The sequence below is a fragment of the Oncorhynchus clarkii genome, chromosome 24 (genome assembly GCF_045791955.1).
Source record: "Oncorhynchus clarkii lewisi isolate Uvic-CL-2024 chromosome 24, UVic_Ocla_1.0, whole genome shotgun sequence".
Lineage (NCBI taxonomy): Eukaryota > Metazoa > Chordata > Actinopteri > Salmoniformes > Salmonidae > Oncorhynchus > Oncorhynchus clarkii.
In genome coordinates, this window is record NC_092170.1 from 2,452,691 (window position 1) to 2,513,638 (window position 60,948).

The 60,948-nt window shown below is 41.7% G+C and overlaps 3 protein-coding genes across 3 annotated transcripts; 2 read left to right on the forward strand and 1 right to left on the reverse strand.

Annotated features, from left to right (window-relative positions):
* The first annotated feature begins 9,055 nt into the window (after positions 1 to 9,055).
* Positions 9,056 to 32,303, forward strand: LOC139382483 (myeloid leukemia factor 1-like). The gene is made up of 7 exons (XM_071126560.1): positions 9,056 to 9,292; positions 10,588 to 10,750; positions 27,848 to 27,934; positions 28,116 to 28,256; positions 30,351 to 30,510; positions 31,072 to 31,219; positions 31,441 to 32,303. The coding sequence occupies exons 1-7, from the start codon at positions 9,114 to 9,116 to the stop codon at positions 31,523 to 31,525; spliced, it is 963 nt and encodes a 320-aa protein (XP_070982661.1). The 5' UTR covers positions 9,056 to 9,113; the 3' UTR covers positions 31,526 to 32,303.
* A 5-nt stretch (positions 32,304 to 32,308) lies between these two features.
* LOC139382484 (mediator of RNA polymerase II transcription subunit 29-like) lies at positions 32,309 to 37,987 on the reverse strand. Its single transcript, XM_071126561.1, has 4 exons — positions 37,767 to 37,987; positions 36,019 to 36,077; positions 35,845 to 35,929; positions 32,309 to 35,676 (listed from the first exon to the last, which is right to left on the reverse strand). Exons 1-4 carry the CDS (start codon positions 37,917 to 37,919, stop codon positions 35,449 to 35,451), a joined length of 525 nt encoding a protein of 174 aa, XP_070982662.1. The 5' UTR covers positions 37,920 to 37,987; the 3' UTR covers positions 32,309 to 35,448.
* A 3,009-nt stretch (positions 37,988 to 40,996) lies between these two features.
* On the forward strand, positions 40,997 to 55,481 carry LOC139382485 (serine/threonine-protein phosphatase 2A 65 kDa regulatory subunit A beta isoform). Its single transcript, XM_071126562.1, has 15 exons — positions 40,997 to 41,141; positions 42,001 to 42,091; positions 43,668 to 43,768; positions 43,910 to 44,142; positions 44,386 to 44,533; positions 44,920 to 45,075; positions 45,992 to 46,106; positions 46,224 to 46,294; positions 47,111 to 47,245; positions 48,203 to 48,376; positions 48,811 to 48,871; positions 52,168 to 52,322; positions 53,295 to 53,437; positions 53,751 to 53,842; positions 54,098 to 55,481. The coding sequence occupies exons 1-15, from the start codon at positions 41,064 to 41,066 to the stop codon at positions 54,112 to 54,114; spliced, it is 1,770 nt and encodes a 589-aa protein (XP_070982663.1). The 5' UTR covers positions 40,997 to 41,063; the 3' UTR covers positions 54,115 to 55,481.
* The last annotated feature ends 5,467 nt before the right edge of the window (positions 55,482 to 60,948 follow it).

Genomic DNA, 60,948 nt, shown 5'->3' on the forward strand with positions numbered 1-60,948 from the left:
CTCGCTCATGTGTGTGTGTGTTGTATGTTGATGGTGAGCTTCAAGGGTCTGTTGGTTACTCTCAGCAGATGGTCCTCCTTACATCAGTCAGCCACATGCTAGAGTGTCGGGTAGCAAAACCCACTCCCAGAGAGCCTGGTGTTCTTACAGTCAGCTGTTACTAAACATTTAGACAAAGGGTCACTTTTGTCAACTACAAGCAGGAGGATTCAGATGTGTGTGTGATGAGTGCTACAGTAGTCCTTCTGACAAACACTTGACTACATGGCTTATTAATCATTAGAAGCACAGGGTTTAATGTAGGGGTTTTTAGTTTACTTTTATAGTTTGTTTCATAATTTGCCTCCAGAAGAGGAGCTCGGTTACCAGATAAACTAGAGACATTAAATCTCCATCCTCATCATTGAAATGTAAATGTGTTGCTTGTTTGCTTTTTATGGGCTTTGAGATTACTTTCTGTAATGAAAAGTTTGTTTGGCCTTTTTACTTTATGGATGACTTCCTTACATTTGAAATGCTCCACCGTTTTCAACATTCTATCATCAATGAGCTCGAGAAGATCAGATGATTTGATCCTGATTCGATAACCCTCACCTCACCCTGTGCAAATTAGACTGATCAGAAAACGTTCAAACTTTGATAGAAGCGGTGAAGTAGGCAATGGAATGCAGACGTTCCATTGGCCAGATTGGCGCACATTCAACAACCGATCTAACAAGTGGATATTCTTCAAATCCGTCATAAATTATCTATTGTACCAGGTCCACAATGTGGTGACTTAAGTCCGATTTAGATATATTTGGCTGTTTTCACTGCATAACATGTAGAAGTTGTCCCTTTTCAGATTTCTAAGATCTGACCGCTTAACGCTATCTCTTGTTCATATACGATGGTTAGCATTAGCTAGCAAACAGAAGTCGGTGGTGGTATTCTGTCATTTTTAACGGTAATGCAGTTGATTGGTAAAGATGCCATAAACGTGTTTTGGTTGACATCCATACAAGCATTATACTCCGATTTTGACCTCAACATAGTGTGAAATGCATATATAAACACTAACCTAAATGTAGGCAAATTTGCTGCGTGGCTATGAGGAGACTGGGTTGCACGTTGTCACAATATTATTTTGAAGGTTCGTTTTAGGATTGATTACCAATTGAGCACCCTACTCAATGCATCGTCATTGGGGGCTGATGAAGATTTGGTCTAAAATGTGTATTACTGTGGCTTGAAAACAAGATGACATTTTCAGGGGTTTTGACCTGGTTACATGTACATAGCAGCTTTTCTGAGTGTTTTGTTATTTCTGTATAACAAAAAAATTGACAATAAAGTTGGCTCTTTTACACTGGGGGTCAATGGGATTTTTTCTTTCTTTTCCCCAATTTGTGGTCGAGGGAATTCCTTATTATTGCGTGAATATCGACTCGGACTATGTACAGTTTATCACAAAAGTGAGTACACCCCTAACATTTTTGTAAATATTTGAGTGTACAGCTTGTATAACAGTGTAAATTTGCTGTCCCCTCAAAATAATTCAACACACAGCCATTAATGTCTAAACCGCTGGCAAAAAAAAGTGAGTACACCCCTAAGTGAAAATGTCCAAATTGGGCCCAAAGTGTCAAAATTTTGTGTGGCCACCATCATTTTCCAGCACTACCTTAACCCTCTTGGGCTTGGAGTTCACCAGAGCTTCACAGGTTGCCACTGGAGTCCTCTTCCACTCCATGACGACGTCACAGAGCTGGTGGATGTTAGAGACCTTGCACTCCTCCACCTTCCATTTGAGGATGCCCCACAGATGCTCAATAGGGTTTAGGTCTGGAGACATGCTTGGCCAGTCCATCACCTTTACCCTCAGCTTCTTTAGCAAGGCAGTGGTCGTCTTGGAGGTGTGTTTGGGGTCGTTATCATGTTGGAATACTGCCCTGCGGCCCAGTCTCTGAAGGGAGGGGATCATGCTCTGCCGCAATATGTCACAGTACATGTTGGCATTCATGTTTCCCTCAATGAACTGTAGCTCCCCAGTGCTGTCAGCACTCATGCAGCCCCAGTCCATGACACTCCCACCACCATGCTTGACTGTAGGCAAGACACACTTGTCTTTGTACTTCTCACCTGGTTGCCGCCACACACGCTTGACACCATCTGAACCAAATAAGTTTATCTTGGTCTCATCAGACCACAGGACATGTTTCCAGTAATCCATGTCCTTAGTCTGCTTGTCTTCAGCAAACTGTTTGCGGGCTTTCTTGTGCATCATCTTTAGAAGAGGCTTCCTTCTGGGACGACAGCCATGCAGACAAATTTGATGTAGTGTACGGCGTATGGTCTGAGCACTGACAGGCTGACCCCCCACCCCTTCAACCTCTGCAGCAATGCTGGCAGCACTCATACGTCTATTTCCCAAAGACAACCTCTGGATATGACGCTGAGCATGTGCACTCAACTTCTTTGGTTGACAATTTGGCCTGTTCTGAGTGGAACCTGTCCAGTTAAACCTCTGTATGGTCTTGGCCACCGTGCTGCAGCTCAGTTTCAGGGTCTTGGCAATCTTCTTACAGCCCAGGCCATCTTTATGTAGAGCAACAATTATTTTTTTCAGATCCTCAGAGAGTTCTTTGCCATGAGGTGCCATGTTGAACTTCCAGTGACCAGTCAGTATGGGGGAGTGTGAGAGCGATGACACCAAATTTAACACACCTGCTCCCCATTCACACCTGAGACCTTGTAACACTAACGAGTCACATGACACCGGGGAGGGAAAATGGCTAATTGGGCCCAATTTGGACATTTTCACCTAGGGGTGTACTCACTTTTGTTGCCAGTGGTTTAGACATGAATGGCTGTGTGTTGAGTTATTTTGAGGGGACAGCAAATTTACACTGTTATACAAACTGTACACTCACTACTTTACATTGTAGCAAAGTGTCATTTCTTCAGTGTTGTCACATGAAAAGATATACTCAAATATTTACAAAAATGTGAGGGGTGTACTCACTTTTGTGATATACTGTATGTATAAAAATGGATTAGACCTACACAGTCCTAGTCGGTATTCACGTAATAATAAGGAATGTTGCAATGTTTTACATCAAGGGTGGTCAACCATCTTCCAGGAGAGCTAATCGGTGTGCAGGCTTTTATTCCTGTCCCTCTCTAACGAACCACATTTTAGAAATTAGCTGCTCAACCGGACCTTGATAAAACAGTCTCTGATGTGCTTGAGCAGGGCTTTATCAAAAGCCTGCACACCCAGTAGCTCTCTAGACTGAGGGTTGACCATGTATGTTTAATATAGTTGCTTAACAGATATTCTACTTTGTGAGGGGTTAAGTACCTTGCTCAATAACAGGAGATGGTACTGTACATGGGATCAGAGAGTAGCCTCAGTGTCGATACCATATTACGCTTACTTAATTATTTGCTTATATGTTAGTTTTAGAATTGACTAAAACAAGCAGACAACAAGATTATTGCTTTTTAAAAAGGTTACGTTTTTGCTCTGAGCCAATGGGATAGCCTAGGTAACCAAACTCTGGATTGCTGAAGCTATGAATTGGCCATTGAGAGGCTATGAGGCTCCGGTCGGCCGTATTGGCACTCCCTACTAGGAGCAGTCCTCCATAGGGATTAATGGAATTCTACAATATTTCAATGAAATGTTTCAAGGACAAAATTACATTAATTTAAGTATTTTTTTGTTGTAGTGAAGACAGTAACATTAGTACTCTCTAAAAAAAATATTGAAGGGAAAGGTTTTTTTTATTTGTTTTTTATGTTTAGCTCCCATAATATAATTTTAAAGTATGCATTAAGGTATCTAAAGGTATAAGCTTCGATCACACCGTCATTGCATTTTGGTACACCAGAATTACATTCATGTCCAATTAAAAGTTTACCTTGCAGCATTGCGTTGCAGAGGCGTGGTGCATACGTTGGATTTATCGCACGTACACGCCTCAAACTGTATGCGTAGATGGCTTGACAGAAATGGTAGCAGAAGGTGAATGCTGAACTTTTGTTGCATACATAGCCACATGATGCTGAGTACTATTTTGCGCAATAACACTGTCGGTGTGCTCGAATCGTTATACAAGTCATTGGTTACCACATTCTATCTAATACCCAGTAGATCTATTGGGTTCTAGCATTGGGCATTCTGATGTAATACATTTCATTGTTCGTAAATTCATTCTGGACCATCTATGGACACACCCGTAAACATAAACATTGGGCGCGGGGAGAACAGAGGATTCACGTTTATTGCAATTTTACCACCAACCAATGTGATCACATCACACCAGAGAAGCTCTCGCCATTCACACTTCCCCGCCAGTTTATTGTAAAAGCTGTAGCCTATTTTATATCCATCAAGCAAGAGCAAGGTACTTTCCTCAAGTATATATATATACAGTACCAGTCAAAAGTTTGGACACACCTACTCATTCAAGGCTTTTTCTTTATTTGTACTATTTTCCACACTGTGGGAAAAAAACTATGGAAGAACACATTTGGAATCATGTAGTAACCAAAAAAGTGTTAAACAAATCAAAATATATTTTATATTCTTGAAAGTAGCCACCCTTTTCCTTAATGACAGCTTTGCACACTCTTGGCATTCTCTCAACCAGCTTCACCTGGAATGCTTTTCCAACAGTCTTGAAGGATTTCCTGCATATACTGAGCACTTGTTGGCTGCTTTTCCTTCACTCTGCGGTCCAACTCATCCCAAAACATCTCAATTGGGTTGAGATTGGGTGATTGTGGAGGCCAGGTCATCTGAAGCCGCACTCCATCACTCTCCTTCTTGGTCAAATAGCCCTTACACAGCCTGGAGGTGTGTTTTGGGTCATTGTCCTGTTGAAAAACAAATGATAGTCCCACTAAGCGCAAACCAGATGGGATGGCGTATCGCTGCAGAATGCTGTGGTAGCTATGCTGGTTAAGTGTGCCTTGAATTCTAAATAAATCTCTGACAGTGTCACCATCACACCTCCTCCTCCATGCTTCACGGTGGGAACTACACATGCGGAGATCATCCGTTCACCTACTCTGCATCTCATAGACACGGCGGTTGAAACCAAAAATCTAAAATTTGGACTCATCAGACCAAAGGACATATTTCCACTGGTCTAATGTCAATTGCTCATGTTTCTTGGCCCAAGTACGTCTCTTATTATTGGTGTTCTTTAGTTGTAGTTTCTTTGCAGCAATTCGACCATGAAGGCCTGATTCACGCAGTCTCCTCTGAACAGTTGTTGTTGAGATGTGTCTGTTACTTGAACTCTGTGAAGCATATATTTGGGCGGCAATTTGAGGCTGGTAACTCTAATGAACTTATCCTCTGCAGCAGAGGTAACTCTGGGTCTTCCTTTCCTGTGGCGGTCCTCATGAGAGCCATTTTTATCATAATGCTTGATGGTTTTCGTGACTGCACTTGAAGAAACTTTCAAAGTTCTTGAAATTATCCGGATTGAGTGACATTATTGTTTTAAAGTAATGATGGACTGTCGTTTCTCTTTGCTTATTTGATCAGTTTTTGCCGTAATATGGACTTGGTATTTTTTCAAATAGAGCTATGTTCTGTATACCAACGCTACCTTGCCACAACGCAACTGATTCCACAAATTAACTTTTAACAGGGCACACCTGTTAATTGGAATGTATTCCAAGTGACTACCTTATTTCCTTATGAAGCTGTCAAGGCGAAGGGTGGCTACTTTGAAGAATTTGATTACTCCATGTGTTGTTTCATAGTTTTGATGTCTTCACTATTATTCTACAATGTAGAAAATAGTGAAAATAAGTGACCAAACTATATTTCTACTTCTGGGACACACATTGGGCTATGCTACTGGTTCAAGAGCTATACACGGAAGAGAGAGCTGCATCATGCATGAATGCACAAGAATGGGACAGTGAAGATATGTGTAAATTAGAAGTTAATTCATAGGCTGGGCTATAAACACACCATTTGAATGCTAGCCTACTAGAGTGCATTTAGGCGACCACCACCTGTGCTATGCCTGCCCGTTTTGTGCCAATGAATTGAAGTTGAACATCCCCAAAATCGTTAGTTGAATTAAATGTGCAATAAAAAGTATAGTGCCTAAACCTATTTAACCTCCTAGAGTCGAGGTCCGCGCGGCGCTGAAACTTAATTAGCACAATAATAAACAGCCCCATAAAAATCTGTACATTTAAGATAGAGAGATGCGTTGTTTTTTTGCATTGGATGCTTCTCAATCCACCGCGTCCGCCGATGTCACACTTCCACATATGCTGTGAAAAGTGACAGCGCTAGAGCGGTGTTTGTCAGACCATGAGACATCTCGAAAATCGGTCTTCTCGCAAAATCGTCTGTCGTGTCAAAGGTTTGGCCTACAAGTAAAGCGCCACAAAAAATAAGGAGCCAATGACCCTTCTATGGAAAGATGAGACTCTCACAAACACGGTTGTGTTCTCCGTTTTGCTCCATGACACCCACAAGTGTTTTGGGGATGGACATGCCGATCAGCCAACTTCTGTAGCGTTGGAACAGTGGACGACAGCTACCAGTTTTGCATTTCTTGTCATTAATGAGATGCAACTAAAAGCTTGCTTGATTGTTGGCTAATATTTCCTCTTCATTTGTCTCTCATTACGGATACTCTCTAGCTACCTCAAACAACATGATCTTTCATTGAATTACAGCAGCAGGTCGTAATGGTAGTTTGTTGTTCTTAAAATTCGAATTCTATATTGTGCCAAATTAGCGCACACGTTGCATAAGAATATATTGTTTCCGACTTTCAGCGACTGTTCTGTAAATCCAGATGCATATTGAATGTTGAGATTGCCGAAAGGCCAGACTCTTTGGCAATGTCAAGGAGTGGAATGTTAGATAAAGAGACTTTTAGTTTAGTTTGCCGGTGTTGTGCCGAAAATCTCACCCCTGACAGAATTATCCCTCCCTTCATGTTCTTCATTGCTGCGACTTGCTTGCTAGTGTAACAGTTTTTCTCCCCTACCTGGGCTCTGCACAGATCGACAACAGCCACCCTCGAAGCATCGCTACCCATCAATCCACAAAAGCCGCGGCCATTGCAGAGCAAGGGGAACAACTACTTCAAGGTCTTAGAGCGGGTGCCATCACCGACTGAAACGCTATTAGCGCGCACCCCGCTAACTAGCTAGCCAGCTCACATCGGTTACACTAGTTGAGCTTTCTGCTCTTCGCTCCGTTGTCAGTTTAGCGTACATTTCACTGATTTTAGTAGCATAAATAATTTGTCTGAACGCTATACGTTCTCCGGAAAATAATGAACTAGGTGGAAGGTGTGTCCCACGACGTGCAAGTAGTAGTAGACAATGGACCTGATCGGACAGCTCAGAGCCTCTGCTCTTTTCTGTCCATAAGAAACAATTGGATTGGTGGAAGAGGCCGGCCAGGAGCAAGGAAGGTGGGTGTGGTCAAGCAAGGCATCCCCCGAGGCTAGATGCCCTAAGGTTTTTATCAGAACGGGCGTAGATTAGTTTCGCCTTTTTTCTTTTCCCGACATGAGTTTGTGGTGTTTTACTTTAAAAAATAAAATAAAAGTAAAAAGTAAAAAATAAGGGATAAAAAAAACTTCATTAAAATTATAGCTCACAACTGTGCCGGGGGAGCGGGGTGGGAGCATTCACATATCTACACATTTTCATACACACACAAATGATAGTATTATTATTATTTTTGTGTTTTTTTGTGGGGGGGTTTCTCTCTCTCTCTCTTTCCTCTCTTCTAGGTCAGTTTCAGCATTGTGGACATGGGTGTATCTGTGGCCCATTTGGCCTGTTCCACGGCTTCCTTCAATGATGGGTTGTGAATGGCTCTGTTGCCCCTAGTTAATTGTCCCTTTTATACCATGGCTATAATTCAACACATTTACTGCTAGAAATGTGTTCATTTGCAGGTAGAAATGTGTTCAACATCCACTGAAGTAGCTAGCAAGTGTATAGTAGATAGCTACAGTAGTTGCCTTGGTAACCAAATAAACCGACATGCTAGTTTAGTTAACCAAACCATCAGTCATATTCTATTATGAAAATCGAGTTCCAAAAATTCCAATAATGTTTTCAATTCGGCTTTTGCTTTCAAAAGCAGCTCAAACATAGACCATTTAAGTGATAATGCCCTCGAAGCCAGTGTTTGGAGAATATATTGGCACGCCTCGAAGCCGGTGTTTGGAGGATATATTTTTACTTGCCCAATGTAGCAAGTTTCGATAGTAACCAGGGGCTGTCACACACCGGGTCGTAGGAGCCGCTTCATAGCTCGAAACATAAAATAGATATTTCATACTTCACTTTCCAACACCCGTGGAAATGTTTAACAGTCTTCTCGGGGTATTTGACGAGGACCCTTTCTTCTCGTAAGTGGTATCAATATTGTATTCTGCCACTCGTTCATTCGACTGTCTGAATATTTTCCTAGAAAAAATATATTTAATTGAAATATCAGTCAAAAGTCAACACCACTTTGAACATGACACATATAAACGATAAAGATAAAGGACAAGAACGACTGTACCCACCCCTTGTCTAAAATGAGTCAGTAGTGTAGGCTATTATCAATAGCGTTATAGTATGCCAGTAGTGATAGTGTAAAATAATGAATGTGGAGAATGTATCAGCACTGTAGGTGCGTTAGCTTGCTAGCCAGCCAGACAATCTTAGAGAGGGATTATTCCATTATACAACTTTCAATAACTGCTAATATGCTAACATTCCATTTAAACAATGCAGTCAATCCCCAGCCGTACTCTGGCTAAAATCAGTTCATGATAGGATTTACACAAGTTGAAAATGCAACAAGTACTGATATTGTATCATATAATAGCACTGACAGCTTTTCAAGAAAATTTAGAACGGTATGGTCTTGTGGCACACGCTGGTAAAATAGTTAAGGCAAAACTTCGAATATTGTTTTTATGGAGCGAGCTCCGTTGTCACGACAGCTACTGACAACATTGCGTTGTGCTGATAGAGCCGCTCGAGCTTTGAATAGCCAGCCAATCGGAGTGTTCGTCGGAAGTCATGTGGCTGGTTGTTCATCAGCCCAACGTTCTAAAATGTAGCAAGTTTCGATGGTAACTTCATTAACACCGAGCGCGGGGGGCTGTAACGTTCACACACCGGGTCGTTGGAGCCGCTTCATAGCAGGAGACAGAAAATATATATATTTCAAACTTCACTTTCCCCGTCCAACACCCGTGGAAATGTTTAACAGTCTTCTCAGGGAATTTGACGAGGACCCTTTCTTCTCGTAAGTAGTATCTTTATTATATTCTGCCACTCATTCATTCGACTGTCTGAAGATTTTTCTCGAAAAATAATGTTTATTTTAAATAGCAGTCAAAAGTCAACACCACTTTGAACATGACACATTGTCTCAGAAATTAGACAAGAACGACTGTATGCTACCCACCCCGTCTCTACAATGACACTATGTAGGCTATTATCTATAATGTTATATTTTAAGAGCTGCATTCACAATCAATAGGTTGAAGATATTATTATGGGGAAATTGTGTGCCCAATTCCAATGCTTTGTTATCAGCATAGCCTATTTCCTTATATAAGCAGTTCCAGACTGAAAAACTGTTTATATCTCCAGGCCATCGGACTGCTGAACAGCTATCACTTGCTGCATGGCTACCTGCCTGTGCTCTGCCCTGCACCTTGAAGACTTATGCCCCATGTGTATATATAGAGTTATATTCTAAATAATTTAAATGACAACTAAGGCACACCGACATCAATGTTTAATTTCTTTCAATATCTACTGGTTAACATGTAGGCTAATAGCATGGTACTTATTACTCAAGGCATAGAGTTACCGGTGTCAGCAAAACATTGCTTCATGTTTTTCATTGGTGAATAGATGCTGTGACCCATTCCCCAGGATAAGTGAGAGAATGAAATATCTATTAATCACCTGGCCTAGATCCTTGACATATCTTAGGCCTGCAATAAAATATGATAAATGTTACATTTACAACCCCCATCTTCAGTCCACAAACCAGCCCTCCACTTGCAATGCCCAGTTGCATGTTCTTGCTATTACTATTTTTATTAGTAGAATGTTCTTTTTTTAAACATATATTCTACACAGAAGTGAAACTGCTCCGAACACCCAAAACCCTGCGGTTGTCCCCACCCACCCCACATCTAGCTATGACTATTTGTACTATTTTCACACAGAAAAATGCCAATCACTGATTTGACCTAAGAAATAAGGCGGAGCAACACTGCCTCCTTCATTTATGTGTTTGGGGAGGTGTTCCACTAATTGATAACTAATACAACTATGCCTACTCATAATAATTGTGAATTTGGTTGTATGACAGACAGTAAATTATGAAATGGTGAATGCCTGGTGTTAAGAAGTTTCCTTCCTTCCTTTATCTCCCTCCACTTTCCCTTTTTCCAATCTACAGCTCATAGGACCATTTGTTTTTCACTCATCAGCACAGTCATCAATTCTGCAAAGAGTTACAGAACCAGCATCTCTGGGAACGTTGAGGCTAATTCCCTCTCTTCTTCTTTGTCTTCTCCACAGGGATCCATTCCAGGCACACAATACCCGTGTACAACAGATGATGCGGAGTTTCTCAGAGCCCTTCGGTCGGGACTTCATGCCCAGTCTGACTGGCGGGCGGGAAAGGGGCCACGTATCCGGGGGCCAACTCAACACTAGCATGGTGCCACGGGAGGACCACAGGGTGAGGACTGCTGCTTTGACTGTGACACACTGACTGGGGTAGGGTAACTAGGGCCAATGTGTTGTTCTGGTGAACCAGGTTAGGTCCCACACATAATAATAATAATAATAATTCATTAGTAAAGTGCATTTTCTATGCTCAATGTGGCTAAAGCACATACAGATCCTGACTAGGATATGTCAGGTCAGGAGAGGGTTGTTGGCTTGAATCTCAAACAGGTGACTGCTTCAGTGCCTCAGTGACTGCTTCAGTGCCTCAGTGACTGCTTCATACCCTATCATTAAGCTGGTCTTCTTACTTGGAGAGCATTTCCCTTTGGATTTGTTCTCCTTATCTGTTTGTGCTATTATGTCAACTCTTTATCATGCCAAACATTTGTCTGCACAAACAGATCTGGGACCAGGCTATGTTCTCTTGGCTTGAGAAACAGAAACTGGCGACCATACCTCCCAGTACATTGTAGATTCTCCCCATTCACTTGTACACTCTTGGTGAAGATGTGAAATCATATCCTTGGCCCAGGAGTTGGTCAGTTCCTGACCTACATACTGTCCTCCTTAATCGGTGTCAGTGAGTGAAGGAACCCAAACACCTGCACCACAACTCGCCCCCCTCCACCCACCCACCTCATTTCAGCGTCCAGCTTTCAAACAAACAAGAACGCTGACCAGCCGAAAGAGATAAAAAAGAAAAGGGCTTAGGTTTACTGGGGTCGTGATGGAAAATGGCCATGGACGTGTAACCGGATCCCCCCCTGCTGCCAGGTCAGGCCAGCGATGCTATAGTGCTTATTGAACCTCTGCTGCTGCTCTGCTGGGGCACTGGAGAGTGTGGTGGGTTGTAGAAGGGCAACCCCTCGCCTCTCTGGCCAGCTATCTTTGGCCTGAGGAGGGTATATTTAGAGCATTGTTCCACTGACACAGTGCTTTCTCACTCAAGCACACCAATGGCCCTCTTGAGGACCCTGCTGCCCGAGCTGTTAAAAAGACAAGTCAAAACAGACAAGTTTGTTTTAATAGCTGTTTGGCCCATGGTTACATGCAGCAAATCAGGAAGGACACACTGTACACATTTCTCATGACAGCATTGGTTATGAGTTTATCACAATATAGTTCTGTTTTCTCATAGACCTGAATCCTGACTTGAGATCCTTGTACATAACATTTTTGTGCAAATCATCCATTGACATTAATGCATGATTGCAAAGTTAACCATGTGCAAAGTTAGGATTCAGTGTGTGGTTAATTTTCTCTGTAAATTTCAACAGTACTGAATTACAGTTTCATTACATTTAAACACTAGCCTATTAGCTCAGCTTTGCAATGCAGTTATATGCATTTTCTATCAGAAGGCAAATAGAACATGTAGGCTGGTGGGAAGGCCACCACATTTTTTTAAGATACCCCTACCCGAGGTAGAACAAAGCACAACCATGTTTTTTCAAATCCCTAATGTCTCCCATTTATGAAATGGATGGTTGTATCCAAATACTTTTCTGCAAAAGTAGTTCAATTGATGGATATTTTGACACACCCCCTAAATTCAAAAAGTACAGAATAATGCCTGGCTGTAGGGGAAATGGGCCGCATAAGCTCATGTAAACCCAATATTGCAAGCTCTGATATCGCAACATTTTAAAATACAAGTAGTCAGTTGTCTGGCATACATACATACACAAACAGCATTAGGATATCGTAATGCATCTTGGTATAAACCTATAAACACAGAGATACAATAGGCGGAAATGTCAGCTATAAATATTTAGGATGAATGTAAGCTTTACTTTTTGCTACGTGCTTAAATTCTAACTTTCCATCTCAAATGTGCTCTCATTCAGTGATGTATCATCCTGCCTGACAAAAGTACATACAGTTACACATGTTTTCTGATGTTGTGGCTAGTGTAATCTGCTCTAAGTAAAGCAAGTGGGCTCCGGCATCGGAATTAGATGTTTTCCATAATTGTATACAACACTCATGCCCATAAAGACTGATTTGGTGTAAATCCATTTTATTCGGAATCCAATATGGTCAACATGATTACATTCAAACACCTTCGCCTGTATATAATTTGCCCTTGTTAATTTTGGATTGAATGTGTTTTTCTGTCTTTAAAAATGTTTCATCTTGGCATATCTAGAACTATGGGTGGCACTGCCACTGCCTCTTGTTTGAATACCAGATCCAAATAGCTTTTCAATGTGTGTTCATCTCATTCACACACTTACAATGGGCAATTCTGAAAAATATAATAACAAACCTTTGACGACACAAAGCACATAGTAGCATAACCAAGTAACAGGAAAGCAACTTGTAATACAACATTCAGTCATTCTAGTAGCGTATATGTACAGCGCTAACCTTTTCCCTCTTTCCCCACTGAAACTGAATCAACCTTGCACACTTAAAGTCTTTGAGGTGACCAGGACATGAGTGTGTCCTAACAGGGTGAGGAGACAAAGTAGCCAATAGTGTTTGTAGTTCTGGGGCCTGACCAGCTTGCATAGGTAACTGGCCATTCTAGGCAAGCTATCTTTCCTGTATGACGGGCAGGATATTGGGGCTGTGTGGTGATCAGTTTCCAATTCTACAACAGTTGGGTGCAGACTCTCAGGGGGTGAAACTTGCATGCCAACCAGGGTTGGGCTCAATTTGAATTGAAGGCGGTCAATTCAAGAAAGTAAACTGAAATTCTAATTCAATTATTGAGAAAAGGGCATCTATTTTCAATGACTTCTCAACAAACTGAAAAGGAAAAGCTATTAATGTAAAAAGTTTTAACATTTTAGAATTTTTAATTCAAATCACTTCCTGAATCGACTGACTTCAATTCGAATTGAGCCCAACCCTGAAGCCAACAGGACCCTTTGATTAATTGGAATGTTATCTCAGCCTGAATGATTCTGAAGGAGAGTCTGAAAGGGCTGTCACAAACAGACCTGCCCATAGACCTTTCCAACGCTTAATTTAGTTTTTAATTTGTCACAATTCCTGCAGTTCACATCCTAAAAATTCCTTAATATTCTTCTGGAAGTCGGGTAGGATGATAATTTGGACGATATTAACTGTGGATAGTTGGCTGTGAATACAGTCTGGGACAGGACCAGCGGGAGATGAGGGTGACAGAACCAGTGATGGCGACCTCAGGAAGAAGTGTTATGATGGACGCAGCACAGCCCCAGACATACATACTGTACATTTTAAAGATGATCCCTGGGCTTTGATGGACTGTAAAGGATTTGCAGAGGAGGTGGTGCTGGTCAAGCATGGTGCACAAAGACCACTATCTCACAGTCAATCCCCAGCCACCATACATGATCACATACAGCAGGGCTGCCCAACCCTCTTCCTGGAGATCTACTGCCCTGTAGGTTTTCAGTCCAACCCTAATTTAGCATATCTGATTCAGCTAGTTAAGGTCTTGTTGAGCAGCAAATTAGTAGAATCAGGTGTCTTAAATTAGGGTTAGACTGAACCCACAGGATGGTAGATCTCCAGGAAGAGGGTTGGGCAGCCCTGACATATAACATCTTTGTTTCAGTTTGACCATCCTAAGGGGCCTCTTGTTTGCCCTAGATGGCATATGTCCTTAAAGGGATGTTGGGATTACTGCACAGTTTCCCAGACCAATGCATGAGTCACCCCAACATGAAAGCTTATTCTTTACATGCAAGTCCAGTTCCGGTATCACATGGGCTGGCCAGGCATTGCAAAATAGGTACATATGATGGCAATGCACGACAGCACTTTCCAGGTGGCATTTTGGTTATTGAACGGCCTACTGACATGTGACAGTCCAATTCCATGGTGTGTCTGTGGTAACTGCCAGAGGGGAGGACTGTTGGTGGAGTGGACCTATCGATGACTGGGAGATTCAGGATGGCATTGACATTGAAGAGGTGCAAATCCTATCATATGTGAAAGCCCAGTAAGTTGATGGCATTTCTCGTCAATGAGTGTCAGGTTGTTTTGGTTCAATGTGGGGAACACCTGCCTTATGAGCTTGTCATCATATGTGGTTACATCCTCCCCATACCTATAATGTCACCATGTCAACATGTATGGCGTCTCCAGGGCAGACTGGGAGATTTGGGATGGCATTGACATTGGAGAGCTGCCATTCCTATGTCATGTGAAGGCCCACTAAGTTGATGGAATTTCTTGACAATGAGTGTCAGGTTGTATTGCAAGAGTAGGGGCTGAACAAATAAAATCCACAATGAGAGTTTTCAGTGTCTGAGCCCAATTGTTTTTCTTAGAGCCGATGAGATTACAATAGCCACAACATAAACGTGGTAGTGTATGCATTTCTGTCAGGCAGAACTATGCAGCACTGAATGACAGCAAAGTTGTCTATTAATCAGATAGCAAAAATCATAAATATTCATACTGTGCCTTCAGAAAGAATTCATGCCCCTTTACTTATTCCATATTTTGTTGTGTTAGAGCCTGAATTCAAAATTGATTAGATAGATTTGTTTTCTCTCACATATATACACACTGCCCCATAATGACAAAGTGAAAACATGTTTTAGTAATATTTGCACATTTATTCAAAATGAAATACAGAAATATCTCATTTACATAAGTATTCACACCCCTAAGTCAATACATGTTAGAATCACCTTTGGCAGTGATTACTGCTGTGAGCATTTCTGTGTACGTCTCTAAGAGCTTTGCCTACATGGATTGTACAACATTTGACCATTATTCTTTTCAAAATTCTTCAAGCTCTGTCAAATTAGTTGTTGATCATTGCTAGATAACTATTTTCAAGTCTTGCCATAGATTTTCAAGCAGATTTAAGTCAGAACTGTAAGTTGGCCACTCAGGAACATTCACTGTCGTCTTGGTAAGCAATTCTAGTGTAGATCTCATGTTTTAGGTTGTTGTCCTGCTGAAAGGTGAATTAATTTTCCAGTGTCTGGTGGAAAGCAGACTGAACCAGGGTTTCCTCTAGGATTTTGCCTGTGCATAGCTCCATTCTATTTATTTTTTTATCCTGAAAAACTCCCCAGTCCTTAACGATTGCAAGCATACTCATAACATGATGCAGCCACAACTATGCTTGAAAATATGGAGAGTGGTACTCCATAATGTGTTTTATTGGATTTGCCCCAAACATGACACTTAATTTCTTTGCCACATGTTTTTGTAGTATTACTTTAGTGCCTTGTTGCAAACAGAATGCATGTTTTGGAATATTTTTTACTCTGTACAGGCTTTTTTCACTCTTTCAATTAGGTTAGTATTGTGGAGTTACTACAATGTTGTTGATCCATCCTCAGTTTTCTCCTATCACATCCATTAAACAGTTTTAAAGTCATTGGCCTCCTGGTGAAATCCCTGAGCGGTTTCCTTCCTCTCTGGCAACTGAGTTAGGAAGGATGCCTGTATCTTTGTAGTGACTGCGTGTCTTGATATACCATCCAAAGTGGAATTAATAATTTCGCCATTCTCAAAGGGATATTCAATGTCTGCTTTTTACATTTTTACCCATCTACCAATAGGTACCTTCTTTGCAAGGCATTGGAAAACTTCCCTGGTCTTTGAGGTAGTCCATGCAACTTATGTGACTGGTTAAGCAAATGTTTACTCCTGAACTTATTTCGAAAAACATTATTCCACTTTGACATTATGGGGTATTGTGTGTAGGGCAGTGACAAAAACATCTATATTTAATACGTTTTTAATTCAAGCTGTAACACAACAAAATGTGGAAAGAAGTGAAGGGGTGTGAATACATTCTGAAGGTACTGTATTTGCTATTTCCTTCTATTGTTTCTCTGTATTTACAGGTCTATATTTCCAATATGCTAATTAAGATATGCTAATGCTGTCTGTGTATGTAGTGCAGACAACTGACTACTTGTATTCAAAATCTTCTCAATATCAGAGCTTGCAATATTGGGTTACATAAGCTTATGTGGCCCTCCAGCCAGGCATATTCAGCTTTTTTTTTTAGTTTAGGGGGGTGTCACAATATCTATCAATTTAACCACGTTTGAAGTAAAATATTTTTACACATTTCATAAATGGGAGAGATAAGAGATGTGACAAAACATGGTTATGTTGTTTTACATCGAGTAGGGGTACATTGGAGGCGCCTCAGAGCAGGACGGGGAAGACCATCCTACTCAGTGAATTTCAGGAGAAAAAAAATAGTTATACATTTAAGTTATAATTTTTAGATAAAACTATACTAAATATATTCACGTCACCAAATAACTGATTTAAAGCATACTGTTTTGTAATGAAGGTCTACATTGGCCTCAATGTAGACCTTCTAGAGGATTACACGATGGTGTAGCCGGAGGACAGCTATTTTCCATCCTTCTCTGGGTACATTGACTTCAATACAAAACCTAGGAGGCTCATGGTTCTCACCCCCTTCTATAGACGTAGTAATTATAATGACTTCCGGAGGACGTCCTCCAACCTATCAGAGCTCTTGAAGTATGAACTGACATGTTGTCCAGACAATCAAAGGATCAGATAACAAATCTAGTAATGAAAGCATAAGCTACAGCTAGCTAGCAATGCAGTATATAGAGTGTGGTGAGTAGTCGACTCCAAGTGAGAAAGATAATAGTTGAACAGTTTTGAACAAATTAACTTCATCAAAAATGAAGAGGAAGCAGCAGAGAGTGAGAGAGTTAAATGTCATTGTATCTTTTTCTTCTTCTTAGTTTACATTTCACTTAGCTAATGCAGCTAATTTAGCCTACTCAACAACCTGACTCAAACGAACAGAGTGGAATGTTATTTATGTTAGCTAGCTGGCTAAGGCTATCCAACACTGCAACTCTTCCAAGTCAAGGTAAGCTTTCTGTTTTATTGATGTATTGTCAAAAGTTGAAGTTAATTTGCAGTGTAACTGCTAATCTGCTTGATGTACACTACTGCCTGATTGTGGGTTTACTAACTAATTATTTCTAGTTTGTGACAATAGCATTATTATTATTATTTTTTGTATTTTCCACACCTTTTTTCTCCCCAATTTCGTGATATCCAATTGGTAGTAGTTACAGTCTTGTCTCATCGCTGCAACTCCAATACGGACTCGGGAGAGGCGAAGGTCGAGAGCCATGCGTCCTCTTAAACACAACCCAACCACACAATGCCCATCCAGCCCGGAAGCCAGCCGCACCAATGTGTCAGAGGAAACATCGTACACCTGGCAACCGTGCCAGCGTGCACTGCACCAGCCCGCCACAGGAGTCGCTAGTGCGCGATGAGACAAGATATCCCTGCCGGCCTAACCCGGACGACGCTGGGCCAATTGTGCGCTGCCCCATGGGCCTCCCGGTCGCGGCCGGCTGCGACAGAGCCTGGACTCGAACCCAGAATCTCTAGTGGCACAGCTAGCACTGCGATGCAGTGTCTTAGACCACTGCGCCACTCAGGAGGTGACAATGGCATTAATATGGTGACAACAATGTAGGCTGTGTAGCGGTTATGGTATAAATGTTTGTCTTAGAGGTCTACCTTGTCACAGACACCTGTTTTGTTGTGCACTGGTGTTCACAAGTGAAGGGGAAAGGTGAGAGCAAGTGATGCTGTGTGTTGCTGCTATGAAAGTGAACTGTGTGTATGGGTGATTTAAAGGTGTATTCATTGCGCCAATTCTGTTGCAAAACGATTCTTAAATGGAAGCAGAACAAATGGAAACAGAACAAAACAGGGAGGGACTTACCTAAATTTGTCCAATAGAAACTCTTGTTTTAGTTGCAAAACAGAATCAATCAATCACATGTATTTATGAAGCCCTTTTTACATCAGCAGTTGTCACAAAGTGCTTATACAGAAACCGAGCCTAAAACCCCAGAAAGCAAGCAATGCAGATGTAGAAGCACATGGTGGATAGGGAAAACTCCCTAGAAAGGTTGGAATCAAGGAAGAACCTAGAGAGAAACCAGGCTCTGAGGGATGACCAGTCCTCTGCTGGCAGTGCCAGGTGAAGATTATAAGAGTACATGGTCATTAAGGCCAGATTGTTCTTCAAGATGTTCAAACACTCATAGATGACCAGCCGGGTCAAATAATATTCACAGTGGTTATAGAGGGTGCAACAGGTCAGCACCTCGGGAGGTGCAACTGTTTGGACTAATGATTACACACCCCAGATCAGCTAGATGCAGGCAAGAGTGTGCAAGGCAGTATTGAATGCATCACTGTTTGTCACTTTGTTTACTCAAATTTGTCTCTCAAACCTTTATAGCGTAGTTGCAAACTTACATTTTTAGGCTAGGTTGTAGGAACCTTATGATGGGTATAGGGCAAATTTCAGAAACATGTAGTAGGCTACTAGCCAAACCTATCAATGTTACATTGAGCTAGGTGAATGGAATATGAATGATAGTCATTCATATTCCATTCATACGAATGACTCGTATGAATATTATTGTCATTATTTATATTATGCTATAATCTTAAACGGTGCTAGGGTTGCAAAGCGACCTGTAGTTTACCAAAGTTACCGGAATCTTGAGTAATTTTGGTCATTAACAGAAAATCTATGGCAATCTATTGTAACTTTGGTCAATTATACTTGAATAACTTGTTTTTGAAAAATTCATATATAGTATTCATTTTTTTCTAATTCCATATTGCAAATGAGTTTCTAGTAGGTAGACCATATGTTCAAGAGAAAATAGCCTAATTAATGAAAAAAGCATCTAATCAACAATGGCATTATTTTCAAATATCTATGCAACTCTTCCAATATTTACTTTTTTCACAACTGCTGCCACCAATTTGATGCAAAAACATTACCAACAAATGCATACTGATAAAATGAAATAAACTAAAACAAATACAAAGGATATTTCAGGCTGAAACCCTCATTAACACCAATGTTATTAACTAAGTTGATGGTTTATATTAATGTTTACAGCTTTGTCATTAAATGTTTTATTTGAAAATCATGTTATTTAATTATTTGGTATATTTTACATGTGATAAGACCAGAAAGAGAGCAAGAGATAATTAGACACCTGTAAAAATCTGAAGTACCCAAAAGGGCCACTAGACATCTTGTGATATATTAGATAACATCCTTGAATGATACCAAAATTCTGGTAGTATACTGGTAAACTTAGAAAGTTTCCAGTAATATACCCTCCCTTTGCAACCTTAAACGGCACCGATCGCCACTGCTCAAAAACTAAAGCCCTTTTTGAGGATTGGTCGATGGTCTAATGGTCATATTCATTAGGACATAAAAATGTTCTAAAACATTTTGCAACAGATTCTGAAAATGAGTGTTTCTTATTGAACAAGTTCAAATTGTCTCTCCCTTTTTCAGTCCGGTTTCTTCCGTTTGGTGTCTAATGGTCATGACCGAGATCTGTCTAATGGGCCTTTGCTCCCTCCCATTTCCCCTAAAGACACCTTCTCTCCCAGTATAAAGGTCTCATGATGACAAGGCAGCTGCCCTGCTTTAGAAGCCCTGAGGTGCTAAACTTAGTCCCTGTGTCCTTTCACTAATCCTGCACCCCTCCCCATGTGCCCAGTATATTTATCCCTGGTAATTACTTTCAACGTTCACCAGCCTGCATAGGTCATTAGTAGAGCACTACATTGGGAATAGGGTGCCATTTGGGAGGTAGACACTGTTTTAGAGAGCTTTAAAGAGCGCTACTGTAGCAAGCTAGCTCACAGTTGAAGGTGTTGTTGGTAAGAGCGTGGTGTGCACTGTGCACAGCGGTGGCTAGTTCTATAGCAGTGGGCTGTTGTAGGGATTTTTGAAAAGCTACTGGTGGATGCAGGGCTTTGCTTTTTTTAAATAAAAAATAGTTTCTATTTTTTTCTACAGACTGATTAGCAGCAGTAGGAATTTATTTCCAAACTATACATTTTTCCCGCGATTGTATTTTAAAATCTGCAAAAGGCAAAGCAACAGCTGCAACCATCCATAGAAATATAATCCATAGATGGCAGTTCCCATTCAAGTCAGAACTGGCATCCATTGCTAGTGTACCCATGAGTTTAACAGTCAAATTGCCAGGGTAAGAGGTTACAAAACCCTTCTATCGATTATATGTCTATAGCCACAATGCAACAAGCAATATACTTGGCGTGCATGCTGCCCAAACTGCGGTCGTCCCGGCTGTAGGCATACCTGTAACTGCCAAAGTAAAGGAAACACTTGAGTAAACGAGGGATGCAAAGTATACAGTGCATTCGGAGAGTATTCAGACCCCTTGACTTTTTCCACATTTTGTTACGTTACAGCCTTATTCTAAAATGAATCAAATAAATGTTTTCCCTCATCAATCTACACACAATACCCCATATTGACAAAGAAAAAAAAACAGGTTTTTAGAAATACCTTATTGACATAAGTATTCAGACTCTTTGCTATTAGACTCGAAATTGAACTCAGTTGCATCCTGCTTCCGTTGATCATCCTTGAGATGTTTCTACAACTTGATTGGAGGCCACCTGTGGTAAATGCAATTGATTGGATATGATTTGGAAAGGCACACAACTGTATATATGTTGACAGTGCATGTCAGAGCAAAAACCAAGCCATGAGGTCGAAAGAATTGTCTGTAGAGCGCAGAGACAGGATTATGTCGAGGCACAGACCTGGGGAAGGGTACCAAAACATTTCTGTAGCATTGAAGGTCCCCAAGAACACAGTGGCCTCAATCATTCTCAATAAATGGAAGATGGAACCACCAAGACTTCCTAGAGCTGGCCGCCCGGCCAAACTAAGCAATCGGGGGAGAAGGGTCACTCTGTCAGAGCTCTAGAGTTATTTTTTGGAGATGGGAGAACCTTCCAGAAGGACAACCATCTCTGTAGCACTCCAACAATCAGGCCTTTATGGTAGAGTGGCCAGACGGAAGCCACTCTTCAGTAAAAGACACATGACAGCCTGCTTGGAGTTTGCCAAAAGGCACATAAAGACTCTCAGACCATGAGAAACAAGATTCTCTGGTCTGGTGAAACCAAGATTGAACTCTCTGGCCTGAATGCCAAGCGTCACATCTGCATCCCTACGTTGAAGCATGGTGGTGGCAGCATCATGCTGTGGGGATGTTTTTCAGCGGCAGGGACTGGGAAACTAGTCAGGATCGTGGCAAAGATGAACGAAGTACAGAGAGATCCTTAATGAAAACCTGCTCCAGAGTGCTCAGGACCTCAGACTGGGACTACGGTTCATCTTCCAACAGGACTACGCCCTAAGCACACAGCCAAGACAACGCAGGAGTCTGAATGTCCTTGAGTGGCCCAGCCAAAGCCTGAACTTGAACCCGATCGAACATCTCTGGAGAGACCTGAAAATATCTGTGCAGCGACGCTCCTCATTCAACTTGGCCGAGCTTGAGAGGATCTGCAGAGAAGCATGGGAGTGCCAAGCTCAATACAATGCTGTAACCACTGCCAAAGGTGCTGAGTAAAGGGTCAGAATACTTATGTAAATGTAATATTTAAATGTTTTTAATAAATTAGCAGCATTTTCTAAAAACTTGTTTTTGCTTTGCCATTATGGGGTATTGTGGGATATTGTGTGTAGATTGATGCGGGGAGAAAAAAACGGTTGAATTTTAGAATAAGGCTGTAATGTAACAATGTGGATAAAGGGTTGAGAATATTTTCAGAAGGCACTGTATACAGTATAGCTAATATTTGTTTGTAATTTTTGGATTATTATATATATATATATATATATATATTTTTTTGCTTCCACACCGGGCCCCCCACGGGCCTGGGCCCAGTGGTTTCAGCACCGGTAAGCCCCTGCATTAATCCGGCCCTGGGTGGATGTTGTTTTGGGTTGTTCCTTTTGCTCTTCCATCTGCTTGGCAAGCGTGCTCTGGCACCCACTGCAGAAGGGTTAGCAGCTATGAAAGATATTATTGCTCCACTACCGATCTCAAGTATCACGCATGCTTTAGTGAATCCGCACCCTATATCAGATACGTGCACACAGGAGCGCACACACATCAGCACACGCACCTACGCGCACACACACAGACATTCACAGCATCGTTGAAGTAAAGCTGCTGTTTCTTTTGCCAGTTTGCTGAGCATTCGATCCCCCCCAGCCTGTGAATATGTTTAGTCTTTCCTCTCAAAGGTTGTTTGGCTGTTTGGGAATATCACATTTCGTTGTCTTCCATCACACTCAACTACTTGCTTAGTTAATATAATCTTTCATAAGATACCTTGGATTCAGAGGAGTTTGTTTTATTTCACTTCACTTTAATCACTCATTAAAGAAAATATCAAATTGTTTTATTTCGGTTAATTTAATTCCACTGCGGCTTAAAGCCAAAATCACATTTCAGCTTTTTATATACCTGTCATAATAAAAAAAACTTTATCATGTGTTTTGATTTATAAAAGGAAATGGGCACTTTGTCGCTAAAGTTACTCCTACTCTCTGTATCATTAATCTGCTGACCAGTTTTTTATTTTTTATTAGGGTAGCATCTTTAGCCTCCCCAGTGGTTTCTAACAGTTCCTAGAACCCATGCCTTCACAGCTCGCCTGTCCCTCCAATCCCTGAAAGCTGAAATTAAAGCCCTATGCCCTGGCCTCAGTGTGACTCATAGCTCCGCTTTAACCAGCGAGAGGGGGGAATAGACGCGATGCCATGACAGGCTGGGAGGGGGGAAAGGGGACCATGAGTTTAAAAAAATCGAGCAGTAGCACAGCCGCCCCCAAAATAATGTATTAAAGCCCCTGCGAGTCAATACTTTACATTTTACACGATCAACCTCTGCGGCCATCTAAAAATATGCCCGACATGCGAGTGTAACGGGCATTTATTCGTTTATACATGCTATTCAGAGATATAATTGGCCCGTCGTGCTACGTACAGGCCTATCAGGGGCAGCGAGGAGCGTTTTACATCACCCTGACCTTTGGAAAAGAGCTGAGCGAGCAACCGAGATAGACCCAGACTCTCCGCACCCCACCCATGTGCCCACCCGTTGGGTCCATGCAGGTTTTTTTTCAGAACGAGGATATGTTTTCAGTGTTAAACCCCTGTAATCCATGGCAACGGGTCCCAATTACATGGAGAGCATAGCTCTCTCAACACCCTCCAGGCTGAGCTCCAGCCCAACCTTTCTCCCTCTCTCTCTGGTGTCTGTATCCACATACGGTGCCCCTGGCTTGGGTTGGGATGTTTAGGATGCCTGCCCAGGCCTCCAGGGGTTATAAACACCCTGAAGTAGAGAGTCAGGGGAGCAGCGGCTAGGACTGAAATAGTCTTTCTCCCAATTTGCACATTCAGCAGGTTCTAGGCCCTATGGAAATGTGGGAAGGGCTAAGGTTCAGATTCACAGTGTAATATAACAAGAAAACAAAGCTAAAGAGACTATAGACTACATACTGAGAACAAACTGAATACATGTGTAAAGACGGACACTATTTTGTATATGAGCCTTCCTGTCTCAGTGGTGCCTTGCTTTCTCAGGCTTCTTTGTGAGTGCGTGCGTGTGTATATGTGTGTGCTTATGTCTGTGTTGCTGCTGCTCTGCACTCTGTTCATTCTGTATTGTACTGCTTTTCAGAGGATAAGCCAGTCGCTTTCGCCTTTCGGCTGTGTTGATAGCACGGTTAGTCCGGCAGACTACTCAAATGCTATAATGCAGCACCATTCCTTGTTTCAGCCATAAGCTGACCATTGGCAAGTACTAACCCCCCTCACCTACACTATATCTTTATAGACACACACAGCAAGTTTGAATCTAGCTGGAGTTATGGTAATAACGTAATATTTGTTATATTATTTGTTATATTATTATTATTATTATTTGACCCTGCTGATCATCTATGAACATTTTAACATCTTGGCCATGTTCTGTTATAATCTCCACGCGGCACAGCCAAAGAGGACTGGCCACTCCTCATAGCCTAGTTCTTTCTAGGTTTCTTCCTAGGTTCTGGCCTTTCTAGAGAGTTTTTCCAAGCCACCGTGCTTCTACACCTGCATTGCTTGCTGTTTGGGGTTTTAGGCTGGGTTTCTGTACAGCACTTTGAGATATTAGCTGATGTAAGAAGGGCTTCATAAATACATTTGATTTGATATATTGTGAATCTGAGCAAAGGCCACATTCACAGTGCATATGTGCCATGCCAAATTGGTAAGATGTGGGAGTATGCATGTGTTTACCCAATACCAAGTGTATGTGTAGGCTTACTAGGCATGCGATTGTATCTACCCGTATTAGTGTGCGTGTGGTCATGCACACACGGCCTGGTTGTTTTACGAGCTGGTTGACCCCTCCTGTTGATGGTGTTGGGTCAAATATTACCCCAGCCAGCTGGCACCCACAGCGGGCCAGATCAACTCTGCTGGCTGGCTGGTACCCATGGTGGCTCAGCCTAGTGATTTAGCTCACTCTAGCAGTCCTAGGAGGCCTGTGGTTAGTTACTGTAACTTACACTCCACTACAAGAGAGACTAGGATCATGTGGTTGGGTCGAGTATTGTAAAACAAAGAGCTCTATTTTACCCAATGACATGCACAGGATGTTGATTTAAAGCCCTATTGGCCCTGGTAAAAAAGTTCTGCACTATAAAGGGGATAGGGTGCCCTAACGGACGCAGCCTAAAGCTACGCTAACTTATCAGTGTGATTTTTGCGGTTGTGATGTTTGTTTTTTTCCAAATCACAAAGGTTGCATATGCCGAACTAATGCACGTTACTAAAACATATCTATCCACTGAGATGGAGAGGCAGAGTAGGTGAACAGATCTCCACATATGTGGTTCCCACTATGAAGCATGGAGGAGGAGGTGTGATGGTGTGGGGGTGCTTTGCTGGTGACACTATCTGTGATTTATTTAGAATTCAAGGCACACTTAACCAGAATTGCTATCACAGAATTCTGCAGCGATACGCCATCCCATCTGGTTTGCGCTTAGTGGGACTATCATTTGTTTTTCAACAGGACAATGACCCAAGACACACCTCCAGGCTGTGTAAGGGCTATTTGACCAAGAAGGAGAGTGATGGAGTGCTGCATCAGATGAGCTGGCCTGCACAATCACCCGACCTCAACCCAATTGAGATGTTTTGGGATGAGTTGGACCGCAGAGTGAAGGAAAAGCAGCCAACAAGTGCTCAAGATATGTAACTCACCACCTGGATTTGGTCTTATGTAGCAAAATGTAAAATTGTGTTTTTTACATTGGATGAAAGTAGAGACTCAGCTACAACATGGTATATCATACACTGCATTTTGAGGAACAATGGGAAAGTAATACTGCTTTGAAAGTTGATACATTTGTTAACTCACTTTTGAGGAAATGGTCTTTGAATGTTTTGGTATCTAGAGCTTTTTGTCTACACCCAATTCAGCATCGTTCACACCATCTTAAGCTTTAGCCCCACCCATCTCGTTTCGCTCTCGGAGCGTTCATAGCGCACACCTAAAGCTCTGGCCGAAGATTTGTTTACCTCTGGATAACATAGAAACAGCCTAACCAGCTCTGTTGGCAACAATTTCATTACGCTTTTTTGCCAACATTTACTGACACTGGCCATATTCAACAGGTGTAATAACGTCATACCCGTAACATTAGCTAGGGAGCCAGCCAGCTAACATTAGCTAGGTAACAGTACACTTTAGCTTAAGACATGTAGCTAGCTAGCTAGGTAAACAACATGTAAGATCACACACCAGCCAGCCAGCTAACGTTAGCTAGTTAAACACTACCCTGCGCAAATCTGCTGGGAGCTAACCAACCAGGTTCAATGTTAGCTAGCTAACATTAGGCTCTAACTAGCAAAGCAAATGGCTCTGGGATACGAATAATATCGTCATACACGTAACGTTAGCTAGCTAACAGTACACTTTAGCTTGAAATGAAACCACTTTTGTGTAATATCTGAAAATGTAGCTAGCTATCTTACCCGTCTGTATACATCATCATGCATGATGGACGTGTTTCCCTGTCACGGATGCCATGCCACGGTTGCCCTTAGTTTGAAGATGTAATCCGGAGGCCGGTGTTTTCTCCATCTCTTTAGCTATCATACTCTAATTCCACTGATTTCAAAACTCGATCCTCCAGAAAGTGGAGAGCAACATAAAAAAAAATAAAAAAAACAGCATTCAACAGGATTACCAACACAGACTGACCAGCTCAAATAGACAGAAGGTCTATATGGCAGACCAATCCGAACTCCTCTCTCGGCATGTCCAGCCCACTCATTATCTCAGCCAATCGTGGCTTGTGGGAAGGTTGCTCACTTTCCTGTGGCTTAACCAACAAGGCTCGTCATTTAACAATTTTATTCATTTTTACAGACATATAAGTTTGTTATTAAGGCACATGAAAGTTCATGTTCCAGATGGCCTTTCGGCCAAAAAACACATTTTGATCAAAATAAAAAACGTTCAAATGGCTCTCCTGTGAAGTCGTGACTCGCGTTATACGCCTAGTGTCCTGAAACGCGTCACATGTGGGAAATCCTTCTAGACTGTTGAAAAACATTCCACATGAAGCTGGTTGAGAGAATGCCAAGATTGTGCAAAGCTGTCATCAAGGCAAAGGGTGGCTACTTTGAAGAATATAAAATATATTTTGATTTGTTCAACACTTTTTTGGTTACTACATGATTCCATTTGTGTTATTTTATAGTTTTGATGCCACCACTATTCTACAATGTAGAAAATAAAGAAAAACCCTTGAATGAGTAGGTGTGACAAGTACTGTATATTTAACAAGTATTGGTTATGTTTTAGTAAAAAATAACAGTATACAGTGTTCAACTGCACACTCTGATGACGTCAAAATGTGTCCACGCTCCAGGCGGACAAAGGAATCACTCTCCATGTATCTCTGATTGATGAAAGATATCCAATATAGTGATGAGTGAAGTTAGCCTACATTTCTAAATAGATTTTAACAATCCTTACTTTAGCAAAAGTCAAGCATTCACCCAGTCATGCATTGATGTCAATGGGAAAATAAGTGGAAATTCGACTAGTGGAAGTTTTGCCCCTATGAATGTACATACGTGGAGGGAGATTTTATATTGTATGGTATATGGATGTCTGTTGTAATGGTGGTATGGACCTTAAAGTTAGTTTTGAATGGCCCATTGTTCTTGTTCCCTCTGCAGGACATGGATTCGAAGAATCCATTCAGTATGTTGGACAGCATGATGTTCGGCGTGAGGAACAGGATGGAGGACATGCACAGAAACTTTGTGAGTCACGTTGTGTCTCTTCTCAGACCCCACACAGCCCATACAAATAGAATTACTAGAAGGGTAATAGTATGAATTAATTAATTATATTTTTATGACAGACTTTGTTCATTAGTGTTTTAGCACGTGTGTTCTACATGGCTTTATACTCACGTCAATCTGTTTGTGGGTTGTTTTCCAGGAGAACCTGTCCACAGACTCGAACGGCAACACCAACGCCCACTCATTCAGCTCTTCCTCAGTGATGACCTATTCCAAGGTTGGAGATGAACCCCCCAAAGTGTTCCAGGCCTCCTCCCAGACACGGCGCGCCCCTGGCGGGGTATGTACACTCAAGTATGGCCAGATATACTGCTGAGTGGCTGGGGGAGGGCTCTCCAAGCTGATACTGCACTGAACACTAAGGAAGAAGTTGTTTACGAGAACAGCAAGCCCTCAGAGTCATATAGAGAGTATAAGAAGAGTTTAATTCCAAAATGCTATACATCCATTAATTAGCTTTTATTGTTTAAATAAATTTTTCACTATCTAATCATGGCATGGGGATGTTCAATGACAGACATGCACAGTATTTGTTTAAACTCTATCACTTGATGGTTTCATTTTAGAGACAAATCATTTTTTTTAGCAAAATGCTTTATATTTCTCTCAGATAAATAAGTAGTACTGCTAGGTTTTACACAAGCAAATGTAACAAATATTTTTTTGTTTATAAAAAACTGGGCAAATTCTACATTTGTTGACAGTAATATAAGTATGTATCTGTATGTAAAACATTTTACATTTTAGTCATTTAGCAGATGCTCTTTCGTCGGGGCATGGACTCTACAAGATGCTGGCCCATGTTGACTCCAATGCTCCCCACAGTTGTCAAGTTGGCTGGATGTCCTTTGGGTGGTGGACCATTCTTGATACACAAAGGGAAACTGTTGAGTGTGAAAAGCAGCAGCGTTGCAGTTCTTGAAACATTAAAACTGGTGCGCCTGGCACCTACTAACATACCCCGTTCAAAGGCACTTAAATATTTTGTCTTTCACATTCAGACCAGGTGTTCATAATCAGTGTATAGGGTTTTGGGAGATTTTTTTTCATACACCTAAAATCTATGAAATTGTAGACCTCCACAAGTCTGGTTCATCCTTGGGAGCAATTTCTAAATGCCTGAAGGTACCACGTTCATCTGTACAAACAATAGTATGCAAGTATAAACACCATGGGACAACGCAGCCGTCATACCGCTCAGGAAGGAGACCCATTCTGTCTCCTAGAGATGGACGTACTTTGGTGCGAAAAGTGCAAATCAATCCCAGAACAACAGCAAAGGACCTTGTGAAGATGCTGGAGGAAACGGGTACAAAAGTATCTATATCCACAGTAAAACAAGTCCTATATCGACATAACCTGAAAGGCCGCTCAGCAAGGAAGAAGCCACTGCTCCAAAACCGCCCAAAAAAAAGCCAGATTACAGTTTGCAACTGCACATGGGGACAAAGATCATACTTTTTGGAGAAATGTCCTCTGGTCTGATAAAACAAAAATAGAACTGTTTGGCCATAATGACCATCGTTATGTTTGGAGGAAAAGGGGGGAGGATTGAAAGCCGAAGAACACCATCCCAACCGTTAAGCACAAGGGTGGCAGCATCATGTTGTGGAGGTGCTTTGCTGCAGGATGGACTGGTGCACTTCACAAAATAGATGACATCATGAGGCAGGACAATTATGTGGATATATTGAAGCAACATCTCAAGACATCAGTCAGGAAGTTAAGCTTGGACGCAAATAGGTCTTCCAAATGGACAATGACCCCAATGATACTTCCAAAGTTGTGGCAAAATGGCTTAAGAACAGCAAAGTCAAGGTATTGGAGTGGCCATCACAAAGCCCTGACCTCAATCCCAAGGACATTTGTGGGCATAACTGAAAAAGCGTGTGTGAGCAAGGAGCCTACAAACCTGACTCAGTTACACCAGCTCTGTCAGGAGGAATAGGCCAAAATTCACCTAAATAATTGTGGGAAGCTTGTGGAAGGCTACCCAAAATGTTTGACACAAGTTAAACAATTCAAAGGCAATGCTACCAAATACTAATTGAGTGTATGTAAACTTCTGACCCACTGGGAATGTGATGAAATAAATAAAAGCTGGAATAAATCATTCTCTCTACTATTATTCTGACATTTCACATTATTAAAATAAAGTTTTGATCCTAATTGACCTAAGACAGATAATTTTTACTAGGATTAAATGTCAGGAATTGTGAAACTGAGTTTAAATGTATTTGGCTAAGGTGTATGTAAACTTCTGACTTCAACTGAATGTCTGACACAGCAAGAGTTTCCTGATGCTGGCTTTCTCAGTCATTATTGTCCATCGCTTCTTTGGTAACTCATTCTGATTGGCTGTCCCCGTGTCTAGATTAAGGAGACTCGGCAGTCCCTGAAGGACTCAGAGAGTGGTCTGGAGAAGATGTCCATTGGACACCACATCCAGGACCGAGGACACGTGGTGGAGAAAAAACACAACAAGAGGACAGGGGAACGGGAGCTCAACCAGGACTTCCAGAATCTGGATGAATGTAAGTCAGTTGTAGTGTAAGGGGGTCAGCATCCCCCCCAAAAATCAAAGGGTAATACTTTACTTTAACCCTGCAGGTAATATGCATTATGATGTGGTTCTAATGCACTGTAAGACATGTCTTATTTCATCTCATAATGATCATTACTTGAGTCTGTTGGAAATGTCCTATATAAAGAGACATATAAAAATATATATAAATAACATCACAAAGGTGCACACATGCTTATAAGAATAACACATAATACTTGCGGTCTTTAATTAAAGTGTTACCAATTTATTAATTGTTTTTATGATGCTTTGATGATTATTTTAAGGCATATAGGTTATCATCAGTGTTCGATGAATAGTCATAAAAAATACAGAATTTACTGTCAGGATTTTCCTATCCCAGCTCTGTTTGGGGTTTATATAGTCTGAGACATTCCGTTATGTTCCTATCTCAGAGAAAATAAGGCATTCAAATTCCAAGGAACTGCCCCTTGCCAGGTTAATCACATCATCCTACAGAGTGATACCTAAACTGTTCCTGACCCCTAACCTCTGCTCTTTCCCCTCATAGCCGAGGCGCAGTCCTTTGACGAAGAGTGGCAGCAAGAGGTGTTTAAATTCCGACCATTTGCCCCCAAGTCCCATCTGGAGGCCCCCAAGCCTAGGGTGGTGCATCGGGCAGCCCTCACTGCCGCCACCGGCCCCGACCAGGGACGTAGGTCAGTCATCATGTGTCCTAGGTCATATAATGACACGTAGGACAGATCCGCTCGAGGAGGAGTGGCCGTAAACCAAAACAAACCATTTCTGGATGCTACATCAGTGAACATTTAGGTTATGATTGAAGTGTCAAGTATTCTACTACAGTTGATCAATGGTTTATTGAAATGTGGGTTGATGGATGAATGATTTATGTCTGCTTTCTAATTTCCCCCCTCAGGGACAAAGTAAAACCAAAACCTGAAGGAAGGAAAATACACATCGACGATCTCAAAGTCAAAGGATCAGGCATGGCGAAGCAGTAGAAATGTCTAGCAAATAAAGCTACGTCAGGCAACAACTCTTTGATGCTTTTACCTGTCTCCAAGACAAGCTTGGTTTCCAGGTATTTTGTCTCACAGAAAATCAGACAATGACCCAGTTGTTGATATGCTTTTTACCCTTTCATTTTCACGCTACCAAGTAAAGTATAGAACACTTGTCAAGTCAGGAACTTATTCTGTCAGAGTAGATCCATACAAGCTTCTTCCAGAAAGCTCAGGACTCCTGTGGAAGTAGCATTAAGACAGGCACACATAAGCTACTAGCGATTATATGTGATATATGATTTCAGAATCATGACATTGAGCAGACATAATTTGTCACATGTTATATCATTGGGCATCAGATCAACAGCAATGTTATCTCAGAAATATTATCCTTCTGCTTTTGGAAATGTCATGTTCACATTGTATAGATTGCATCAAAAGGAAACAAACGTATATATTTATGCAGTTAGACATTTGAAGTCCATAAGTGCACTTAGACGTCAAACTTGTGTGCTTTTTATGTGTAGTGGCCATTGTTTTATTAATGTATTTTACCTGCTGTAATCTTTGTAAAAAATGATAATACCCTTTTTATATTGTTATTTGACATGGGGTTATCTTGTTTTTCACCATGCTATTAATTTATAACATAAAACACAGAAATTATGGTTGGGATGAAAGTGTCCGGTTCATTCTAAAATATTCTTATCATGGGATTCTTATAGATTGAACTCATAAGATCCTCAATTTGAAAATGAAATATTTCATTTCCAAAGCAAATGGTAGCGTAGTCTATTCAAACTGAGTGTGTATTTGATTTGTCATCAAGCAGTGTGTTTATCACTGTATAGGAGCACTGCTGACTGTGCCTGTGTGACAGATACATCTAACAGGGTATTTTTGGAACAGACTTGTCAGTGACTCAGATGTTATGAACCCAGCACACTCTCGCATCACGTGCCCCATCATGTGCTCCTGATTTAGTTTAACTTGTTTTTGTCTCCTTGCATTTATATCAAGTGTGAAAATATATTATGAAATCACCTAAGACGTTAACTCAACAAATGTCCATATATGCAGGCTTCTCAATTATAAATTAAGAGGCAGGGGAAGGAGAAGAGCAGTTAGGTCAGAGGGGTGGCCTCTTGCCTCAAGGTTTCACAGGACAAAGTGGCATAACTCCTCTGTGTTTATGTAACAAAGTAAATGTCCCATCTATCTTAACAGGGCTGCAGAAATTAGCAAGGTCAGTAATATCATCTGGGTGTTAGGATTCAGAAGGAATGTGTGAAGTGGCTTCCTCTCCTCAATTTGCACTGATCTAACTGTGACAATTCATAATAGGTAAAAGAGATTCAAAAGCTGGCTCATGGATGCCTACCGAATATTTGCTTTCCCCTGACCAGTTCCATCACCTCTGGGCAGATGAAGGAAATGAGACAAGAGGCCGTTTGACTATTTACCTCTAGTCTAGCAAGGCCATTCTTTCATATATAGTCAAAATGTGGCTGTCCGAAGCTCCCTTACCTCAAACATCTTCATTTGTTCTGTGAGAGACATACTGAACAAAAAATATAAACGCAACAATTTCAAAGATTTTACTGAGTTACAGTGCGTTCGGAAAGTATTCAGACCCCTTCACTTTTTCCACATTGTTGCGTTACAGCCTTGTTCTAATTGATTGTCATTTCCCCGCCCTCATCTACACACAATTTCCAATAATGACAAAGCAAAAACAGGTTTGACATTTTTGCAAATAAAATAACTCAAACACCACATTTACCTAAGTATTTAGACCCTTTACTCTGTTGAAGCACCTTTGGCAGGCAGCGATTACAGCCTCAAGTCTCAAAGAGTTCAATCTTGCTTCTCATGGTCTGAAAGTACTTTAGGTGCCTTCTGGTAAACTCCAAGCAGGCTGTCACGTGCCTTTTACTGAGGAGTGGCTGCCATCTGGCCACTCTACCATAAATGCCTGATTGGTGGAGTGCTGCAGAGATGGTTGTCCTTCTGGAAGGTTTTCCACAGAGGAACTCTGGAGCTGTCAGAATGACCATTAGGTTCTTGGTCAGCTCCCTGACCAAGGCCCTTCTCTCCTGAATCCTCAGTTTGGCCAGGCAGCTAGCTCTAGAAAGAGTCTTAGTGGTTCTAAATGTCTTCCATTTTAAGAATGATGGAGGCCAGTGTTCTTGGGGACCTTCAATTCTGCAGATATGTTTTGGTACCCTTCCCCAGATCTGTGCCTCAACACGATCCTGTCTCAGAGGTCTATAGACAATTCCTTCAATCTTATGGCTTGGTTTTTACTCTGACATGCACTGTCAACTGTGGGACCTTATATAGACACGTGTGTGCAATTCCAAATCATGTCCAATCAAGCGAATTTACCACAGGTGGTCTCCAATCAAGTTGTAGGAACATCAAGGAAAGTCAATGGAAACAGGGTGCACCTGAGCTCAATTTCGAGTCTCATAGCAAAGTGTGAATACTTATTTAAATAAGGTATTTTTAATAAATGTCTAAAAACCTGTTTTCGCTTCGTCATTATGGGGTGTGTAGATTGGATTAAATGCATTTCCCCCTCATGTTAGAATAAGGCTGTAAAGTAACAAAACGTGGAAAGGGTCCAGTGGTCTGAATGTATGTAAGAGTAAGAGACAAATTAAGTGAGTGAAAATTGTTTATTATAATTAAGACAAAGCTACTCTGCCACAAAGGTTTTGCAATTTGGTTGAATAGTAGCTGCTCTTGGACAGCATTGGTACTCATGACTTGGTCACCCCTCTCTGGTGGTCATTTGGTAATGTGCTCTACTTGTAACAAAACACTTATTTACACGTTAGGGCATGCAAACTTGATTAAAGCTGAACTCCGTAGTAGCGGTAGTCAAAATTATCCAACTCGTTAGTTTTCGCTCTTGAATTCTGAACGGTGCAGTGCCAGAATGACCACCCGAGCCCGGCACGCTATACGGTTGGGAAAATGTTCCTCAATCCAAAAATGGAATGTTTCGCTGTACTCCTAATTATCCCGAAAATATGAATGGCGAATCAAGAATATTGAAATATAGCAAATTGTGTATTTAACTGCCCCTTGCCGTCGTGCTAGGTTAGCTAAAGGTATATCAACTCATTGGTTTCAACAACACTTCGGTTGTGTTGTTGAATTCCTCCCAACGCTAGCAGTCGTGTTTTAATGGTATCCAATGGGCTGCTATAGCATTAGCTAGCCTAGCATGCTGACAACAACGGCCCGCGTTCTGGCATAGTGCCATCCCGACTCGAGAGAGAAATGAATGAGTCTGATCATTTGGGCTACAGTAGCGGGAAAGGGTGCCACCTCGTTATGTGGCCGAGCTCAGAAGCGTGGAGCAGCATGGTAAAAAAAAAGCAGTACATATTGATGTTGTGCTCTTCTGTCCCGCATTATGTCCGAGGGGAAAAAGGTGTTTGTCAATAACTTCGTTGTTGTAATATCGCAAACGGACGTGGTTGTTTCATCTTTGCGGATTGCAGTTGTGTTATTTCAATTGATTTTGATTAGATTTTTTTTAAAGAAGCGCGAGGAACAAAATAAGAAAGGGGACCAGGTTGTAAAAATACTATAGCAACCTTAGTTCAACGCCTAGTGACCTCGTCAAGACTCCATTGGTGTCAACAGTGGGATAGTGTTGTTGAAAACATGACTGGCTGGATCTGAGGCACAGTACCTTTTCCATAATCAAAGAAAGTTGTGAATCTCATTACTTGATGCTTGAGGACATTTTGTTTGCTACTTTTCTGATTTTGGGGGGGAAGAAAATTGAAGAGGGGCATCCGTTAAACAATTATTAAACTGTGTATGTCCTTATCAATCAATACAAAAAATACAAAACTTTAGAAAAATAACAACCATGTGATAGTATAATGGAATGCCCATTTCTACAGGATTCCTTGCTGCTGGCCCTTTCCTGCAATTTTCTTGGAGCACTCCAATAGAGCGTTGTGAATGTCTTTGGCGCAGGAGATCTGTGACTTGATCATGCTGAGGTACTGTGAGTAGGACAGGGACTCAGTCTGTACGGTGTCAGGCTTGGTGGCTGTTGGGACCAAGTTAGGAGAGTGCTTGGCACTGTCAATGCTCTGGGATAAGCACTCGTAGGCAAGCCGCTATTAGGGAAACAAAAGAGTAATAGTAAGCAGATAACCAGGCTGCCAGCTTTATCAATGTATAAACTATACTATATGTTATGGTGAATGATGCTCGGTACTCTAAAAGCCAAATAGAAAGACGTGTAATAAGAGGTGGTGAACAATTTCATTTTGTGTGTGCCTCACTAAGCAGAGCTCCAGCTGATCGCACAGGGCATAAAACTCTTCCAGACTCTTGTCAAACCGCTGTACACTGGCATCGCTGCTCTTTCTGAAATACAAAGGCATTAGGAAAGTTGTGCAGCTCCATAAAACACACATGCTGTGTGTGTGCCAGAGTTAGGGAAAAGGGGTACTTACATGCCATTGTCAATTGATGTATTATGCCCCAAATTTAAAGAGGCAATCTTCATGACATTCTAGACAGAAAATAATGCTTAGTTATTCTATATTTGATGTAGCTACATTTTGCAATACCTGTACATAGCTATAAGCATAATATTTTGTTACTGTGCAAACATATTCCATTAAAAAGCATTATCCCCCCCTGTCTCTGACCACTATTTGCAGTTCAACTTAAAAGGTAGTCATAAAAAATATTCCCTAGTTAGATCATTACTACTGTAATGATTACTATTACACTATAGGTAGTGTGAAGCGTAGCACAGACAATTTGACCAACCTTTACTTGTCGATACTTCCTAAATTCCAGACATAGAAGACAACGCATTGCTAGTTGCAGATGGTTCATTTAAAAAATCCTCTGTTATTAAATTAAATATTTTTTTTGCTCCATGAAGTAATCAAGAATGTGTACGCCGCCATCTTGTACATTTAAAATCTTCTCTCATTGAGACATGCGAGTCTCCACCCCAAAGTTCTGCATGTCATGAGTGACTCAGAAATATTGAATGCAGTGGTTGAATTGGGCCAGTTCCTAGACCCTGCACTTATAAATCCAAATTAGAGCCAGGTGGGGCTCTTGCACCTTTGGTAATGTTAATTTTGAATATAATTAAAAATTGTTGTCCACATTTAATATTTCCTCAGCCAACAACACGAGTAATCAACAACAGACATTTAATATTGCCTGCGCCCCAGACGCACAGAGGTCTAAGGCACTGCATCTCAGTGCAAGTGGCGTTGTTGGTTTGAATCCGGGCTGTATCACATCCAGCCGTGATTGGGAGTCCCATGGGCGCACAATTGGCCCAGCATCGTCCGGGTTTGGCCTGGGTAGGCCGTCATTGTAAATAAGAATTTGTTCTTAACTGACTAGCCTAGTTAAATAAATAAAAACAAAGTAATCAACACCAGATAATCCAATAGGATTGCATTTCAGTTGTTCAACTGACTATCCCCCTTTCCCTAGAAGGGTTTACCTATTCAATTGGTCATCTTGTCCCATTCTATGGGAGCAAATAATATTCCTCTGTGGGCTTTCAAATTTCGAGTGGCACTGGGAGAAGAATATGCATGCCACGCAGTTTAATTGCCACTTAACAGAGCAGGATCACAGCTTTCTATTCTACCTACATTTATTCCTCAACTGACAGATGGACCATTTTAAAACCAGGGTTTTTAACAGCAACATGGATTAGGCGCATAGCGATCACCAATGGCGTTGAATGCATTGTCGGAGATCTGAGCTGAATCTAACATTAGCTGCTAGCCCTTCTCATGACACCAATGGATGTATTGGAACGCTGTATCACAACCCATAGTGCGGCGCACAATAGGCCAACGTGGTTAGGGTTTGGCCGGGGTAGGCCGTCATTGTAAATAAGAATTTGTTCGATCGATTGAATTCTAAAGGTGGGCTTGAGTTATCTTGAGCTAGTCAGCTGACTACATCCTTGGCTGAGTGCCCCCCGCACGCCCCAGAAGGACCCCCACCTACCAAATTAACCACTGGTTGAATGACACTCACCTGACTCAATCAATGAGAAGATTTGAAAGACAGATGGCAGCGTACACATTGATTGATTACTCGAAGGATCGCCAAGTAAAGGTTGTTCGAAAATGCACTTCTCCCCCTCTGTGTGGCAGTGAAGAGACCAGACTGACTAGCCATTGTTTCCAGCTCATGTAAACAAAACGTGGAGTACCTGGAGGCTCTCTTTTAATTGTGGAATAAGCATTTTGAATCGATGAACTGGGTCGAAATCTTGCTGTTGACTCAACTGCTGTTGTTGAAGTGTAGCAGCTTGCTGCATTCCAACTTGTGGAATCGGTCCACCGGGTTGTTGCTGCGCTGCCATTTTGGTAAACTTCTTCGGTTAAATTTTTACGGGGGACTACATGCTTTCATTGTGTGTTGCCGCCACCTACTGGGTGGGGTGAAAACTGAAACTTTAACCCCAAAGAGAAATAGTCATGGAGTCGTCATGGATCCTTTTTTTAGGCACTCTTACTTTGGACAAAGCCTATGAGGAAAATTAATGGCGTTTTTGTAGGATTTTGGGATAAACGCCTTAAATAAGGTATGTGGTAAACACAGTCTTCGATCTTAAACGTTTTGTTCTAGGAGATAATCAGCTAACCTCACTTTGTGAATGTATGTAACAATAAAAACACATACTTCATAAAGGTCATGTTAACTGACTGCTATTATCTCATAGAACAATGTAAAATATATGCCTATATTAACCTCAGACCTTATTTTTCGGTGTTAATTCCAAAACCATATTATTTCCCCATAGGGATGGCCAAATGAACCAGAGCTCATTTATTTCTGGAAAGGACTAAATATATTTTCTATAAGTGAAAAACATAACTTATCCGTTGTAGTGACCAGATAGTCAAGTGGCTTCTCTATCAATTAAAAGTAAATGTCTCTTAAATGGAAGGCAGTCAGGAGGCAAGAGCATGTGTCACCATTCCAGCCAATGAGAGGGCAGATGTGTGCACAGCTGTGTTTTCTCAAAGTTGCCAGGATATGCTACTTATGTCAATACACTTGCAACACCCTAAGCATTATGTAGCGAATAAGCACAAAAAATGTGTTAACCAAATAAAATTACACAGTATGAGTCATAATACCCCAAAAACCTAGCTGTCAAACAGGGAAATAGTTCCAATCGTTTTTCAACCACTCTTTTTTTCCCCATAGCAGATTTTAGAACAATTAAAAGAAGGGCTGTGCTCTGTGAAAGCTTACCCTGGCATAACATTTTGATAACCATGTACAATGCAGTCAAAAGTATTCACATTTTTACAAATGTTGTGTTAAAGCCTTATTCTAATATAAATATATATATATATATATATATATATATTTTAAATTCCTCATCAATCTACACACAATACCGCATAATGAAAAAGCAAAAGCAGGTTTAGAATTTTTGGCAAATGTATAAAAAAAAAATATAAAAAAACAGATCACATTTACATCACATTTACATAACTATTCAGTACCTAGTACTTTGTTGAAGCAATTTTGGCAGCGATTACAGCCTTGAACCTTCCTGGGTATGATTCTACAAGCATGGCACACCTGTATTTGGGGAGTTTCTCCCATTCTTCTCTGCAGATCGTCTCAGGTTGGATTGCTGCACAGCTATTTTCATGTCTCTCCAGAGATGTTTGACCAGGTTCAAGTCCGGGCTCTGGCTGGGCGACTCAAGAACATTCAGAGACTTGTCCCGAAGCCACTCCTGCGTTGTCTTGGCTGTGTGCTTAGGGTCATTGTCCTGTTGGAAGGTAAACTTTCACTCCAGTCTGAAGTTCTGAGCAGGTTTTCATCAAGTACTTCAATCCATTCATCTTTCCCTCAAATCCTGACTAGCCTCCCAGTCCCTGTCGCTGAAAAACATCCCCACAGCATGATGCTGCCACCACCATGCTTCACCGTAGGGATGGTGCCAGGTTTCCTCCAGACGTGACACTGGGCATTCATGGTCAAAGTTCATCAGACCAGAAAATCTTGTTTCTCATGGTCTGATAGTCTTTATGTGCCTTTTAGCAAACCCCAAGCGGGCTGTCATGTGCCTTTTACTGACAGGTGTGTGCCTTTCCAACTCATGTCCAATCAATTAAATTTACCACAGGTGGACTCTAATCAAGTTGTAGAAACAGCTCAAGGATGATCAATGGAAACAGGATGCACATGAGCTCAATTGAGTCTCATAGCAAAGGGTCTAAATGCTTTTGTAGATAAGGTATTTCTGTTGTTTTTTTATACATGTGAAAGAAAAAAACATTTTTGCTTTGTCATTATGGGGTATTGTATGTAGATTGATGATGCACTGTAAATCTCTCTTAGAACAGGTGTCGTATTAATATATTGGCCTGTATTTACACCCAACAAATTAATTGCTAATTAGCTGCTAATGTAGCTATCACACAGAACTACAGATGCCATGATCTGGACGATACTGCCAAATTGAGGAAAAGCTAAGAATCTCTGGGTGAACTATCTAATGTTAGCTAAATGCAGTAATTCATAAATTGGCTAAATGTATTTAAATGGAAATTCTGTGAACTGTCTTTGGCAAATTTTACATTTACACAATACCTGTTAGTAAAGTTGTCAACTACACATGACGTGCAGGGGCTTGCATGGATTTGTAGTTGTGCATGTCTACTTTAATGCTAATTTGCATTTTCGAATCTGAGATTAAATGGAGCTGAATTATTGATAAAAGTCACCCTTACATGGTTATCCTACACGAAACACAGCCATTATTTTAAGTGTTTCTAAAATCCCCTCTGGTAAAAATGTATGGTGGAAAAGATATTGGAACCATTTCCTTGTTTGACCGCTAGGTGTTATGGGTATTATGACACCCGCTGTGGGGATATATTCAAGACTCGCTCATTGACCTCCTTACAAATACTCCTAGCTAGGTAAGCGAAAAAGACTAACGTAACCTACTGGGGAAGATTTCGGACCAAGTTATCCCTCTCGCCTTGTCCACTCTGAATATACTCAATAATACGTAAACTAAAAAACCCAACAACATGCTCAGTCTTATATTTTAATAAGACTGAGCATTTTGTTGGGTTTTTTAGTTTACGTATTATTGAGTATTAGATCATTATTCTCAACTTTCTCAACTTTATTCTCTACTTTCCATTATTCACAAGCTCTGGGGCCTTTTTGGTGAACTTTCAAATCCAGCGAGAACATCAACTACCGGTATCATACTCTCGCGCCTTCCATTAGTTACCACAGTCAAAATTGACTATATCGTAAAAAAAGAAAATATTTTGCTCTTAATGTAAGGTTAGGGTTAGCCTTCAAGTTGGGGTCTGGTTTAAAACCAGATTTTAAGGAGATAAATGGTAGAAATGGGCGGGGTTTATTACTTAGTGACTGTGGTAACTAGTGACAACCATAAAACGCCGTAGAGAAAGGAGAGTCCTAGTGATTCGCTTTTGGCTTACTGCAACACAAATCTAAAATGGCAGGAGCTGATGGAGATGATTCTCTCTACCCCATCGCCGTGCTCATTGACGAGCTTCGTAATGAGGATGTGCAGGTAATCACATATGCTCTGTTTATACGAGGTATTATATTGGTGTTATTTGTTTTACTTAAACATGTTAAATTTCAAATAGGATAGCTAGCTAGCCGTACCTTACATCCCGAGGCCCCTTGCCTTGGCCTGTTCGTGAAGTCTGCCTGGCGCACCCAGTCTGGCTAACTAGATAGCTAACGTTAGCGTGTTTCTTGGTGTGATAAATATCAACCGGAATAGCTACATGTCGTATTTAGTTACTGCCGTGTATAACTAACTGGTGTTAGCTAACGTTAACCAAGTGACCTAACGTTAGTAACTAGCTAACGTTAGTTTGCTGGGCTACTGTATCACTATGCTAGTTAGCAGCTAACTACCATAACTAGTTCATAAACGTAATCTAACTAGGTGGTCAAATTCGCATGTTAACTTGCAGAGGCACCTAGCTACTTTATTTTGTTACTGAAATATCAAAATGTACACTTCACACAACTTTACTGTAAAAGCATGTCTATAGCTGCTAACGTTAACTACATAGCTTCCTTCCTTGTTGTACCCGTCGGTCATCCAGCTCCACCCTGGTAATGGTTGTGAGACTATCATTATTGTAACAAACTAGTTATCTAGGTAACGACTGACATGATTAGTTATGTACTATATCTGCATCTTGCTTTGGTGTCTCTTTCAAAAACACCGATTTTCTATACTCTAGTTAAAGGTTGTATGTTCATAGGAAGGCATCTACATGGGAATATGCCCACGTCTGAAATAGTATTTTTAGTTGGCCTTACTGAAACGCTAAGATGGTTTTATAGATAATGGTGGCATCTCTTTTTAAGTTTCATGTAATAACATTACCTGGTATTGTCTACTTTCCAAGCTGCGACTGAACAGCATCAAGAAGCTGTCTACCATTGCACTGGCCCTGGGAGTGGAGAGGACCCGCACTGAACTCCTCCCCTTCCTCACAGGTACAGTGCATTCAAAGTATTCAGACCCCTTGACTTTTTCCACATTTTATGTTACAGCCTTATTCTAAAATGGATTAAATACATAATGTTCCTCATCAATTTACACCCTATACCCTATAATAACAAAGCGAAAACAGGTTTTTAGAAATGTTTGAAAATGTAAAATAAATACCTTTATTCACAAGTATTCAGACCCCTTTCTCTGAGACTAGAAATTGAGCTCAGGTGCATCATGTTTCCATTGATCATCTTTGAGCTGTTTCTACAACTTGATTGGAGTCCACCTATGGTTAATTGATTGAAAAGGATTTGGGGAGGCACACACCTGTTTAAGGTCCCACAGTGCAGGCCAGAGCAAAAACCAAGCCATCAGGTCGACATAATTGTGTATAGAGCTCTGAGACAGGATTGTGTTGAGGCACAGATCTGGGGAAGGGTACCAAAACATTTCTGCAGCATTGAAGGTCCCAAAGAACACGGTGGCCTCCGTCATTATTAAATGAAATAAGTTTGGAAACACCAAGACTCTTCCTAGAGCTGTCCACCCAGCCAAACTGGGCAATCGGGGGAGAAGGGCCTTGGTCAGGGAGATGACCAAGAACCCGATGGTCACTCTGCTAGAGCTCCTCTGTGGAGATGGGAGAACCATCCAGCAGCACTCTACCAATCAGGCCTTTAGGATAGTGGCCAGGCGTAAGCCACTTCTCAGTAAAAAGGCACATGATAGCCCGCATGAAGTTTGTCAAAATAAGATTCTCTGGTCTGATGAAACCAAGACTGGTTTGTGTCAAGATGCCAAGTGTCATGTCTGGAGTAAACATGACACCATCCCTACAGTGAAGCATGGTGGTGGCAGCATCATGCTGTGGGGATGTTTTTTAGCGGAAGGGACTGGGAGACTAGTCAGGATCGAGGGAAATATGAACGGAGCAAAGTACAGAGTGATCCTTGATGAAAACCTTCTCAGGACCTCTGACTGGGGAGAAGGTTCACCTTCCAACAGGACAACAACCCTAAGCACACAGCCAAGACAGTGCAAGATTGGCTTCGGGATAAGTCTCTGAATGTCCTTGAGTGGCCCAGCCAGAGCTCAGACTTGAACCCGATCAAACATCTTTGGAGAGCCCTGCAAATAGCCTTGCAGTGACGCTCCCCATCCAACCTAACAGCTTGAGAGGATCTGCAGAGAGGAATGGGAGGAACTCCCCAAATACAGGTGTGCCAAGCTTGTAGCGTCATTCTCAAGAATACTCTAGCCTCTAATCGCTGCCAAAGGTGCTTCAACAAAGTTGAATAGTGGATCTGAATAGTTATGTGAAAGTGATATTTCATTTTTATGAACTTGCAAAACATTTCTCAACCTATTTTTTTGCTTTGTCATTATGGGGTATTGTGTGTAGATTGAGAAACACAAGTTAATCCATTTTAGAATAAGGCTGTAACGTAACAAAATGTGAAAAAAGTGACGGTCTGTATACTTTCCGAATGCACAATGTCCTAAAATTAAGACCCAAGTTACAGCAAACATGAGTTGTTGCCCTCCCCTTAATTATGTTTCACACCTGACCTCTTGTAGACACCATCTATGATGAGGATGAGGTGCTTCTTGCCTTGGCTGAGCAGCTGGGCAACTTCACCATGCTGGTGGGAGGCCCTGAATATGTTCACTGTCTGCTGGTACGTATCTGTTGCAAACAAAATCTGTCAGTGAGCATATAATGCATACAGATATTCAACAGACCTGACAACACTTTATTTTTTTACTTATCCAGTCAGCTACACATACACACATTTATGTCCCTGTGTCTTTCTTCGCAGCCGCCGCTGGAGAGCCTGGCTACCGTGGAGGAAACGGTTGTGCGAGACAAGGCGGTAGAGTCTCTGCGTAAGATCTCCCAGGAGCACTCTCCTGTGGACCTGGAGGTGCACTTTGAGCCTCTGGTGAAGAGGCTGGCCAGTGGTGACTGGTTCACCTCCCGCACCTCCGCCTGTGGCCTGTTCAGCGTCTGCTACCCCCGCGTGTCTAGCACTGTCAAGGCTGAAATACGCCAGTGAGTAGCTATATCAGGCGGGATATAGCTTAGACCTGATTAACTAAGATCCCAATGGGATTGAAATATTAGAGGTGCGGACATTACTTTCTCATATCAGGGGTCCAATGCACCCACCTTCGGTAGTCACATACTAGCCTTGCAGGCCCAAGTCCATCAAATTGGGATGATTAACTACACTCTTCTGTAGAGCCAATCCAATGGATTTATGGTCTGACGGTTGGCGGGGTGTTCTCTCCACAGGCATTTCCGCACTCTGTGCTCAGATGACACTCCCATGGTGCGCCGCGCTGCAGCCTCCAAGCTTGGGGAATTCGCCAAGGTTCTGGAGCTGGACTATGTCAAGAGTGACATAATCTCCCTCTTCACCGCACTGGCCTCTGATGAGCAGGTACATGCATGTACTGAAAACACGCACACGGGGTGTCCTGTAGCATTGCGGTGGGAAGTGTGTGGAATTCTTCCAGCCATTTGCTAAAATCGACTGGCTTGTTGCCAGTGGAATTAACATGGCCATACAAATGAGATGTTTTTGAATGGGGATGGATGAATATTGAATGGGCTTAGAACAGTCATATTTCAGCGACTTCAATAGGTCACCCCAACTGGGACTCAAAACCGGGTCTAGCTATTGTTAACCCAACACCTCAGCAGTTACACCATGACAACCGGCCCGTGGGGGAATCACGTGTTCCCTCTGCATTTCTATGGTGTTGCGACAGTATTTTATTAAATTGGTACAGAATCAGCAATAATCCCATGCCCCCCCGCCTGTAGGACTCAGTGCGCCTGCTGGCTGTGGAAGCCTGTGTGAGCATCGCCTCGCTGCTGCCCCAGGAGGACCTGGAGACCCTGGTGATGCCCACCCTGCGCCAGGCCGCCGAGGATAAGTCCTGGAGGGTCCGCTACATGGTGGCTGACAAGTTCTCTGAGGTGAGCATGTGGAAACATTGATGTGTTGCATGTAGCCATAATGGATCAAAAATATTTTCTCCTTTACTGAACTTGGAACGGATGATATTCAGTGCTTCACATATGGTCACTTTAAAACTGCCTATCAGTAAACATGTTGTGCTAAATTGAGAGATTTGGCAGATGCAATTGCTGAAATGTTTGTCTAGGAAGAGTTATATTTTCAGTGGGATTACTGTATTGAATTTAAGTAATACAATCCAAGGGAGAGTAGTGGACATTTATGGGGCCTGTAATGTTCATAGTCCCCCAGCGTAGAACGTTCTTTTTGTTTTCTTTACCACTTACATTCACCACACTAATCAATTGATTTCTAACCCATATGACCTTCTCTTGTCATTTAGTATAAAATGGGCCATATTGCCACTTCCATAATGTTATAGAAGTTCGGTCAATCAATATAAAAGCTTTCAGGCAACCTCTCACAAATTAAAGCTCAGCATATGTTTTTTTTGTGCACCACACTTACTGAAAGGACTTCTACCACTCTCTCCCTTGCCACCATGAACTTTTGAACTTTGGTAGCATATGTTCCCGACCCCAAATCCAATTAGATTAGTGTGCTGATCAGCAAATCAGAGCAAGGTTAAAAGGGGGATTGTCAGAGCCGTAGATGGAGAGCTCTGCTGGATGTTAATTGCCATGCCCATAGCTTGTGGTAGACGTTCCCTCAACCAATTTAACAGTTGGCAGGAAACATCCACACAAATTAAAGCCTGGCAATGGCAAATCGTTGTGTGCACTTTCCCCTTTGCTACCATGGATTTTGTGGCCTGTGTGTTCCCAATTTGAATCCCATCAGTCAAGTGTGTTGGTTATGGAGTCTCACGCAAAGGTTTAGTGGTGGGTGTTAAATGCCTTGTCACTGACTCCACAGCTCCAGAAAGCAGTGGGCCCAGAGATCACCAAGAACGACCTCGTCCCAGCCTTCCAGAATCTGCTCAAGGACTGCGAGGCTGAGGTCCGATCAGCTGCCGCCAAAAAGATCAAGGGTGAGTGTCTGGATGCTATCTGCCAGTCATAAAGCCTATGTTGAAATAATGGTTTAAATGAGAAGCTTTTACCGTCTAATAGACCACGGTATTTACAATCACCATTTCTGCCCTCAGAGTTTTGCGAGAACCTTCCAGAAGACAGCAGAGAGACCATCATCATGACTCACATTTTGTCCTGTGTCAAGGTAAAAAAAAAAAAGAAGCCACTTGACTTTTATCCCTTTTTTATTCTGCTAACTTACGTATGCAGGTTTCTTTGACCTGTCAATTTCTCACTCACCCATGACTCACAAAGGGGCCAAAAAAAATCACTTATCTAAAAAATAAAAGCTGTTGTGTTCTGAAGTCTCGACAATAACGCATGTCAATCAATTTCTTGTGTTCAGATGTGCCAATGCGGAAGTAGCAGATATTTTTACACCCACAAATCCATTTTTAGCATTAGTATCTACTGAGCTGTTAAAGTGAGGAACTGGTTGTTTTTGACTGTACTTTCTATATGTGAGCCATGAGGATATTATGCTTTTGTAGGTTGGGGTCTATGGCTAGATGAGGAGTTGTGCTCAGTATTAGCCTTTGGACAGCAGGGGGCACTGTTGTATTCTAAATTACTTCCAAACCACCATCATTCCTATTCTGTCGAAGTGTAAGAGCTCACTGGTTGGTTCCCGAGTTTAAATGACACCCTTTTATTTAGAAAATATATTTTTTGGCGAAAAACGTCTCTTCCATGAACATCCCAACCAAAAAAAAAATGTGTTTACATTTGAGTTATTTACCAGATGCTCTTATCCAGTGCGACTTACTGCATACATTTTCCTACTGGTGTTGCAAGCGTCATACTCAAGCAACTGAGCCACACAGGACAGCTCTGTGCCGGGTCAGCTTGCATTAACTGATGATTCATTTCAACACAGAGGCTAGTTTCTTCCCCTCTATTTGAAAATACCATATTTGCTGTCACTGTGCACTGCAATGTCTGACTCTTTCTCCTCTGACAGGAACTGGTGTCTGACACCAGCCAGCACGTGAAGTCTGCCCTGGCCTCTGTCATCATGGGCCTGTCCACCATCCTGGGCAAAGACAACACAGTGGAGCACCTGCTGCCTCTGTTCCTGGCCCAGCTCAAGGATGAGGTAACACCAGTCACTACTGCTCCTACTCGTTCTATTCATTAAGTACCAAATGGTTGAGGGTGGGGGGGACTGCCTGGACTTGGAGAAATGTCTCCCGTGTCTAGTCTGATCTGATCACCCTCTTTAATATCCTCCAATGCTATTGACCTTGTTCAGGATCAGATGTACCTGGCTGGCTCCCTACCAGAGTAAAAACCTAGGGATGACCCTTATAGGGAGGGTTTGAACCTTTTTCCCTGGTGACATTTGTTCTAGTGGTGCTAGGCTATTTGATGCGGTTTTCAGTGACGTGTGGTTTCTTTCTGACATATCCTTCCTAAATGTAACATGTATCGCAGCTAAAATCCTGTTGAAGTAAGATGTCGGCATTAGCCGACACATTTACGTATCTCTGGTGGTTTATTAATACCAGAGTGGAAGGTTTTGGTAGATGAGGGAAATTGCACCGACAGCCTTCCTATTAAAAGATGTTCTAGTTGCCTCGCAGCCAAAGCTGACTTGACAGGGTTTATGTCATAAAGGATTACAGTCAGAACGGACAACCGAGGTGCGAAACACCCCAAATGACTCACGGATATAAAAAAAAATATCTGTATTCTTCAATATTTCTACTACATATATTTAGTCTCTCAGCTGGCTGCTATCTCTGTCGTCTCCTATTAGGGTCACAGAAAGCTTGATGTGAAATCTGTCTGCGCATTCTGAGGCTAGGAATCAAGGGACTGGCGGAAGGTCTTTGGCAATTCGTTTAGCCTTTTTTGCTAATGTCATGTCGAGATTGGAGCCAAGATTGGCATCATTATAAGCAGATAGAGATGCAATAGCGGTCACAATGACTTTTGCCACTTTTTAAGACCACTTGAAATAAAATGGCTTTAATTCTTAAAGTAAGACAGACATATGAAATGTAATTGTCCCCACAACTTAAACAAGAGATCCCTCTCTCTTGCCCTGCAGTGCCCTGAGGTGCGCCTCAACATCATCTCCAACCTGGACTGTGTCAACGAGGTGATCGGCATCCGCCAGCTCTCCCAGTCGCTGCTGCCTGCTATTGTGGAGTTGGCCGAGGACGCAAAGTGGAGGGTCCGCCTGGCAATTATCGAGTATATGCCCCTGTTGGCCGGACAGCTGGTGAGTCATCGTCTGCGTCCCCAAATGGCTCCCTATTCCCTTCATAGTGCTCTACTTGTAACTAGAGCCCTTGCACCCTTTTCCCTATATAGTGCACTACTTTTGATCAGAGCCCCCTGCAGTACCACCTCAGAAGACCTGTCTGTCACATCCTCCCTTCCCCCTAATCGCACATCTGTCTGTGGCCTACATCTGCCTTGTGCCATGCATATGTGCCACAATTTATGGTGGGCAAGTGCTCCTCACTAATATCATCCATGAATTTGTAAAAAAGAGCTATGCAAAGTAATTCAGCTAGCTTTATTTTTTGCTTTATGAGTAGAACTCAATTTTTGGTTGAATTGGAACCCAATTCAATAAGTGTTGCTTGCACTGTAATGTTTGGATATGGAAATGGTTTAGAAAAGTATTCTCTCCTAATCGCTCTTCTCCAGGGAGTGGAGTTCTTTGATGAGAAGTTGAACACCCTCTGCATGGCATGGCTCATTGACCACGGTAAGACCCCTCCCCCATACACCACTTTTCAATGCATTTGTCCTCTGTGCGCTTAGTCAGTAGTGTCCTCCTCCGTTGGACAGAGGTGGGGATCACGTCCCTGATGGATTGTGTCCCATGCTGCTCTCTAAGCTCTCACTGCTTCCCTCCTCCCCTGCATCCTATGTGGTTTGGGGGGCAGAGATGGAGACGCGTCAGGCTGCAGCTCTCTCTAAGCCTCACGGCTGTGCCAATGACAAAGGTCTGATGACAACCCAGTGACTTAGACTGGGAGAGGCCAAATTCTCTCTCCTTAATTGCTTGCTGCCTTCTGTAGCTGAGCTGGATAGAATGGGAAAACTACTGCAATAGGCTGCAACCCAAATGGCACCATATCCCCTATTGTGCACTACTTTTTTAAATTTAACTAGGCAAGTCAGTTGTGATACAGCCTGGAATCGAACCATGGTCTGTAGTGATGCCTCTAGCACTGAGATGCAGGGCCTTGGACCGCTGCGCCTCTCGGGAGTCCAATACCCATAGGGCTCTAATAAAAAGTAGTGCACTATATAGGGAATCTGGTGCCAATTAGTATACAAACCATACTGTAATACACCGTAACAGGAAGGCATTTGGATATGAGCAAATCAGCTATTTTCTGCAGTAGCCTTTTCTGTCAAGTTAGTCACATCTCTGCTCAATACAACATTGAATCTATCAGGGACAGGTTTTTGTGTTTGTGTTGACAACATGTAGTTGTTGACTATTGTATTTAGTCTCCAAATGTTTATTGAAACATAAATACATTTACACAATGAGCACTTGTCTCTCAAACATTGTTACAGTTGTTGGTTAGCTTGCTAACTATTGTTTGCCATATTAGCTTAGACATGAGTTTCCCTTTGAGTTTTTTTCAGCAGCGGTGGCAAAGTTAACGTGGAGGGCACGTAGTGCTGTCTCTGACCGACATGTTATGCTTTCTTGACAGCAGAGATGATCTGTTTTCAAGCTAATTCTCTGCAGTTCAACACATACAGAAGATTTGATAAAAGACCAAGTCCATATTACGGCAAGAACAGCTCAAATAAGCAAAGAGAAATGACAGTCCATCATTACTTTAAGACATGAAGGTCAGTCAATCTGGAAAATTTCAAGAACTTTGAAGTGCAGTTGCAAAAACATCAAGTGCTATGATAACTCTCATGAGGACCGCCACAGGAAAGGAAGACTCAGAGTTACCTCTTCCGCAGAGGATAAGTTCATATGTTACCAGCCTCTGAAATTGCAGACCAAATAAATGCTTCAGAGTTCAAATAACAGACACATCTCAACAGCAGCTGTTCAGAGGAGACTGTGTGAATCAGGCCTTTGTGGCCTAATTGCTGCAAACAAACCACTTCTAAAGGACACAATAAGAAGACGAGACTTGCTTCGGCCAAGAAACACAAACAATGGACATTAGACCGGTGGAAATCTGTCATTTGGTCTGATGAGTCCAAGTTTGAGATTCTTGGTTCCATCTGCCGTGTCTTTGTGAGACGCAGAGTAGGTGAACAGATCTCTGCATATGTGGTTCCCACCGTGAAGCATGGAGGTGGTGTGTCGGGGTGCTTTGCTGGTGACATTGTCAATGATTTATTTGGAATTCAAGGCACATTTAGCCAACATGGCTACCATAGCGTTCTGCAGCGATATGCCATCCCATCTGGTTTGCGCTTAGTGGACAATAATTTGTTTTTCAACAGGGCAATGATCCAACACACCCCCAGGCTGTGTAAGGGCTATTTGACCAAAAAGGAGAGTGATGGAGTGCTGCATCAGATGACCTGGCCTCCACAATCACAAGACCTCAACCCAATTGAGATGGACCGCAGAGTGAAGGAAAAGCAGCCAAAATGTGCTCAGCATATGTGGGAACTCCATCAAGACTGTTGGAAAAGCATTATAGGTTAGGTGAAGCTGGTTGAGAGCATGCCAAGGGTGGCTACTTTGAAAACTTAAAAATATATTTTGATTTATTCAACACTTTTTCTTTTATACTCTCTTTTTTTTTGGGGGGGGGGGGGTTTACTACATGATTCATTGTTATTTCATAGTTTTGATGTCTTCACTATTATTCTACAATGTAGAAAATAGTAAAAAAAGAAAAACCCTTGAATGAGTAGGTGTCCAAACTTTGGACTGGTACTATAATGTATTTGACCACTTTCTTGCAGGTATATCCCTTTTATGCATATTAGTGAGTACCTGGCAAATTTGGAGTGGTGGGGGGTGTTTGCTTTTCAAATTTATGCTAGTTGAATATAGGGGAAGTACTGCATAGCATTGTCAAAACGCCTCAAAATAAGACATGGTATCAACACAACGAGCTGGACCGAGAGCCACCTACGATTCCCATCTTAGTCAGGAACAATGACGAGAAGCTGCGATCTGACCGTTCAGAATCATTATCAGCCAACCTGTACATAAAGCCTTCAACAGCAAGATTGCATCTCTTTTGGCCTATCGCATACATTGTATACTAAACGGTACGTTCAAAGTAGTATGATTAGCACACAGTATGTAGTTTTAGTAAGACGTTGGTAAGACAGGTTTTAATATCCCATATCCCAACAGGCTATTGGCATGGTTCTTCTAACCCCAATGTGGTTCTCTAGCAGTCTTGTTTATGGCTGTATTAGGGGCCAAATAGGATTCGGTCAGTCAATGGTTTAGAAATGTGTTGTACCCAGGCCCCCTGGTCTCCCGCTCTTTGTCCAACAGCTAGTATCGATTATCAGGAAATCAGGCTTGTGTGTACCCAGATGTCAAGTCACTGTATTCTGGGCACAATTTAGTGTTTTGAGCAGTTCTGCAGTCACTAGCCTCTTTAGCCATGATTACTGATGGGCATGTTTTCCATGCGAATGGGATTTTTGCCAATATTGTTACAAGGCAAACAAACTGACAATAATCCAAAGATGGCTGCCAAACTGGAATGGAAAGAGCTCAAAAGAAGCGAGAATCCTGGCAAATTTTCAAGGGCTGGGTATTTGATGTTTTTACTGAGTATTGTACTGACTGCCTACTCTTGTAGAGTTTTGATGTCTAAATTTAACTTTGATCTGTGTAATTGAGTTTTGTACACTTTCTTTTTGGTTAGATTGACATTTCAATTGAGAAATGCTAGTCAATAGGTTCAATTAATATTAGTGTCAGGGCTTTCCTTTACCAAACAATCTTTTTTTTTCTGACAACTACAACAAATATACTACGAGTCCTAATTTCTATCTAGTTCTACAGGCCAAGGTCTCTAAGCATGTTTGTGTTGTCGACAGTATACGCTATCCGCGAGGCAGCCACCTGTAACTTGATGAAGCTGGTGGAGAAGTTTGGAGCCGAGTGGGCCCAGAACACCATCGTGCCCAAGGTGCTGGGTATGGCCAACGACCCCAACTACCTGCACAGGATGACCACGCTCTTCTGCATCAATGTGAGTCCTCCTGACCTTCATACCACACACACAACCCTCAGACCATAGGCTTATACTAAGATGGAAGCTAGATCTACTCAGGTTTTTATAAAGCTAGCCATATTACCAAGGTGGATATTGATCATGTAGCTGCCGCCAAATAAAGTGGCTTGTACCTTCACGTGCATGTCGCACATGGGTAGTTGAACGCCAAACTATTCATTGAGTTGACGCTGAACCATCAATCCATGGGCGAGTCAATGCCGCATTTTCACTTTTGCCGAAATCAACAGGAAAGAAGATCTTGCAAATTTTGCAGGCTGAGGTGTAAAATAGGATATTAGAAGTGGGTATTTTATTACACATCATTAGTGCATTGAAAAGCACAACAATGCACAAACAGCCCCCCCCATCAATAAAATGATTGTATTAAGTCATACAAAAGTTTTCCTGTGCGTGAACTTTCAAATGTGTGATGTGTATTTTATTACTATTAACACATTTGATTCATAAAATATTGAATCAGTCTTCCTCAAATTAAGCGGATGATGCAATCTTTGCGAAAGGGAGGGAATCTGATTTCAATGGTCCTCGCCTCGCGGCTCTGTCATTTCATTCCGGGTAAGTGGAGTTAGGCGCCTGCCCAGGAGCAGGTTAGTTATGAAGGATTCTTTGCATAGAAATGTACCTGGCTAAAAGGTGAGACACTTTCGTATGACCGGTTATCCTGCGTTAAACTCAGTTGACCAAAGTTACCTCGCTTACCTTTCAAACCTGATTTGTAGTATAGGGCTCATGTCATTAAACCTGAGATGGATTTAAACCAAGCCATTTTTGAAAAACATTTGTTTTAAAAGTAAATCATACTGTTTTATCATGACTTATTTTACATCCTGATATTCTAGGCATTTATCAGATGCTCTTATCCAGAGTGACTTAGACAAGTGACTAACAATCATTTGTTTATGCGTTGTTGGTTTCCATCCACCCCAGTCACTGTCTGAAGCCTGTGGCCAGGACATCACCACTAAGCATATGCTGCCCGTGGTCCTCAAGATGTCCAACGACCAGGTGGCCAATGTGCGCTTCAATGTGGCCAAGTCCCTCCAGAAGATCGGCCCTGTCCTGGACAGCAAGTAGGTCCTCCTCATCCACCACAAAGCCCTCGTTCAGGCATACCTGAACAACCATCTCCAATGATTGTACACAGTCTACATCAGGGTCGTTCTCAGTAGGCACAAAATGGGAGAAAATATTTTGAAACGGAGGAGGCTCTTGCTTGAACTGGTCCAGTAAGGATGCTCGTTTTTTATTCCGTCGCAGAATGTTTTGCGTCTACTGAACATGACCCAGAATGTCCAAGCTTAATTCTAGCACTCCGCTAATCTATTATGGCATGGGAGTGTGGGGAAAATGTGTGCTTTGTCTGAAAAGTTTTGTTTTTCTCAGTGCCCTGCAGACTGAGGTGAAACCAGTCCTGGAGAAACTAGCCACAGACACCGATATGGATGTTAAGTACTTTGCCCAGGAAGCTATACGTGGTAAGGGTAGTACACTGTCCATTTTCTTCTATGAAGTCTCTTCATAGGGCCACGTTCAGTTTGGCACGTTGTGGCACATTGCTGATAAATGTCCTTAATAGAGCTGCCGTAAGTCCTTGTGCTACATGTCAAAGAAGCATGTTTGTTAGGCTGTTTCTATATTATGTACAATGTTATGCCCTGCTGAATGTGTTGCCCAATGTGAACGTTAGTCCATCTTGTCATTCTTCTGATTCCTTGTGTTTTTCCCCGTAGTTCTGGCCCTGGCATAAACCAACCCAAGCTTGGCCATCCAGAGGAAACAACAACCCAAGATGGCACGACATTGAAAACACTTTTCACAATATATTTATTGATGTTCAAGAGCAAATGGTGAATTAATGGCGTCTATTAACATCTATTCTTTTTTTTTCTTTTTACTCTGAAAATAAAATGTCCAAGAAAAGCGCAGGCTTCTAATTTCCCACTCGCTGTAAATCTTTTGCTTCTCCAAGTGTGATGAAACGTGCATTTACGCACAGTATGCTGACCACTGTGCATAAGTAACATTTCTGGTTTGACCCACACATTCCTCCCCGTACATACATAGCCGTTGACTGTAACGTTACTATTAGCACGGCCCCTTTCGCTGACACATTTCTCTGTACGAAGCACCCAGAACACGCAAGCCATCTCTTGGTTGCTTGTCCAAGTGCTAGACACATGCTATTGCTGCAGCAGATGGTGAGGAAGGCTGTTTTATTTGCTTGTGAAGAACCGCAAGGCTAAGGCACCCACAGATTTGTTTACATGTGCTGCTTCCTCTCCTGGGACATTTCTCATGTATTCAGAAAAGCTGTTGTGCAGCACCCCATCCTCTCTTTCTGTCCTGTGTGTCTACAATGAATTACGGTTTAATTTGTTCGAGAACATTGTGGGTTACTCATTTCTATCTAGACTTAAAGGGATACTTTGATTTTTGCGACGATGCCCTGTATCTATTTCCCCGGAGTTAGATGAACTTGGGGATACCATTTTTCCCCCCTTTTTTTTTCTTTGTCTGTCCACTATGAAGGTAGTTTCATGAGCCAAAGTGAACTAACGCTAGTTGGCAACTTTGTTCAAACTGCACACCGAGACAAATGGTATCCACAAGTCTGTTTGTTTGACGCAGGGAGGAATTGTGGGAGAATTTGTCCACAATCTCTCTTGCTATATTGCTCTTAATTGTTGTGCCAATTACTGATGAGCAATGGCTTTTTTTTGGTTTTCATAAGGTTTAACTCTTGATTGTCCTATTTTATGTCAATGTTTTCTGTTCTCTAAAGACAAGGCATCATTCCTCACGGGTTGTCAGTCAGTTAAACAAGGCTGACCACTACAGCTAAAATGACAGGAGCACTAAGAATAGCAGGGCTCTGTGCAGGTGGTTGCATAATGTTTTATTATTGGATGGGAAGAGGGAGTGTGAATGATTTGGTCAATTACGGGCAACTCTTTCCCTCATTGTCTCCCTCCCCACTTCCCATCGGTCTCTTAAATAAAAAATTAAAACTTGAGTTTCCCATATTATGTAGACCCCACTTTGGTTTTTATTGACATCTCCTCAATTGTGATGCTGTACTTTATCTTGAACTGAATAAAGTAATATAAAAATGTGGTTGTTTGCTGATGTTCTTTTACTCTAGAAACCTTACAATATAACCTTTTGCATTTTAGTGTTGTAGCTGTTTAGTTGTCTGCACACCCAAGGAGTTTACAGATTTTGCTACCTTTTTAAGGTAGTCCGCGAAATGATGTTGCACAGCAGCACTGTAATGAGCTAGATTAAAGACTACTCCACTGGTGGCTTTGGGTATCGGTGAAATGGGCAGCCATGTCACCAGCCAGGGCCACATCTTGCCGGGGGGAGCCCGCACAAAAATTCTGAATGGTGACATTTGCGCAATCGGTTTTCTATCGCTCATTTGCACGTCACATTAATGATGTGGGACTGAGTCAATTAACCTTATTGGAGTGGGCACCCTGATTCTAGTTTGTGAGCTAGGTAGGCTACTGCTTCGGAAGGTCTCCTACTCAGAAGTTTGAGATGGGGCGGGGGTAGGTTGACCTCAGAACTCCCCGCTTGAAGCCCGGGGTACTGTAGGGGGAAATCTATCAGATAGTGCACCTCTAACTTTTTACAGTACTAATGCAATTATTAAAATCAGTCACACTACGAAATGCTACCAAATAAACCACAATTCATTCATAATACTGTGAATATATAGTTTGATATTGTTGCATTTTTTTCTGGTTTGTGCGAAATTGTTAACGAGTAGTATAAAACCAGTCTACACACAATGGTGAATTGATTTAGTCTTGACTCTTGGTTGACAGTGTTGGGGGATGAGTAATGTATTGATGCTCGAGTGCCAAATCAACACAAATGGATAAGACAAGGATGCATGCATGTGCATGTGTTGCTTGCTATGCTATTACACATACAGCGACAATATTCCGTTTTCAGTCCAACTAGCATATGGATATCATTTCACACAGTTTCATCATGATAATGTGTGTAGCCTGCAGCAAAACGATCACAACCTAACTAGCACATTATTGATTTGGTTAACTTTCATTGAGGTGACATCATAAAGGTTTTCTGTGATTGTATTGACTAGGTCCTGAGCTCAGTAAGGGGAATTTCCAATGCTAACTTAAAATACATTTATACTATGCTGATATTTTGTATCTTTTGTGATATATTTAGTGCTGAAGGGGGGGGGGGGGGGGGGCACAGAGTGTGCGTACTGGCACAGAGTGTGCGTACTGGCTTGCTTCAGGCTCTTATATAATAGCCACGGGACCAACACAGCAGAGAAGTTTAGCCTGGCACGCTAAAGCTCTTAATTCTGACCTGAGTTTAGCACGTATTAACGGGTGGGTGTAATTAATTTGGTATGCACTTCCCTCTAAGCGTGTTCTGACTGTACTTAAGCATGCGAATGAAGGTGTAGCGGAGGTGACTACAGATACGCCGTATTCGGATTTAGACTTAATTCCCTCATCATTCCACGACCTTTGCGCGCAACATAACTAATAAAGTTGAGCCACCATTGAAAGTGGCACAACCTCTACTTATTTTTTTTCCGATAGAAACAACACCATTCTCCATGCACTGTAATTTAAAAATGCATAAGAGCTAGGTAAACTGTTTTGGATAAGGGGATTGTAAATATAAATGACAATTGATTTAGATCTATTTTGTCACTGGAGAAGTGAAATCAGATGTGGCAGCAAACTGAAGCATATCTATCTAACCAACATATCACCTTTTCCACAGTGAAGTTTATGAAATGCTGGCCTTATAACTTGCGATAAAATTTGGAGACCCAAGCTATAGACTTCTGTAGCCATGTGTAAATGTATAGTATAGCGCCAAACCAATCAAGTTGATTTATGATTTATTGAACGTTTTAAATGTATGGCTGGACTTCGCACTGTATTTTTTACAATTTGTATCCCGTTAAATATTAGCCACTATCGGTTGCCATCGTCAGTTATACTCACGTACATTTACACCGAGTATACCAAACATTAACACCTTCCTAATATTGAGTTTGCACCCCTCCCCCTTTGCCCTAAGAACAGCCTCAATTCATCAGGACATGGACTCTACAAGGGATCAAAAGCGTTCCACAGGGATGCTGGCTCATGTTGACTCCAATGCTACCCACAGTTGTGTCAAGTTGGCTGGATGTCCTTTGGGTGGTGGACCATTCTTGATACACAGAGGAAACTGTTGAGTGTGAAAAACCAAGAAGTGTAGCAGTTCTTGACACACTCAAACTGGTGTGCCTGGCACCTACTACCATACCGCGTTCAAATGTACTTAAATATTTTGTCTTGCCCATTCACTCTCTGGCTGGGCATTCAAGGACATTCAGAGACTTGTCCCGAATCCACTCCTGCATTGTCTTGGCTGTGTGCTTATAGTTGTTGTTCTGTTGGAAGGTGAACCTTCGCCCCAGTCTGAGGTCCTGAATGCGCTCTGCAGCAGGTTTTCATCAAAGATCTCTCTGTACTTTGCTCCATTGATCTTTCCCTCGATTCTGACTAGTCGGACAGTCCCTGCTGCTGAAAAAACATCCCCACAGCATGATTCTGCCACCACCATGCTTCACTGTATGGATGGTGCCAGGTTTCCTCCAGATAAGACACCTGGCATTTCAGGCCAAAGAGATCAATCTTGGTTTCATCAGACCAGAGAATCTTATTTCTCATGGACTGAGAGTCCTTTATGTGCCTTTTGGCAACTCCAAGCGGGCTGTCATGTGCCTTTTGGCTGAGGAGTGGCTTACGTCTGGCCACTCTACCATAAAGGCCTGATTGGTAGAGTGCTGCAGAGATGTTTGTCCTTCTGGAAGGTTCTCCCATCTCCACAGAGGAACTCTGGAGCTCTGTCAGAGTGACCATCAGGTTCTTGGTCACCTCCCTGACCAAGGCCCTTCTCACCCGATTCTTCAGTTTGGCTGGGCAGCCAGCTCTAGGAAGAGTCTTCGTAGTTCCAAACTTCTTAAATTTAAGAATGATGGAGGCCACTGTGTTCTTGGGGACCTTCAATGCTGCATAAATGTTTTGGTACCCTTCCCCAGATCTGTGGCTCAAAACAATCCTGTCTCGGCGCTCTATGGAAGATTCCTTCGACCTCATGTCGTGGTTTTTGCTCTGACATGCACTGTCAACTGTAGGACCTTATAAAGACAGGTGTGTGCCTTTCCAAATCATGTCTAACCAATTGAATTTACTCAAGGATGATCAATGGAAACAGGATGCACCTGAGCTCAATTTTGAGTCTCACAGCAAAGGGTCTGAACACTTATGTAAATAAGGTATTTCTGTTTTAAATTCTAAAAAGCCGTTTTCTCTTTGTCATTATGGGGTATTGTGTGTGAATTGAGGAGGAAACATTTTGATTTAATCCATTTTAGAATAAGGTTGTAACGTAACAAAATGTGGTGCATTCTTTCTGAATGCACTGTACATACCAGTTTAAACCTGGAGCCTGGCGCACAGTTCAAGACGACTGTTGTCATCACAGTTCCATAATTAGTGAGGATTATTAGGGTAGATTTATAGGACTAATATTCAACCCTAATTTGACACTTTTCATGTATTGAACAATTTAATATGGCAACTTTCAGGATGAATCAAACCACTGTCTTTGATTCACCAATATATTTTGTGCTTTAAGGCTCTCCAAACCTGTTTTTGTATTGTTCATCAATACTTTCCTAACCCTAAATAACATAGAAGAGCAGAGTATTTTTTTACCTACCAATTGGCGGCGAAAAGGAGATGAATATGCATGTATTTACACAGCTTTCTTTAATTTATCCCTAATATTCTGAACCGTTCTCTTCGTATATTCTAATTAAAGGTACACCACATTTAAAGAGATGGCTTTAGATAAATGTACTGAAAACCCTATTGAATGGAAACTCTACGAGAGAAAATCTTTTGGCCAGCAAGTGGAGGGTTTTCAGCAGGGGCCCAATTTCGATTTAAAAAAATCTATGCACTTCTCAGTAGTTGGTATTCAGACTTACCTTATGCAGGAGTGTACCAGGCTTTGCAGGCATGGTTCCCTTGAGTCTACTGAATACATTTCTGAATTCAACCCAAAAAAAACTCCCACTTGCTGGCCAACAGATTTCCTCAATGTGGTTTTAAGTACATTTATTTTAATCTATCCCTTTAAATACGGTGTACCTTTCATTTGAATTTTGTCGACAGACTAGAATACATTATGAGAACAGGTTCAGAAAATAGGGATCAATGAAAGAAAGCCATCTAAATATATGCATATTGCATCACTAACTGTTAGATTATTTTTTTATTTTTTTTAAATACTCTGATGTAGATTATTTAGACACATTTTAGGGTTAGGAAAGTATGTACAGTACCAGAGAAATGTTTGGACACACCTACTCATTCAAGGGTTTTTCTTTATGTTTACAATTTTCTACATTGTAGAATAATAGTTAAGACATTAAAACTAGGGAGATGTGGAAGAAAAAAGGGGGATGTGGGAGAGGGGGTGGTAGGCTATGATTGATCTCAAAGGAGAACATGAGATCTACACATGTTATACAATCAGAGGCGAAGCCACAGCTGGGCCTGGTGGGTCACGGGCTCTGCCAGATTGAATTCTGGCCCACCCAATCAGGCGGTCTTAAAATATATATACAGTACCAGTCGAAAGTTTGGACACACCTACCCATTAAAGGGTTTTTCTTTATTTTTTACTATTTTCTACAGTGGGGCAAAAAAGTAGTTAGTCAGCCACCAATTGTGAAGTTCTCCCACTTAAAAAGATGAGAGAGGCCTGTAATTTTCATCATAGGTACACTTCAACTATGACAGACAAAATGAGAAAAAAAACTCCAGAAAATCACATTGTAGGATTTTTAATGAATTTATTTGCAAATTATGGTGAAAAATAAGTATTTGGTCAATAACAAAAGTTTTTCCACCATAATTTGCAAATAAATTCATAAAAAATCCTACAATGTGATTTTCTGGAGGTTTCTTTTTTCATTTTGTCTGTCATAGTTGAAGTGTACCTATGATGAATATTACAGGCCTCTCTCATCTTTTTAAGTGGGAGAACTTGCACAATTGGTGGCTGACTAAATACTTTTTTGCCCTACTGTATATTGTAGAATAATAATAGTGAAGACATAAAAACTATGAAATAACACATATGGAATCATGTAGTAACCAAAAAAGTGTTAAACAAATCAAACAATATTTTAGATTTGAGATTCTTTAAAGTAGCCACCCTTTGCCTTGATGACAGCATCAGTATTTCTGTTTACATTATAGGGAATAGGCTGGCTTGCCGGTCCTCCATATTACAACACACCCCGGAAAATGTTTTTTTCGTCATTCTTCTGAATTGACCGGTTATATGTGTTAACTAGCGGCAACCCACTTCTGTAGAATCACCCAGAGTCCTGTGGACCCAGGTCAAAAGTGGTGCACTATAGGGAATAGGGTGCCATTTGGGATGCAGACAGTGTTTGTATAATAGTGGCAATTGCTGCTGATTCATGCAACCAGATACTGTATATAGTAGAGCT

Bases quoted from the DNA above. Each gene is read 5' to 3' on its own strand.
- LOC139382485 (XM_071126562.1), top strand. From the start codon at position 41,064: ATGGCAGGAGCTGATGGAGATGATTCTCTCTACCCCATCGCCGTGCTC. The intron at 46,295-47,110 runs GTAAAAAAAAAA...CTCCTCTGACAG, and splicing joins ACATTTTGTCCTGTGTCAAG to GAACTGGTGTCTGACACCAG. The intron at 48,377-48,810 runs GTGAGTCATCGT...GCTCTTCTCCAG, and splicing joins CCCTGTTGGCCGGACAGCTG to GGAGTGGAGTTCTTTGATGA.
- LOC139382483 (XM_071126560.1), top strand. From the start codon at position 9,114: ATGGTAACTTCATTAACACCGAGCGCGGGGGGCTGTAACGTTCACACA. The intron at 10,751-27,847 runs GTGAGGACTGCT...TTCCCTCTGCAG, and splicing joins TGCCACGGGAGGACCACAGG to GACATGGATTCGAAGAATCC. The intron at 27,935-28,115 runs GTGAGTCACGTT...GTTGTTTTCCAG, and splicing joins AGGACATGCACAGAAACTTT to GAGAACCTGTCCACAGACTC.
- LOC139382484 (XM_071126561.1), bottom strand. From the start codon at position 37,919: ATGGCAGCGCAGCAACAACCCGGTGGACCGATTCCACAAGTTGGAATG. The intron at 35,930-36,018 runs GTAAGTACCCCT...TTTGTATTTCAG, and splicing joins ACATCAATTGACAATGGCAT to AAAGAGCAGCGATGCCAGTG. The intron at 35,677-35,844 runs GTGAGGCACACA...TTTCCCTAATAG, and splicing joins ATCAGCTGGAGCTCTGCTTA to CGGCTTGCCTACGAGTGCTT.